Below are 55,193 nucleotides of genomic sequence, written 5' to 3' on the forward strand. Positions count from 1 at the left end.
TATATATATAATATTATGTAATATAATGTGTGTATATATATATATATATATATCCAGCTCTCCTCCATATTAAAGCTAAACTCCATATTAAATACAGTTTAATTTTCCCTCCTAAAGATGATCTTTTAAGTTAATTAGTTAGAAAAGTTGATACTTAACATGCAATATTATTTTGAAGAATAATGTGTAAGTCTTATATTCATTATTTTACTATTTAAATATCTTTGTATTTATTGATCGACTTCAGTAGAAATATATTCCAAGAAGATGTTGATTTTTATGACAATAGAAAGGAAATTTTTAAATAAACATTAAACACATGTCTAGCAATTTTTCCAGAAATTTTTCTCTGAAAAGTGAGACAGCATTCTAGGTGTACTTATGTGCATTAGCTAATAAGTTTTATTTTAAAACCAAGTCATTTCACTCAGCTCAACTCAGAATCTGTGTTCCAAGCCAAAGTCCATTTGCAATCGTGAGTCACTAGCTCTCAAGCTGTCCATCACATCAAAAAATAAATCTATGTTGCATTAATATACACTTCAGTTTTTTAGTTTGTCCTCCTGTCTTGATTACCTATACTCACCCCTGCAAGGCTATAATTGTTCAGAAGTAGAGGTAGATGAAGATTTCAATAGTCATGTACACCATATTATTATTTTAAAATTATGCTATAGGGCTTATGCACTTATCAGAAAAAGAAAGAGAAAGAGAAAAAGGGAGAAAGCAAGCAGCCAGATCCAAGCCTAGAACAATAGTCAGCCATGTGGGAGTCCAACACTTTAACCACCACACCACCTGTTGACCATCATGTAGAGTCATATTTTAAATAGGACTTAATATAGTCAGCTTTCTATTAATATATATTCAGTAAAAATAAAATATACTCTGGAAAAGGTAGATTAAATATAGGGGTACAAATCTTTCAAAGTCTAATAAAATTACTTTACTTGCAATTATAGAAATTTAAGATTTAATATCACCACAGACCTGACAGTATACAAGAAAGAGGAAGATTTAATAAGAATAAATCCTTTGCAGTGCATATCTGAAGCTTCGTGCGGCAGGAACCTTCTTATTCTAGCTGTAAGATCCCAGTTTTCCTTGAAGAGGGCACATGCTCTATATTATTTTTAAATAACTCTATTTGTTCATTATATAGGATTAACATTCGATCAGTCTTTGCTTTAACTTTGAGGTAAAAAAGCACAGTCATTAAACAAAAGAGCCTATCTGGGTTTTAGTTTTGTTTCCACAGTATCATTTGACCAGAGTCTCCTCATCTGTAATATACTACTATCAACAGTATCTGAAACACTTGATGGTTGAGAGTTAAATGTTATAAAGGAATTTACACTTTGCTTGCACATAAAACTCTCAATAGAGAGGATCCAGGTGGTGGTCAGCATTCTGGACCAACACAGGAAAGGCAGTGAGTTCATGTTTCAGGGCTGCTCATAACTTGGGTCTGGTGGGACTGCCAAGGGCTCATAGCAGAAAGACTTTGTCAGAGATATCTCTCTTTCTCTGAAGAAATAAATAAAGTTAAACATAAACTCGCCAAATGACAATTATGGATTAGTTTGAAATTATTAATAAATTCAGAGTCAAATTTATTAATCGATGATTGCCATGATTGTAGATAAATGGTAAATTCATTCTTTAGTATGACCTTCTGTGTGAAGCATTTCATTTAATGATTATTTTTATTTCAATTATTTTATTAGCGAGAGACATGTAAGCATCCTTGATAGGGTTTCACTACACTGTGATGTACCTAAGCCTCCCAGTGGATGATCATCACAGACATGCAGTGCTTGCTGGATGAACATCTAGTGGGGAACAGAAAGACTAGGAGTCAGAAAGGACTTTAGCTTACCTCATTACTAAGAGTTGGTGTTTTATATTCCAACATCAACTAATGGGTCTCCAGACATAGCAATTCCCAGAACAGGCTGAAAACTAAGAGGTTACTGGCAACATTCCCAGCAGCTGGGGAAATACATAAACCCTGACATCCTGAAGAGAGGATCTTGGAGGTTCCCATTCTATCCACTATAGAATTCAATGAATGTTAATTATTTAGCATTCGGGACTGCTATTTTACTCTCAGTTTAAGCAGACTTCAATTAGATAAGAATGAGTTAAAAAGCTGATAGAGATGCAAGAGTGATTAAGCTTTAGCAATACAAACAACTAGGGATGGTGAAAAGAAGCCCTGAAAATATTGATCTGCTTTGACTCAACAATTACATACCTAACAATGTATCCTAAGAAATATATGGATGAACCAACATCTTTAACTTTGGGATTGCTTATGAAAGCATTATAGTGGAAATAAAAATTGAAATGAGTAAAATGTCCAGCAGTAGTAAATGAGTAAATATTGAATATACGTATAAAAATTCACTGAGTAGAAAACTCTGGTCATTAAGATAACACTGTTAAACAAATGTTTATTGACATAAAAACAGGTTTGTGGCGTACAATGTGAGAAACAAAACAGATTACCAATTCTATACACTGCATATTATTTTTTGGCCTGCATAAAATTGGAAAAAAATGATATGTCTACTATATATCACTACCTTATTGAAAATAACAATATCAAATGCAAATTGTTTAGAGGAATATGCAAACCACTGAAGTGAACATTTAAAAGGTAGCATTTAAAAAAATTATTATTGTGGCTAACAATCTTCAGATTTGCATATGCTTAGTATAATAGTTTAATTTCAAAGTGTCTTACGTTTTTCCTTCTATTTAAACAATTTCTCATATTTTTAAAGGGTAAGGTGGTGAGTTAATGTGGGACTTTTTGCATTATCTCATAAATAATAGATGCACTGTTAAACGGAGGAAGAGAAGCAAGGCTTCTAAGAAATTAGCACATATCTAGTAATCATTTGACCATGTGTCTTTCACGTGTTTGCTACCTTGCTTCATTATTCTAATAGGAAGTTATTACTACAAAGATATGTATTGATTTATTGATACCAAAAGTAAAATATATAGCTAGCATTGTAGCCTGGTATAGCTGGTATTTTAGCCAGATCCCACCCACATGGCTGACTGTAGTTCCAATCTCAGCCTTGGCTGCTTGCAGAACACCCAGACACCTGTGTATTTATGCCTCAAATTCCAATGGGATGGAAAAATGGAGATGGGATTGTGGCACGATCATGTCCCATTGGAGGTATGCACATACGCTTTATTCCGTTCTCTTTCTGTCTCTTTGTTCTCTCTGGCAAGAGCGGATGCCCTTTGGCACTTAAAAAAAAACCAAAAACTTCCTTAGCATAAAACGTTTTTAGTAGTATATTTTAATAATACTGCCAAAAGATTTAGGACAATTATGTATCTTAACAGATGTTCTGTAATTTAATTTTTATATATTTAATGAGTTATATGCATAACATTACATGTGTAAGCATACATTTTGATATAGAGATGTGCTGTAGAGTCACTGAGTTGAAAATCTTCTACAGACAATAAGTAAAAGATGTAAACTCAAAAGAATTATAGTAGGTCTAATAGTGAATATTTGGAACTTTGGTAATGAAAGTGGCGCATATCAAATCTTCACATGTACTTTTCAGTAATGGACAAAAGATGAAACTATTATGAACAATATCATAGGAAACTATTCTACATCTATGATATGACCAAAATGGTAATATAATGTCAATCATACAGAGAAAGTTATCACTGCTCCAGGGAAACTTGGAATTTACATTGGCAAAGCTTAGACGGATGAAATTATTTCAGAAAATGAAAAGGCTGAACAAGCCATCTGATGGATCTATGAGTCACATGTACAGCCATTGCATGTTTTACGAATTCGCAAGATGATAGTACTTGCCTATAATTCTACTGAAGACCTGAGACTCATTTAACAATAGTGGTGTGTAGTGGCTAAATATTGACACATAGTTGACAAACAGATATGTGCTTACATTTTGAAAGTGAGCCTTAATTTTTAATAAGTCGGCTAAAATCTGCAGACTTTTAAAAATGCAGATAGTAATACCAACCTACTAGTAGTCTGAATTTTTTTTTTTTTGTCAGAGGATACATGCAATCACCAGAGAGAGAGAGACAGAGAGAGGGAAAGTGAGAAATCACTCTTTAGGGAGGATGGTCACACTGGAATCCCTTCTCCTTCATCATCCTCTTGGGATTTTGGGCATGCATGCACATGCGTCCCACATAATTTTCAAGCTGTCATATCTATGATTTGAAGTGTGGTCACCCATGTGATAATACAGAGCCTTAACCACCACGCCACCACTTGCTGGCCCAGGTATTCTGTAATCCTAAGTGAAATAACAAACATAAATATACCTAGTAGAGTCTATCAAGGTTGGGGAGTTATGAAAATTTCATTATCATTACTATTACTATTATTCATTGGATGGCTAAGGAACCCATCTTTTGCCCCTTGTGTGGGAAAACACAAAGGTTAATGTCCTAAGCAGACTCTCAAAGCCCCCAACTTGGATTAATACACTCTACTTGCACACAGTATTAATGTGCTTAATAATGTTTCAGTTTTCAACTGCCTCCCATTTTCTGACTCGTATCTCATACTCTCTTGTTATTTCATCAGTTAGTTCCCAAATATGGCACTTGAATCTTTGTTTCAAGGTCTTCTGAATATACCACCAAAGATAGTTAGAAATATAACTTTGATCAATGCCATGTAGCATTAAAAAGTTGTACTCCATTAAATGAGGAAATATAACAGAATTCTGAACTCAGAGAGATGTGATACAAGGGTATTTGGTAGGTGTCTAGAGGTTGACTGACAGACTGACAATATGAAGTACTAAAAAAAAAAGATAAAAAACTTATAAATTGACCGAATATAGGTAAGAGTATGGGGTTAAGGATTAAAACCAGAGTTAAAGTGGCAAAAATATAGGAAAGAGGAATGATGTGAAAATGCTATAGCATTAATAATAATAATAAAAAAAAGATAAAATTAGAGATAGGTGAAACAAGATGAAGCAGATTCTAGAGTAGTCACTTACATATTTCATAAAATTTTAAATGTTTTCTGATTTTACAAATTAACAAAACTATTCCTTGGTAGATTCAGAAAGCTAAAAAAAGCAAGAAACTTTTCTAATTCTGATTCGAATTTCAGACTGGGCATCTGATTCAGTTGCAATGTATTGCCTTCAAAATATGGAATATTCGAGTAATGCTGGCTTAAACTATAGGCACCTGTATGTTTTTCCTTAACAAAAATTCTGAAAGTAGGAATATCACCAAAGTGCTTCAGTGACATAATGTCTTTTCTCTCCTTTAGCTTAGTGTGTCGGCTCTTCTCCATGTTCACTGGATGACAGCCATCCAAGTTTCAAACATCATGTCCTCAACAACATTCAAAAGCAGCAAGTGAAGAGTTTGTGGGGAGATCTGTCTTCATGCTTCTCTATTTCATCAAGAAAAAATGTTATCCTTGGACTCATCCAGTATTTTTTCATTATGATTTACTCAAAATCAACTGCTGCCAAACTGCAGTGTAGACTGAGTGTGGTTCATTCTCCGTATTAAGAGTGACATCATCCCTAAAATATTGTTGTTCTTTATCAGAATTCATTAGGGGTTCTCTTAGGGAAGCATAGGGAAGGGATGGGCTTCTGGAAGATTATAAAAGTGTTTTTTATTTGTACTTTTTTTTTTTTTAACTTCCAAACATACCTTAAGGAATCGTGGTAAACAACAAGACCTAAATTACTTGAAGACTATACAGTTGATCTTTGAACAACACAGGGGTTAGGGGTTGATTTACTTCTAAGTGAAGCAAACCAGAAAATGAACGAGAGGCATTGTATGTCCCCACTCAATAAATATACACCGAATGTCTGCACTCTATGGCAGAAACTGAAATATTGGACAATAAAAAAGGCATAAAAGCAACTGTGGTACTAGAGACTGCGTGAGAGGAGAAAGGGAAATGGGAGAGGGTGAGAGGACAGGAAGCAAGAGGAAAAAGAAAGCCGTAAAGCAGCTAAGAAACACAAAATAGAAAATTACTGTTAAAGCTAACAGATACGGTAATATCTTTGACTGGGCCAATATTAAATATATTCTGAATGAGAAAATTCATTTTATATGCTGTAATTATGTATAGTGAATGAATATAAAATGAATTTTAAAAAGAAAAATCAGAAAAAAATAAGAAATGGGCAATTACCTCAGACCGTTCGGATTGTAATAAAGTCAAAATTTCCCGCAAAAATAAATCTCTCCCCAGTTAAAACTCTGCATATAACTTTTTAAAGATTATTCATATTTTTATTTCATGAGAGAAAGGAAAACAAATACCCACAAGAGAAACAGGAGCCAGCAGGTGGTGTGGTGGTCAGGATGCAGGACACATACATGGCTGACTGTGGTTCGATTCTCAGATCCTGTTGGCTTGCTTTCTCATTTTCTCTCTCCTCTCTTTCTCTCTCTCTCTCTAGCAAATTAAAAAAATAAATAATAAATAAAATTAAATAATATATAATATATAACGTGTGTGTGTGTGTATGTATGTGTATATATATATTTTTTTCCACAATCCTCCTCCTACCCTCCCATCCAACCGGGATCACAGGTGTACTCAAGTATCTAGAGTATACAAGTCAACCTGGGAACCAAACCCAACCTTCCTTATGGCTCTGGCATTATAGAGTGGCACATTGCCATTATACAACTATGCCAAGTGTGCCTTTGTGTCTCTATGACAGTGTCATGGGTATAACTTTTCACTCCTTCAAAATTTTACCAATAGCCTATTATTGACTTGAAGCTTTATCTACAGATTAAACAGTTAACACAAAGTTTGTGTTATTTGCATTATATGTTCTATATATTATATTCTTACAATGAAAACACATAGAAAAAAGAAAATGTTATTAAGAGAATCATGAGGAAGAGAAAATATATTGACAGTGCTGTATTTTCCAATATATTTATTGAAAAAAATCCACATGTAAGTGGACCTGTGTAGTTCCAACCCATTTTGCTCAAAGGTCAAGTGTACATAAGACTACGTTCTAGTTACAATCATCTTTACTTTTCATTTGAACACGAGTTTCTCCAGTTCCCCAGGGATTGGAGGGTGAAAGATATCACTCATTACCTGGAATGGTTTTGCAATAGGTTTTTGTATGAGTAAATCTGATGACTACACATAAAAAGTAATTTTTAGATCTACTATGTGGTGGTACTCTTAATGTTTATTATAGATTAATCACCATATCGGGTGAATTTAGTTGGTTAGCATAAAATGAAAAACAGAAAAACAAGTCACTTGTAAAATATTTTTTTAAAAGCCTGCTCTTTAGCCACTTTTCTTATGAGAGTGTTTTGGGGCAAACATGAATAGGAACACAGGAAAATTCTACTGGGAGGCTTAGAACCACTAAAACCACAAAGCAAGTGTTGCTTTTGTATTAAACAATGTTTAAGGCTTTGGAGCCAAAAGGTTTCAACATCTCACCTCCACTACGTCATATCAGCTCCATGTCTTTGGGGTATTCAGACTTCCTGAGCCTTAATATCCTTGTTTCTGCAATGGCAATATTGTATCTCCCTCCAAAGAACATCATTAATAAGATGATAAATATAAGGAACCAGCAGTTAGCTTAATGGCTATGCCACTGGACTCCCACGTAGTCAACCGCGGTTCGCGTCCTAGACCTGGTGGCTTAAAAAACTCACACTGGGCGCGTGTGCGTGCATGCCCAAGTTCCCGAGAGGAGAATGGAGGAGAAGGGATTGCGGCGTGACCATCCCCTCTGGGGGGTGATTTCTCGCTTTCTGTCTCTATGTCTCTCTCTGTCTGTCTGGCAAGCACACGCACACTGTAGCAAAAATCTCTCCAAAAAAAAAAAAAGAATATAAAGCAACAAATATAGCTCTATATAGATGTATGATGAGTCATGTCATATTTTATATGCTATATAATGGTAATGATGATGATAACTTATCAAAGTGTACTAAATTCTTTTTATATTTTAACATCTCTTTTGGGGTGCTTCTTTAATTGATCTCTTATAATACTAACACTTGATATCTAGCAGTTGTTGATGTCATTGTCACCTATGCATATGTAAACCGAGTTGCCATTATTACTAATTTTTCTTTTAATTTGCTGGAAGGTATAATCACACACCAGAGAGAGACTGAGAGACACACCCACAGAGAGAGAGGGAGAGAGAGAAAGAAAAACACACCCCAAAACACCTCCAAGTAGAGCAAGGTGTTTCCACAATCCCTTTCCTCCATTTCTCTGTCCTGTTGGGATATGGATTATGTGCACGCACACACACACACACACGCAAACACACACGCACACACATGCGCACACACGCACACACAGACGCACGCACACATGCACACACACGTGCACGCACACATGCACGCACACACGCACACACACATGCACGTGCACACGCACGTGCGCACACATGCGCACGCACACGCACACACACACACACACGCTCAGCCTGTTTTTCAAGCTGCAAGGGCAGAGACTCCAATCTGGCAGATTAGCCAATAGGATTGAGCTCCCTTAACCATTAGGCCACAGAGTCAGCCTGAGTGTTGCTATTTCAGCATTTAGTAAGATTGGACAACATGCTGCTTGAAGTTTTGGAGAACAAGTCATTTAAAGATCATTTGAGAAAGAAATATGGGTCCTGTTCTCATCAGGAGAGTTGACATTGATACTGACTCCTGTAAAGTGCAGAAAATATCAGCACGAACACTTGCAGAAAATGTCAGCAGAATGTGAGACAACGTGAAAACAGTGGTGGAGTGAAGATGGAGTGGAGAACCACATTCTGTGATGAAAACGTGGACATTGACCATTCTGCATTTTTTTTTTGAGAGATTTTTGCTATAGGGGCATGTGCTCTCTGGAGAAAGAGAGAGAAACAGACAGAAAGATAGAAATCACCCTCCAGGGAATGGCTACACCACAATACCTTCTCCTCCATCTCCTCTCAGGATCCCGACATGCATGCACACATGCCCAGCATTGAGTTTCAAGTTTCCAGGTCTGGGACTTGAACCATGGTCAGCTTCGTGGGAGTCCAGTGACATACCCACTATGCCATCTGCTGATCCCGTAGCTGGAAAATTCCTATTGTCTAGTTATATTATGGCCATTATAGTGCCATATCACAGTACATTATTCACGTTTGTGCTCGTGTTGGTGAAAGCAAACCTACGGCACTGCCAGTCTTACAAAAGTATAGAACATACAAGTATGTATAGGATGTAATGCCTGATAACAATAATAAAAGAGTAAGTTTGTGATTTGTGTTATTTGCTATAGTATACCTTTTATGGTTATTTAGTGTATGCTTCTACTTATAAAAAAAATTTATTGTAAGACGCTGTTAGGTCACAGCAACCTCATACATCTCTAAGTTTACTATGACTCTCGATTGTATGATATTCTGCTATGCTTAATAAAAACTCAAGTTTTTTTAAAAATAAATTATGGCCTTGAGCATAAAAAAATCCATTGCCGCTGTTGCCAACAAGAGGCCACATCAATTGATTTATCTAGAAACAAACGCGATTAAGGACAGGGACCAGCAGATAGTGTAGTGGTTACATCACTGGACTACTACACGGCCAACAGCAGTTTGGGTCCCCAACCTGAGGGCTTCAAAATCATACAGGGCAGCCTCCTTGAGTCATAGGTTTGCTGGAGACTGCAACCAGGTTGGTGCCGGAACCATGTTTCAAAACCAGTATGACAATGATGTCACTGTTTGGAGTCCTCAGGGCAGGATTCATCAAATTAAATATGCTATGAAAGCTGTTAAGCCAGGTTCAGCCACAGTTGGTCTGAAATCAAAGACCCATGCTATGTTGGTTGCACGGAAGAGGGCATAGTCAGAGCTAGCTGTTCATCAAAAAAATATTCTCCATGTTAACAACCATATTGGTATCTCAATTGCAGGGCTTACTGCGGATGCTGGAGTGTTAGGTAATTTTGTGCACCAAGAGGGTTTAGATTCCAGATTTGTATTTACTAGACCACTTCCTGTGCCTCAGCTTATATCTCTAATTGGAAGCGAAACAGATACTAACATAACGATATGGCCTGAGACCATATGGGGTTGGGCTGCTCATTGCTGGTTATAATGATATGGGCCCTCACATTTTCCAAACTTGGCCATTTGCTAACTATTTTGACTGCAGAGTTATGTCTATTGGAGCCCGTTCTGTCAGCTTGTACTTACTTGGAGAGACATATGTCTGAATTGATGGACTATAATATAAATGAACTGGTTAAACATGGTCTGTGTGCCTTAAGAGAGACTCTTCCTGCAGAGCAGGACCTAACTACAAAGAATATTTCCATTGGAATTGTTGGTAAAGACTTGGAGTCTACAATCTATGGTGATGATGATGTGTCTCCATTCCTGGAGGGCCTTGAAGAAAGACCACAGAGAAAGGCACAGCCTGTCCAACCTGCTGATGAACCCGCAGCAAAGGCTGATAAACCCACAGAAAAGGCTGATAAACCAATGGAACATTAAGTGATAAACTTGTCAATATGTGTATTATGAAACATATAAGAAAGCAGGAACACATGATTACAATGATGATGACAGTAACTATACTTTGAACCAAAAGATACAGAGTGCTAGAATAGTATAGGAATCAGCTTAGATGTGGCTCTTTTCCAAGCAGCCTCACCATATAATAAAGAGCATTTTTTAAAGGGTCTATGTAATTGTTTTCTTGAAAGCATATCTATCTGTACTAATGTTTTTACACAAAGAATATAGTGTCTTCGCAATTTTTTTTGAGAGTTTTTTTATTTATTTATTTTTAATTTTTTTAAATTTTTGCTATAGGGTGCATGTGTTTGCCAGAAAGAGAGACAGAAAGTGAGAAATCACTTTTCGGGAGTGGGGGGTGGGGTGGGGTTGGGGTGGCCACGCCGTAATCCCTTCTCCTTCATTTTCTTCTCAGGATCCAGGGCACACATTCACATGCGCCTGGTGTGAGTATAAGCCACCTGGTCCAGGACTTGAACCGTGGTTGACTACATGGGAGTTCAGTGACATAGGCATTACGCCAACTGCTGGTCCCAGTGCCTTTGCAATTTTAAAGACAACTGTAAAATGAAAGTATTTCACCTCTGGTAAAGAAAAAAAAAAAAAAAAAATCACACAGGGCACTTTTCGTGCATGCCCAAGGAAGAAAATGGAGGAGAAGGAATTGTAGTGTAGCCATCCTCTTGGGGGTGTGATTTCACACTTTCCCTCTCACTGTCTCTGTCTCTCTCTCCCCAGCAAGTGTACACACTCTAAGGTAAAACCTTTTTAAAAAATAAGAAGTAAGGACTATAAAGGTGGAAAATCACCTTCTATTTTAGTTATAATCTTGAAAACAAGAACAAAATGAGGGAAGCTGTTTAAGGATCTGATTTGTTGAAGGCAATGAGACTAACAAAAATTCCGGGTCCGGGACTCAAACCGCGATCGACTACGTGGGAGACCGCGATCGACTACGTGGGAGTCCAGCGACATAGCCATTACATTAACTGCTGGTCCCAACCATTCCGCATTTTTAAAAAAGTGAATTAGCGCCAGCAGGTAGCATGGTAGATAAAGCACTAAATCTCAAATGGCCAACTGTGACCCAGTCAGTGGCTTGAAAAACACACTGAACTTATGTGCATGCATGCCCAAAGTTCTGAGGGGAGAATGGAAGAGAAGGGATTATGGCGTGGTCTTCCTCCTGGCGGGAACTGGAGTTTTCCTGTTTTTCTCTCTCTGGCAAGTGTATGAGCCCTTTGTGTGTGTATATACATATATATATATATGATGTCATATGTGTGTGTGTGTGTGTGTGTGAGTGTGTGTGTGTGTGTGTGCTAGCCAGAAAGAGACAGTGAAAGGGAAAGTGAGAAGACACCCCCCAGGGAGATGGTCCACACCACAATTCCTTCTCCTCCATTCTCCTCCTGGGATTTTGAGCATGCACACACGTAAATCCAGCACGATTTTCAAGTTACCAGGTCTGGGACTCGAACCATGTTCAGTCATGTGGAGGTCCAGCATCTTATATACTACATCATCTACTGGCCCCAAGAATAGTGTATCATGACACATCTTTTTCTATGAAGGAGGAGAACTTAGGATCCTGAGTACCTGTTGTTGATTGTCATTGCATGGATATGTGTGTTTGTGTGTGCTAAGTTATTAAATGTCAATCTCTACTATTAACTATGAAAATTATTTCTATTATTGAGAACATGAAAGTATGCTATAGGTATAAAATATCTGTCATGAAGTTTTTACTTGTGCCCTTCATTGTAGTGTTATAATAATAAGTAATTATAATCATTTATTATAGCATTGTTTTAAGATTATCTAAAGTTTTATTGATCAAAATAATTAACAGTATCATAAATGTATAAAAAGGAGAAATATGGGTAAAAATAAGTGCTTAAGTGCTAAATATTATACAAATTGTATGCTGTCATGGTAACCTAGAGTATCACATGATGAGCTCTTACCAAAGAGCAGACATAGCTTTGAGTGAACAAGATTCAGGAGTTTTGCTTGATAATATGTTATGCATTTAAATGAAACCTCATGTGTGTCTTATCATCTAGTGAATGATATAAATGATTAAAAGTGAACCAAATATATTATTGTAGAAAATATCATTTTAAAGTAGTAGGAAATCAAAGAGACTATTCTATGAAGACCATCAACAACTTCCTTGTTATCACACATTAAATAAACATTCTAAAAATGCTGTCAGTACGTGTTTAAAACAGAACAACTTCTAGTCAGATTTTCAAAACATCTTCTGATAGAAACGCTCTGCTATTGTGCAATTTCCAGTAAAATGGCCATTTCTTCCTTCCCTTGCATTTCTCAGTCAGGAATGTATTTGGAACATACAACCTAAACCGTGTTTTGCAAGATTTTTTTCAAATGAGCAGCTGACTTGAAGTAAACAGACACAGAACCGTAATAATAATTTATCTTGTTTGAAAAGAAATAACATAGAGCAAATGGAGATCTTTGATTTTAAAATGATCTTTAAAGATAATTCTTGGGTTTCATGACTTAGAGCATGGTTTGGGCTGCAATTGTTTAAATGCCTTTGGTTAAGCTATTAATCTGTGTACATCTTAATTAAGTAATAGTTAAATAAATAATAAACATTCTTTTCTCTCATTATCATTAGCATGTGCTTCCATTGTTTAAAAAGAAATATTTTGTTACTATTTCCTAAGTAAAACAAAATGAATGCCAAGTAAACACAAGTTATTATTCTTAGTACTATTTTTTACTGACTCTCAAGGATTTATGTTTCCTCTGATAGTTAAGTTGTTTTTAAAATTGATACATAACGTCAGTATCATGGAAAATTCTGTAATTGATTCTAGATACATGAAACTTAAGTCAATCTGATACATGTGTATGAGGGTAGGAAAACAGACATCTCTCCTTCAAGGTCTTGAGGACTATTATAATTGCCAAGATATTAAAAGATAGAACTCATTATCCCAGGTAAACATACCCCAGACCAACCTATCAGTGGTTTTCTGTATGACAGTCTATTTTCAACTATTCACTTGAAATCTTACGAAACATACTGAACTCCCCCACTGACAACTGTAGTAGTTTGAGTCCTAGACCTGGCAGCTTAAAAATCATGCTGTGTGTGTGTGTGTGTGTATGTGTGTGTGTGTATGTGTGTGCTCAAAATCCCAAGAGAAAAAGGGATTATGGCATGGCCACCCCCTCTGGGAGTGATTTCTCACTTTCTCTCTCATTGTCGCTTTCTGTTTCTGAAACAAACAAACAAAAAAATAGGCAAATGATTTGGGGAAATAATTGAATTGGGAAACTCTGAGAACACAATATGAAGGTAGCAATCAGGAAGGACTAGAACACAGAATATCTGGTGTATCTCATTCACTCCCTTAATTTTTATAAATTGTTAAGTGCTGGTTTTATGCTATGACCAATATGAAACACTATGCAAATAAAGGAATGGTCATGAAGATGCAGACACTCAAGGAAGTCTTAAAGCAAAAAGCTGTCAAGGATTTGTATATTTTCACAGAAATCTACAAGGATAAGAGTCTCAAGGTAGCTGTGGAGACACTTGAAAAGAAGTTAGTGTTTGTAGTTAGGATTTGTAAGATACCTAGTTGTAAACTAGTTAAATAATGAAAAAGCACTGGTAAAAGATTTTGAGAAAAGACGAGAAAGGCGCCATTTATTCAGTCAGGCAGTAAGTATTTATTAGAGATCAATATGCATAAAGCATGTTACGGAAGGATGAGAGATGATATGGAAATATTGAAAAGCTGTGTCTTAGTTCAGATTTCTCCAGAAGCCAACTCTGAGACAAAACTCCAGGGCATATATTTGATTTTGGAAGAAGCACTATTTGTGGTAGAAAAGTGATATTGGGTATGAAAAGAATCAATGAAGCCTCTTGACTAAGTCAATTATCACCGTGGTTTAAATCTGAGAAATTGGGTAAAACACATTTCAAAATTCTCCTTTCCCAGGTGAGGGAGGCTAGGATATTTGTATGCCTGGGATTTATGTCTCTGACACATCGGTGCCAACAGCAGAATTTTAAATTGGTCAGAGCATAGTGAAAATCCTAAAGATTCTGAGTCAGATACTGACATCTGCTACAAATTTAAAGAAGGTTAAGGAAATAAAAGCATAAAATTATGTATGGTATTTAATAGTAATAATTAAAACGGGAAAGTCTTCTAAAAGTATGAAAGCACTCTGTTTTTTTTTTTTTTGAGAGAGATTTTCGCTATAGGGCGCGTGCACTCGCCAGACAGACAGAGAGAGACATAGAGACAGAAAGCGAGAAATCACCCCCCAGGAGGGATGGTCACGCCACAATCCCTTCTCCATTTTCCTCTCGGGATCTTGGGCACGCACGCACACGCGCCCGGCGTGAGTTTTAAGCCACCGGGTCCGGGACGCGAACCGCGGTTGACTACGTGGGAGTCCAGCGACATAGCCATTACGCTAACTGCTGGTTCCCGCACTCTGTTTTTTTTTTTGAGTGAAGATTTGTTGGTGACGGTTGTCGGTTTCCATTTTGGATTTCATTTACATGAATGTGGTGCTTGCATATTAGATCTAATGGATCCATTTTGCATTCAGTGATTAGAGTTTCTAACTGGCTTCTAGTGCTTCAATTCATTATTTAGCAAGCAAATATATATTGATCTCACATTAAACACTAGGAATTGTTAGGGGCATTGGTGTACCATATGTATGAAAAAGAGAAACAAAAAAGTTGTTATTGAGAAGACCTATAGGGGCCAGTGGATGGTGTAATGGTTATGTCACTGGACTTCCACATTGTGGACTGTGGTTTGAGTCCTGGACCAAGTGTCCTAAAACTCATGCCAGGTGCATGTATGTGCCTGCCCAAAATCCTGAGGAGAGACTGGAGGAAAAGGGACTGCAGCATGGCCATCCCCCTTGGAGGGTGATTTTTCGCTTTTTGTTTCTCCTGTGTCTTCCTGGTGAGCACTCATGTGCTATTGCAAAAATCTCTCAAAAAAAGAGGAAGGAAGGAAGGAAGGAAGGAAGGAAGGAAGGAAGGAAGGAGGGAGGGAGGGAGGGAGGGCGGGAGGGAAGCAAGAGGAAGGAAGGAAGGAAGGAAAGAAGGAAGGAAGAAAGGAGGGAGGGAGGGAAGGAGGGAGGGAGGGAAGGAAGGAAGAAGAGGAAGGAGAGGAAGGAGAGGAAGAGGAAGAAGAAGAAAGAAAGAAAAAGGAGAGAAAGAAGAAAAGACCTATGATGAACTGAATAGGAAGATGTTACTATACATGACATGAAGGTTCAGAAAAGGCCTCTTTTGTAAGAATAAATTTAACGTGTGACTTAGATTATGAATGAAAATTCTGGGCCCACTTTTCTCATCTGTAAAACTGCTCATGCCAAAATTTTAGTTTATTTGCAGTACAGATCTTTGTTGAAAGTGTATACAATCTTTTTTATTTTGTCTTTATATTCTTTTCTTTCACATTTTATGAATATGTCTTTCTTTTTACCTTTCCGAAAATGATAGTAAGCAGTTTTTTTCAGAATGAATTTATAACCAAGGCAATTATTCATATTTGACCTTGACTAGAAACATGTCTAAAGCTTATAAATGCTGTTAAACAGTTGATTCTCTGTTTTATTTTAAGTGACTTGTTCAAACCATGATTTCTAATTTTGTTGAAAGTTTCAGTTTGATAACTCTTTAGATGATATGCAATTATTAGAGTAGTTTCTTGTCTCTTGCTCATAAATTTTTAAAATGGTTTAAGAAATCTGTATCTTGGGACCAGCAGATGGCATAACAGTTACATCGCTGGACTCCCACATATTTCACAGTGGTTTGAGTCATGGGCCCAGCAGCTTAAAACTCATACCGGGTGCATGTGCGTGTGTGTGTCCAAAATCCCGAGAGGAGAATGGAGGAGAAGGGATTGTGGGATGGCCATTCCCCTTGGTGGGGGGGGGGGGGCGTGATTCCTTGCTTTCTGTCTCTAAGTTTCTCTCTGGCAAGTGCAGGTACCCTACAGCAAAAATCTCTCTCTCTGAAAAAAAAAAAAAAAAAAGAAATTGATATCTTTGTTGTAATTAGCAAAGTTCTTTCTGAATCCTCTTGGCAATATTGTTCTTGCCAAATAAAATAACAGAATGAGGATATAAATGGAAAAATCAGGATTTTGTTGTGTTTTTACACATTGGAACTATGAAACAACAAATTTTGAAATAAAACGAATATGTGAATACTACTATGGAGAAAATTTGCAATTTTATATTCCCATTTATTGAGTCTACATACTTTTTTTTTCTTTTTCTTTTTTTTTTTTTTTGGAGAGATTTTCACTGTAGGGTGCGTGCGCTCGCCAGACAGACAGAGAGAGACATAGAGAGAGAAAGCGAGAAATCACCCCCCAGGGGGGGATGGTCGCACCGCAACCCCTTCTCCTCCATTCTCCTCTCGGGATCTTGGGCACGCACGCACACGCGCCCGGCGTGAGTTTTAAGCCACCGGGTCCGGGACACGAACCGCGGTTGACTACGTGGGAGTCCAGCGACATAGTCATTACGCTAACTGCTGGTTCCCGAGTCTACATACTTTTAAAATGAACCTTTGAAGAGGAATATTTTTAAGAACAATTCATGTAAAACTAGCACTATATTCAAGATAAGCATTCTTAAAATATGGCTTAGGATATTTTTATATTTTATATAATGTCAAATAATTTAAACGATCTTATAGAGAGTTTATATTTTCTTCTTCACTAGTAAACTAATACTAAACCACCTCAACCACCATGCCGCCTAGCTGGCTCAACTATTTGGTTTTCAATCTCAGTTTTAATACCAGCTTGGTGACCTTGGAGCAGTGACCTACATGCATTGAGGTTTCTCTTTCCTTGTCTTCCATGTGGATCTCACTTGGTCTACTGCGAAGTTTTAGTCCCAGATCTGGTGGCTTGAAAAACACATCTGGGATGTGCTCCAAATCCCAAAAGGAGAATGGAGAAGGGATTGCAGTGTGGCCACCTCTGGGAGATGGTTTCTCAGTTTCCCAATCTCTCTTGCTGTCTCTGGTAAGAGCATACCAAACTAATAATAATAAGAAGATAAATCTTTGATGACCATTGGAGCCAGCCATAGCACAGTAGTAACCCAACTGGACCCGCATAGGAGAGGTCCTGTGTTTGTGTCTTGAAACCTCCCTGACCTACACAGGGTAGGTGCACACAGGTTCATGTCTGGGCCAGCTGAGGGTGGAGGTAGATTGTGGCATGAAAACTTTACTGGGGGTGCTTGTTTCCCTGTTCTCTCTTTAAAAATAAATGTAACAAGTAGAAACATTTGCTAAGATCCTTTAATACTTTGGGAAGAGAGAAAAACAGAAACTACTTAACACTTAGAATGCCCCTACTGAAAAAAGGTACATTCCGAGTTTTTAGAATTCAGTTTGTCACCTTTGTTTGGTGATATTATTAAATTACACTACTTTATCCACTAAACACTCTCCCTCTCTCTCTCTCTCTCACACACACACACACTTTTATTTTTCAACTTCAGGTAATATTGTATTTGCAGTTTTCTGTCTTAAAAACATACCTGGAATACATCCCAGGTATTGATTAGCTCTCAGATTTAAAATGAAAAATATAACTGACTTGGAAGGCAATAAACTAAATGGAGGGAAGTTTTCTCTCTCACTTTTTCTATGAACAGCACAGTACCCAATGAAACATTTTCAGGATAAAAGGAGATTTGAGTGAACCCGTTAGCGCAGCGGCAATAAAATTCCTTCCAACGCACATAGAGAATGTAACACTGACTTAGAAGCGTTCTGAGAGATAAACTCACCCATGTTGTATTCAAAAAGGAACTGCAAATGAAGAGTCAGTTTCCCTGTGCTCAAGCATGCATGTGTATGTGTGTATGTACACATCAGCACATGCATTACTCCAAAATCCTACATATTATAAGAAGGTTCGGGAACCAACAGATGTCATAACGATTGTATTGCTAAACTCCACATGGTTGACAATGGTTCGAGCCCTGGACCCGTGAGCTTGAAACTCATATCGGGCATGTGTGCATGCATACCCAAAATCCTGAGAGGAGAATGGTGGAGAAGGGATTGCCATGTGGCCATCCATCCTGGGAAAGACCCTTCCTATCTTTCAGTTTCTCTGGCGAGCACATAAATCATATAGCAAAAATCTCTCTTTATAAAAGAAGAAGAAGAAAAGAAAGGGACACAGACTCAGGGCATCAGGTATTTAATGGGGTAGAGGAAAAATACCTAAAGAGATCAACATGAGAACAGAACTGAAAGCCTGAGTGAGTTCAAGGAAAGGAGGTAATTCTGGCACAAACAAGCGAGAGGGGAGAAAGGTAGTAAACATGTGATTATCACAAGGACATCATTTACAAATCACAAGCGAATCGTAATCATCTGACACTTACTTAATCTCACTTCAGAGTAGATACGACTTGAAACCAGTGACCAGTACTTCAATCTCTTTATCATGACGTTTGGCCTAAATTAATCCCCATCTTAACAATTGAGATTTATGGAGCTGTATTTATTTCATTTGTCTACTTAACATTTTTGACAAAGCACCCTGTACGCTGTACTGAAAAAATGAATGCATTTGATACTTAAACTATGGTATTGGGTTAGCAGTTGGCATGGTGTTTAAGATGCTGAATCTCACATGACTGACTTTGTGGTAGGAGTCCTGGACCCGGTGGCCTGAAAAACACACCAGGTGTGTGGACCTGGATGACCAAAAACCTAACAGAGAAAGGAGGAAAAGAGATTGTGGGATGGCCAACCTCCCTGGAGAGTGATTCTCCCTTTCCCTCTCCCTTTGTCTCTCCGACAAGCACAAGTGCCCTATGGCACAAAATCTATAAAAAATAAAACAACAACATGGTATTAAAAATGTACAGTTTGAAGCTGTAATTTAATGTTTCCCAGGTTCATCTGCTTTCATATTAGAATTAGAGATGGTGTCAAAACCTATGAAGTATTTGTAATAGCTTTGTATAGTGTAACTCTTATCTTCATTTCTTCAACATATTTTGAAAGCTACTAAATAATTACTTTATAAGTCATAAATATAGTTTGAGTTGTATCAATACTGATTCACTAATTACTAATACAATTTTCTTTAAACCAATTCACTTAGAAATTTTAATTTCTCGACTTAGTCAAAAAACATAAATATAAGCCAGTGTCAATTCCAATCCACTTGTAGTTTTAAAGTTTTAAATAATGCAGTCACATCCACTTAAAGAAAATACTTGATGATTTTCAGTGATCTGGAGGACATGTATTTTATTTAACAAATTAAAAAAATTCAAATGTACTAGAAAAAAGAATAGAGGATTATTGTCCAATTCACAAAGATATAAGTGTAGATTAATGAAACATTGGACAGTTGTATTGTTCCGTAAATATTTCATTTTTTTAAAAAGTGTGTTAATTTATCCTTCCATGAGAAAAAGAGATACAGAGAGGGAGAGAGAGAGACAGGACCCTTCAGTAGAGTTGCCACACTGTATTTTACCCTCTGTCTCATCTCGCCCTGCACACGCATGTCATGTGTACTCAGGAAGATCCCGGAACAGAAACCCAGGACAGTACCCATGTGGCTCCGGTTGCACCATCCCTCTGTCATGGACTGGTCCCTTTCATTTTGAATAAAATCAAACTTTACAGTCACTGTTAGCTCTTATCCTTAATGTGTTGTCAAAGAAAATGAAGATTAAATAAGATTAACGAGGCTTCCTTGCCCATCTGTTTGTAAGTGTAGGGTCGGGCTGGATCTGAACTCAACTCAGCTCAGGTGTCCTGTGAAACCATGCTTGAAGCTTTAGGAATACATGGGTCCCCTTTATTGCATTATTGTCTAATGTCGGGAAGAGTAATATCAAATGAAAGTGTGAAGAAAAGGGCAAACATCATTTATAAGTGGCCTTTCTCCTTTTCTTTTCCTTTTTTTTTTTCTTTTGCTTCTTTATATTTCTTCCCTTTCTACTGTCCTCATTTCTCCATGACCTAAGCCTTTGGTCCATAGCTTTATATTACTAGAATACCGATGGACACGTATTTTATCTCTTCAAAAGCAAAAGTGTATCATGCATGCTCATAAATTAGTAAACTTACTATGACTCCTATGTCTACAAGTCTCTACACATACTTTCGTTATTTTAAAGTTTACAAGCAAAAGCTCTATTCGAATACTATGTAAAAGCACACATAAAATAATGTAATTTGGGTGTTTTTCTCTTAAAAGCTATGGAAATAAATCAGAAGCAAGGTATTTACAATTTTGACACCGCAGAAACAAAGTTATGTAGTTTACATAGCCTCTGAGCATCAGTTATTTGAATATGAACCAAAAACATTTTTTGAAAGATCCTGGGCATATTAATTGAAGCATGATTCCCTCCAAAAGAAAATAAATCTACAGAAAACTATTGAAAGACATGTCTGAAAGTAGATAGTAAAATATTTATTCAATTTTGTAAAGAAAGAAAAGTATGATTTCTGCTCTACAATCAAAAGCATTCATTTACCAAGTATTTGGGTGGAAGGAATAAAGGACAGGAAAATAATAGAGAAAAGACACGGTAGTCAATTTCCAAGAAACAGCCATTTTCCAAGGTCTGCCAATTTGCAAAATACAATTCTCTGTGCCTGGTTTTCAAAGGAAATAACTACAAACATTGTATAATTCTATATCCCAAATTGCATAGCCCCAGTGTCCTAAGCCCTGCTGAAATTAGGATGTTTTCCTCTCTGAAAACCACCTAGTTGAATTACTTTTAACTGCAAAATGAATAAGATTAAAAATACCTGTGATCATTCCATGTGCTAAAACATACCTTGTGTCCAGAGGTTGAGTCTATTTCTCAAACCCTTGCATCTGGGCTTGTCATGTGGATGTTCTCAGTTTTGGATTTAAGGAGTCTCGCAGTGTCTGTTCTTGCATTTAAACAAGCACAAACTAGTTGGGGCATTTTGAGATTCATGTGACTCACTTGCTACTATTAACAGAAAGCTAACCAGTAGTACGCTGCCTGACCTTCAAACACCCATATACGTGAGTCTAGCAGAAACTAGAAGAACCATCCAGGTTGAGTCACCTAAACAGTCATCCAAAAGAAAACCATTGAGATTCATACATGGGTAGCTTTTTGAAGTCTTTAAGCTTTTTGTATCACTTACGATAGCTAATACAGCAGAAAAGAACTGATGCAACACGAATACACAAGGATGGGAACACATTGTTTCAATGGTTTCCTAACAAGTTAAATACAAAGTGGTATACAGAATGGATTGCACTACTCACACTTTCCTCCTGAAGATGAACGGCTTCACTGGTCTGGAAATGTGAGACTTCCTTTCGTGGCTGCATGTTTAGCAATGAGAGTGGATGAGAAGCCTCAGCCTGCTGCCTCACCTGACCCTCTTATCAATCAAATCTGATGACTCATCTGAAGGTACCTGTCACTAATTACCTTGACTATAAATGGATTAAATTCTTAATCAAAACCCACAGAGTGACGAATGAATTAAAAATAAAAAAGAGCTTTTGTACACTGTCGACAAGAGACACATTTCACCTTTAAGTACACAATAGACCAGAAATGAAGGGACAGAAAACTGTGTTCTATGCGAACAAAAACAAGCAGACAAAAATATTCAATAACAGTCTTGAAATGGAAACAAAACTGCTGTATTTGAAGTTAAACTATTTATTATAATAAAATCATGCAATTCTATTCATAACATGTGGACTATAATTTTCAAAGGATTTGAGGAAGAAGCTGGTATTGAAAGCAAAACCATAAGCACAGCTCCCAAAAGGAGGATTCTATATATATAAAAAAAGGACTCTAATAAATTTGTCATTTGTTATACTAAACCCTCCCTTATTATGTACTTTTAGTTTATAAGAAAAAGTTGCACATCTTATTAGGAAACTAAGAAACCCAGAGAAATAATTCAATAAAGTCGAAAAGATAATAAATAAGTAAAATGAAAATTGTGACAGACTAAAATTTTGAAACGCAACTCCAGAAATGTTGAAGCTGTAAATACGACAAAGGAAAAAAAAATAAAAAAAAAGCACTGCTTTTGAATCTCATCTGTGACTTGTTAAAAATGAATAATTTCATGGTATTGTCAAGGGTCTTGGAGCCTATAAAGAAACATTTTTTAAGTGTCTCGCATGGTGTCCCCAGAAACAGAAATATAAACAGATGAAGAACAAAGGAATACCTTCCAACTTTCAAGAGAGAGAAGGAAAATTACGTAGTTCCAAAAGTCCTGACTGAGGATGGTACTATGATATAGTTTAGAATTACACTTATAAATCTGCTTTTTTTTAAAGTTATCATTTAAATCATTATTATATATTTGTATTTTTTAAGACGATTAATCTCATGTTTATAAAACTTATAGAACTGAGGGGTATTTAATTATATAAAATATATTTCCCTCATTCTATTTACAAAAGTGTCAGATTGAAGGTTTGTTTTTTTTTTTTCCATTGAATGTTAAGCCCAAACTAAAGATAATTATTTTGCTTCTCTTGTTCCATTTTTGTTTTTGCTATGGTGAAGTCTCTCAAACTCAGCAGTCATTTTAGAAGTCTTTTCCATAATTTCATGAAGAACGTGGGGAAAAAAGTATACAATCTTTATAGAAGTTTTACGTCATTAGATGTTTACCTCTGAATTTTTTCAAATGTTTGCTTATTATTGCTACTTACAGATCAAAGTCCAAAATGCGAGTGCTCATTTTTCCTTCCATGAAAGTCACTCTGGTGGTGAGTAAATTTATTACAGTGTTCCTTGATTTTTAAGTAATTTCTTCTTCATTATCTTGATTACATTATCTTATACAGTGACCCAAAAAACCTGCTTTTATTTTCTTATTTATAAGACGGTGAATATACTTAGAATTTTTGTACAAGATAAAGTATCTATACCCATACAGTATATGGGACAGAGAGAGTTTCTGTTTTATTTATGTTGAAAGGGGATCTTTCCATTTACCATGGCATTCAAAATTACTTTAAGCATTATCTTTTAAAGGTTTTCATTAATTTCACAAATGTTTATTTAAACACATACTACATGCCAAAAATGTCTTAAGGCAAGTGGTAATAGTGATTAAAAACAAAATGTACTTGCCTTCATGGAGCTTGGTGCTCGGTAAATAGTGGCGAGATGATTAATGATTACAGTCTTTGTGTCTCTTAAATTATCATGAGGAGAAAACTATAAAGGTAGAAATGAATACAAAATAATAAAGTTTTCAGTGTTAAGAGACAGATAATATACTATATAAGGAAATAGCTGGATGGGCAGATTCCAGTGTAAATTGGGTAGCTCACTACTGTATCTGGAGAAGCAAAAATAAGCTAACAGCTGAGAGAAGAGACAGAGCTAGTCATGCCCAAGAATTCACATTTGAGTTTTTTTGAATATAAAAACATTATACATAAGTATCTAGATGGGTAAGTGTAAAAACATTAAATCTATGAAAGAAGTTAGTGCAACTGAAGTTCAATGAATGAACAAAGAGAAAGGTTTTAGGGGATATTGAGTGAGAGACTTTGAATCCATCTCCTTAATCCCCATCATGAGGATGATGAGATGATGCAATGAATTGTGGGAGTATTATTAAGTGGAATCGGTATAAATTTTATGTGAAGAGTGAAAATAAAATAGAAGAATCAAGGATGATTGTTAAAATCCTGGCTTCAGCAGCAAGGTAGTTAAGGAATGTTGTTGATTGTACAGTAGTTGAGTTTACAAAAATGTGAAGATAGAGGTGTATGATACTCAAAGAGCGATGTCAGGTAGGTGGTTGACAATAGCTCAATTCTCAGAAGAAGCACCCAAATTGGAGTCTGATATAAAACTAAAGGCGTCTTAGGCTACAGTTTAACATCTTAGAATCAAAGAGAGTTTGAAGAGATGATAATTCCTGTTTAGATACATTAGAATTTGGATAGAGGAGCAACATCTGTGAGCATACTAGGTAACAGGAATCACAAAATAAATTCTCTTCCAGGGGTTCAAGGTGAAACTGGAGAGGTAAGTAATTGTCTAAACAGTTACATGATAGAAGTATGTAGTAGCTATTAATAGAGTATAATGAAGGAATATTTAATTCTGTATGTGTATGATTCAAAAGAAGTTTAAAGTTAAGATTACTATAGAACTTTTCTGAAACCTTCAAAGTATTTTAAGTGACAGGTTCATAAATAGGGCACAGGGAAGAATATTTTGGACAAAATTTTTGAGATTTTTAATAAAAGAACATGAGAGACAGCAGGTGATATGGGGGTTAAGGTACTGAACTCCCACATGGCTGACCACAGTTTGAGTCCCAGACCCTGTGGCTTGAAACCAGCCAAGTGAATGTCTGTGTGTGCCCAAAATTCTTAGAGGAGAGTAGAGGAGATGGAATTGTGACATGGCCATGCTCCTTAGAGGGATGATTTCTCACTTTCCCTCTTTCTATATCTCTGTTGCTCTCTCTCTCTCCTCTCTCTCTGGTAAGCACACATGCTCTATGGCAGACATCAAATAAAAAAGAATTGAGCAAGCGTAAAGTAGTTCAGCTTAATTACATGGTTAAAAAGTGTTTTATAATTCAAGATTTAAGTAAACCTTCAGTGCTGTACTATTTTTGCATTCTTGTAGTAATTAACAAATCATATTGCTTTTGTCTAATTGTATTTTCTGTATTTATATTTTTTCTGCTGATTTGCCCTTAATCTATACAAAAAAGACTATCATTTCTTTTTGAATTTTGTTTTTGTTTGTTTTTCTCAACTGAGTTATGACAAAGGTCCCTGGGCAGAGCAGGAGAGAGTGAATGTATAATTTCCTGAAAGATCAGGCTCCTCTGTCACTGTCTTTGGTGGACATGAACATAAACTTCTTTTTTTGAAATACGTATTTATTGGGGAGTGCTGGCAGGTGACATGATGGCAGAGGCATTGGACTCCTCCATGGCCAACTGAGGTTTGAGTCCCGAATCTGGCGGCTCGCTTTCTCAAATTGCTTTCATCTCATTCTCTCTCCCTCTCTTTTTGGTCAAATTTTAAAAAATAATAATAAATGCAATAAAATAAATAATTCTTTTAAAAAGTGTATTTAATTGTTTCTTCATGAACAAGAGAAAAAAGAAAAGAGAGAGAGTAGGAGAGAGGGTGAGAAAATCCTCATTAGGGTCTTGACTGCTATCCATCCCCAAACTGAGCCCACCTTGGATCCTGAACGTGAAAGTGCCAAGGGTGTGCAGTGAGGTGCCTGGATGTAATCAACTTTGTAGAGCTTTACCATTTTGCCAGTATTTGGCTCCAAGAAAAAAAAAATAAGGGGGGATGGCCATGCCTCAATCCCTTCTCCATTTGCCTCTGGGGATTTAGGACATGCCTACACACATGCCCAGCATGAGTTTCAAGCTGCCTGGTCTGGAACTTGAAATGATGTCGGCCATGTGGGAGTCCAGCAGTGTAACCATTACATCAACTACTGGTCCCCCAAAATCTTTTAATTAGTATGAAAACCAAAAAACTATACCAAAAACATTACAACGTGTCATCATTCTATGCTCTTTGATGCCCTGTTGTAAGTAAAATGACATAGTGACTTGAAATTAGTCTCCAATTAAAGCTTAAAGAATCATTTTGTGCAATTTAGATTTTCTTAATCTCTATTTGCTCAAAATGGAATGGATTTATTAAATGAGCTTATTTTTGGATATCCCCCACAGACACGGTAGTACCAACATGTAAGAATTTCAGATACATAAGCAGGTTTGCTGTTCCACTTACTGAAGTAAGAGTACATCCTAGCTAGAATAAGATACACTCTAAATGCAAATTAAAATCAAAACAAGACACTCCAAGCCTAAGAACTGCTTGCTATTGCTTAGACTGTCTTAAAGGATTGTTATTGTTTCCTACACAAATGATAGGGACATACACTTGTAAAATAAAAATATAGCGTTCAATATAACCAATCTATTGTGCCCCGACCCTCTCTCCATTTTAGTAGAAATTTCAAATTGAAAACACATTTGGATCTGAAATTCTGCAGTAAAATCTTAAGTCTGAAACAAAAACGACAAAAGAGTCTTATCAGAAAGCCTATGTGTTTTAAAATAGAAGGCCACCTGAAAGGAATGGACCCTCTCTTCCAAGTTTGCTTTATAACCCTCTCACCTCAGCTTAGAGTAACTCCTTTGGAGTCATGAGTCGTAAAATTGGTTTATGCATAAAGCTACTAACATCCAAGAACCCTGAATACTCCAAATGATAATTTCAAAACAATGCTTAACTATTAGGTTGTATGGAAATTCATCACATACTTTTCTATGTTGTTCTATGCAAAAATATATCACAACTTTCCAGATGACCTAATAAATATACCCTTGTGTGAGTAGAAGGTGCTTATCAGTATAGACATTTCAGTAGAGGATAAGTGGTAGAAACAATGTTGGATTATTCTGCATTCAGTCACTTACTTGCTGTTGTATGATAGCACCAATAGCTAATCAAGTATCTGTTAACACTAATAATCAAGTAACAGCTTGTTACACTATAGGGCAAAATAGCTTGATTTCAGGATGCTGAGTACTGTGCTTGTTTGCCCTCAGATAACCCTTAATTCATTAACATTTCATTTGCATTGACTCATGGAAAATTATTTTATAACAAGCCCCAACTGAACATGTACGATACTAAAAGAGGAGGAGCCAAGATATAAAAATACAGATGGTGGAAACTTCCATGCTGGTACCCACCCTTGCAGCCAGTGAGCTCCTACCTATCCTGAGTACTTTCACTTTCATTTTCCCCTGCTGTGTACTTTCCTTTTGTCTTTATATAAAGCTTTATTGTTTCAATAAATGTATGTCTCTTGAAGGTATTCATCTTTGTTTTAACATTTTGAATATAAATTCATGAATGGTAGCTAAAATTAAGAAGACATAAAATGAGACAAGGGACCTGCTTCATAAATTGTATTGTTTATTTCACAGCCTGTTCTAAATATCCTCTTGTAAAATTCACTCCTTGCTAGAATGTCTCTCAATAATAAAAATAGTTACTTTCTTAGATTTAATTTTGGAAGACTGTGATAATCTAAGTGGCTGGACTATGCTGATTTACTGCATTGCAAACACGCAAATTCTATAACACAAACATGAGGTCAGCTTTGTTTCCCAATACAAAATTAAACTATACTAAATTAAATGACGCCAAAGGGGAGTGCTCAGCTAAGGAGGTTTGGCCATCTCAATAAATAGCTATCATTTATGCAGTTTATTCATTTCCCTGCAATGCTTTTGCATGTTCAATAAAAATTGATACGAGTGAAAGCATATTTCTTCCGACCAACAAAGGAGGAAGAAAAAAATAACACACTAATTTAAAATATACTTCAGCTACCTGTCATGAGCAAATTAAAAAAAGCCTTCAGTGGAAAGAAGTGCAGTACTTGGCAACATCGTTGCATGCTTCTATAGATGATTCAGCTTGTTCAGGTCTTAAAAAAGGATTCAGATGTCTTTCTATCTTCATAACTGAATGCAATGTGGTTTCTCCGTGGAAAAAGCTGAGTTGTTTCCGTATAATAACTCTAGAAGGAAAGGGCAAATTGTTCCCAAATTGAATTTTCTTTTTCGCTATTTAAAATAGCATCTCGTATCATAGTCTGACCTCATAGTTTGCTTGTGTGTCATCATTTTAATCAAAGTTATCATTTGCAAATTTCTCCGAGTAAAGTGGATCAAACACAGGGATTGTTCTTGATACATTTTGGGCTGAAAACTAGTGGGAGGAAGTTAAGAAATTCTTTCTTTTTACCAGAGGCTGTTCCGCAAGGCTGACTACAGGGGACTTTTCAATTGCTTAGCCATACAAGATTTTATCAGTCAACTGACAACTTCAACCTCCTGTATTTATAGGTTCCTGTTGTTAAACATCATTAAACTCATTGATTGAATCATGCAATTTTAAAGACTGCCACACAGTCAAGACCCTAACTAAAACTGAATGGATTGTTTTAAAGACACTGAGATGAGAGAATGAAAATTTGCACTTTTAAAAGGTAGATTTATTTACCTATTTGTGTGTGTGTGTGTGTGTGTGTGTGTGTGTGAGCAGGCATAGCAGGTGGCGGTCACATAACTGCTATACCCTTACAATTGTTTGAAAAAAATTGTATGCCAATTAAGAGGCTGGCAAATATAATGAACAGAAAAGTTTTAAAAAGTTGCATTGTGTTGTTTCGAGGTGCTCCTCTATCGCACCACGGTCAATTCAGTCCTTTACTCATTCCTGTATCAGTTGACTAGGAGAATATTTGAGTACCCACTAGGGACGTAGAATGTATCATGAAGAGGTCAGAACATAAATATTTGCCCATCATATTGTGAAAAGAAGAACTTCAGACAATTTAATACAGTGGAGTTTAACTGAACAAATAATTCAGAATGGCTTCCAAGGTACTTCGGATAGCCACACGGTAGGGGGACATCTACGCACAAGAAAGAGAAAGTGATTTACAAAAACCAAAACTGAGGGAACGAGGTTGAGAAGTAACTAGATTGGCTATATCTCGATGTTGGTTTGCCATGAGCACAATATACAGGGTGGGCGTTCTGTGACTGAACTGTGGCTGCTGCGATTTGCTGTAACTTAGCAAGTTACTAAGGAAGCAGACTTACAAGCGTTTGCTTGTGGAACTCAAGCAGGAGTATGGAGGCCCTTTTAGGCCAATAAAGCTTGTCAATACTATTTCATTTTTACAAATATACAATTCACATACTATAAAACATACCTTCTGAAGTGTACAATTCAGTGCTCTCTAGTATATTTACAAAACTATGCAACTATCTATTAATAATCTCACTACCAGTATTTAATTCTGGAACATTTTTATCATTTCCCCATAAAACAAACAGGGGAAAAAAAAAGTCTTCATAATCCATACACACCATACCTTCCTCTTCCTAGACTCTGACAACCTCTTACCTACTTTTTGTCTCTATTGACTTGTTTATTCCGGACATTTAGTATGAGTGGAATAATATGATCCACAGCTCTTTGTGTATGCCTGTTTCATTTAAGATACTGTTTTAAGGTTTATCCATGCTGGGACATGAATCACTACTTCATTTTTTTACTGATTGAATGGTATTTTGTTATATATTATATTTCCTTTATCCGGGAATTGGTTGATAAACTTTGGTTTGTTTACATTTAGGGCTATTGAAATAAATAATTTTGCTGTGAACATTTGTGTACACATTTTTGTCATTTTTCAGGAAATGTTTTCGGACATAGACCTAGAAGTGGAATTGAGGGGTCACATGGTAACTCTACATTGAACTTTTTGAGGTGCTATTTTACAAAGTGACCTGAGCATTTTACATTCACATGAGCAATGTATGAGCATTCCTATTTTTCTGTCTCCTTGTGCTCATTGCCAGTGTTTTTGCTGGAACTCATCATAGTATAGGTGAACTGGAAGTTCAATATGAATTTTCTTCGTATTCGTAAACTAGGTGATATGTGGATAGCTATGAGAATAGATGCATCGAGACATGATTATACAGACAGAAAGTAGGTATATTAAAAAGTCTTCAAACAAAATGTGTAAGAAAAGTGCTGTATTTGGTGGAGAAGAAATAGTAAACTCAAAGATACTCTTTCATAGGTAAGGACTGACTCACTGACTAGATTTTATTTATTTATGTATTAATTTGTACATTATTTATTTAATTTTATTTATTTATTCATTTATTTTAATTTGACCAGACACACACACACACACACACACACACACACACACACACAGAGGGGAGAGAGAGAGAGAGAGAGAGAGAGAGAGAGAGAGAGATGGAAAGTTAGACAACAAGCCACCAGATCTGGGACTTGAACCGTGGTTGGCTATGTGGGAGTGTCCAGCACCTTAACCACCACGCCGCCTGCTGGCCCCCACTGACTATATTTTAAAATATGAATGCTACTTATACAAATAAGGAGGAAGAGCATTTCAAACAGAATATTTTAAGTAAAATTTATGGAAGTCAAATTGCACAAGATATCATTGTGAAACAGTGAGTAGGTCCATTTTGCCTGAGCAGACAGTTTAGAAAGAAGAAAACGTTGGGAAAACATACAACCATTGCCTCTGAAACAGAGACAAATAGAAATTACCAGAGTGATTGCCCATAGTCAATATTTTGAAACAATGCAAGGTGGTAATTGGCCGAAACAGCGTAATGAGTAGTGTACAATGATAGATGTGATTATGCACTGAAACTTTCATGAAAATTTCATAAAGAGATGGTATTTCGCTGGACTAGGACATCTGTCATGTTGGTCAAATATTAGATGGAGTGATCTGAAATTAAACAAGAGTTGGGCAAACCTCTACCTTCCAGCTGGCTCTTGTTACAGGCCTTATGCTGCAGTGAGGTCTTATTGGATCCTGGTTTCCTGAGTACCCTAGGGATCTGATTGTTACTAGCCTCTTTGTTATTTTATGCTTTTGAATCTATCTAGGTTACTCACTGTGTTATGTTTATAAAAAAAGTATTTCACACCAAGGTAGTAATTAGCTTTGTCATAATCAGAAGTAAATATTATTTATTGACTAAAACAAAAGAATTGGGGAATTATAATACTGAATTCCCATGCTCATTAAGGTGACAAATGATCTCAGTGTAGGCTCAGAGCTCCCCACCCCCATCCGCACCCCAACGCCTTTTGGAACAGACAAGTGACCTGTTGATATTGAAGTTTCAAGAAAGTTCATCTGTCAAGGATAATGTTCTTTGTATGTAGGGAATAAAACTGGAAATCAAGAGATGGTGAGGATGTCAGAAAATGGCAAGCAGCAGGTACAATGATGAGAAAGGGATGAATGTGAGTTCACAGCAGGATGTGTAAAATAAAAGACAGAATTAGGCCAATTTGAGTCTGTACATCTAGATGGTAAGTCGATGTCAGAGTACAAAAGCCGGGAGGTGAATATTTCATTTCCAGCAGCAGGAGATCACAAAAAAGGAATTCAGAAATTAGGCTTGCAATGTGAGTGTCACCATCCTAAACAGTCTCAAGAGAAGTGGCGCATTAAGTTTAGTTTCCTGAACTGGCTGGGGCAGGGGTGACTGAGATTGCAGTGCTGCTCCACCGACGGCACAGGGTCAGGAACCAAGTCACTTGTCCTATTGTTCTACGGTGGGAAGAGTGGTGGGGAAGAGCTTCCATTCCCAAGATCTCTGAACATGCTGAATATTCAAGTCATTGCATATTGAACCCTCCTTCTAACAGAATTCTCCAGATGAAGAGAACAAGGCCATACGTATTTAATATTTAATATAGGAATTGGATCATGCTGTTATAGGATTCAAGAAGTTCTGTAATACACTGTCTACAAGCTGGAGAACTACCAAAGCCAGTGGGGAAATTTGGTGTGAGTCTAAGCACCGGAGAACCATGGGAACCAGTCTAGCTTCCAGTCTGAGGCCAAAGGCCTGAGAATCTGAGGACAGCTAATGGAAGTCCTGAAGTCCAAAACTTACGTACCAGGTGTCCTGATTTTTGAGAACCAGAGAAGAGGGGTATCCCAACTTAAGGAGAGTGGCCAGCAAATGGCATAGTGGTTAAGGCTTTGGATTCCCACACGGGCAACCGCCATTTGAGTCCTGGACCCAGTGGCTTGAAAATCACACTGAGTACATGTATGTATATGCGCTCAAAATCTGAGAGGAAAATGGTAGATAAGGGATTGTGGCATGATCATCGTCCGGTGGTGGGGGGGGGCGGTGATGTCTCATTTTCCCTTTTTCAGTCTCTCTCTGGTGGGCATACACAACCTACAGCAGAAAAAAAATAAATAAACACACACACACAGAATTTGCCCTACTTCCTCCATTTTATTTCATTCAGAGTTCCAACAGGTTAGATGATGGCTTACCCACACAATAAGGGCAGATGTTGCCGCTCAGCCTACTGGTTCAAATTCTAATCTTTTCCAGAAATATCCTATAGAGGCACCTAGAAATACTTTTTATTACCTATTTCTATTTCCATTAACACCATCAAGTTGACACATAACATTAACCAATATATTTAGCAACAGAAAAGAGTTTAAGAAAAAAAGAAGGGAACCACTGTTCTTTTTAATTTTTCTGAAAGCACAAAACACTTATTTTCACGTGTGTTGACTAGAATTTAGTCACCAAGTCTAGTCACAAAGCATGCTAGAAGATCTACTCAGATAAATATGAGTATTATTTCTACTGAGAAGAAGACAACTGGAAATAGATAATAGATACTTGACAGTATCTTTTGTACGCATTTGAAACATAATTAGTATGAGTCCTCTTTTAAACCTGTAGTTTTTGACTCTCAACTTCCGTCTCACAGAGAAGAAAATGAGTTTCAGAATTAGGAATAGCATTTTGACCCCTGTCCATCCTGCACCGTAACTCTTACTCTCTGTAAGTTAACAGCTCATGCCGAAATGTTCTCAAGATGCCTAAAACAAGGTTGATCTGTTGTGAAATAGTTGAGTTGCATTTTATGAAAATATTCAGCTCATTCCTCAGGCTAGTCTGCGGTCATCATGAATAAATCTTATATCTGTGGGGCACCATGTTTAGAATGTGGGATGTATAGCTATATTTTGATTGTAAATATATTTAGGTGTTGCTATCCCTTTAATGAGTAACCTCCCTTCTAACTGCTGCCTTATGTTTGTTCTTCTTCTAAAGTTCAAGTTGCCTTTTTAAAATGAGTTTAAATTCATTCTTTCTAGTTTATCATTTTTCACTCCATTTTAAACCCATCTCAAGCCTCTGCCTCTACCACCGACTGAAACTGGTCAGTACAAATGACTTTCTAGTGGCCATATTTAATAGATTCTTTCACTTTCCACTTTATTTTAGATCTATGAAGTTTTTTTTTTTTTTTAACTTGGCAGCTGCTGTTTCTAAAACCCTCTGTTAAAGACTGAACTGTGGCCCCTCAAAATTCACATGTTGAATACCTGACCCCGAGTGACTTCAGAATGTGACATTGTTTGGAAATAGGGGCTATTGCAGATGTGAAGAGCTTAGATGACATCATGCTGCAGAAGTCTGGGACACTAATTTGACTGGCATCTTAAAAAAAAATTAAAAAAGCCAAATTGTTCACAGATTCATTTGTATACAAGAAAGCCATGTTAAAAGGCTAAAGTTTGGATAATGCTTCTATACATCAGAAATGGCAGCAACAAGTAAAACCAATCAAAGTTAGAGAAAAGGCATAAGGAGATTCTTCCTCAAAGTCCTCAGAAGGAGTCTACTCTACTGAAAAGTCGATCTCAGACTTCCAACCCTCAGAACTTTGAAACAACACATTTCTGTTGTTTAGGACACTCACTTTGCTGTGCTTTCTTGCAGCAGGCCTACCAAACAAACACATCTTTCTTACTTCTGGCAAGTTCATTCTTCTTGCTAGAATCTTCTGTCTTTTCTTTGGTTTCTTAAAAGTCATTAATAGTTTGCGTTTACTCTCCTCTGTCAGTGCCATAAAAACAGATCATTCACCATAGGCTCTTCTTGAGTATGACACTTGTATTTTTAATATATCAACCAAATCTTTCTTGCTATTTTAATTACCATCCACTTAAATATTCAGACTATACACAACTTCTAAAATCTAGGTGCAGTTTACTCAACACATCTCAAATTGACTTTACTACATCTCCATACCTCATTACCTATCCACTATGTCCCCTTTGGGTATACACCAATTCTTTGTGTGTGTGTATATGCCCTAAATCACAACAGAATGGAGAAATAGAGTAGACGGTATTTCAGAGGGATCCCACCCCATAGGAGATTATTTTCTCCCTCCCCCTCTCTCTGTCTCTCTTTGGTGAGTGCATGATGTGCCCTCTGGCAATTACAAACCAAACACACATGCACACACATACACCACATATACACAAAGTATTAGAGTATCTACTCTGTCTCTTCTTTCCTCCCTTCATTCCTCTCCTACTCTTCCCTTTAGGGCTTCCCCAACATGCCATAGGAAGAGTGGACACGTTTCTCCATATGCCGTTTATGAAAGTTTGGATAAGACCTGATCAATGTGCTTTTATTTATCTGTAGGTAATTTACTAAAAGAAAAATATTGCCGATTTAAGAGAAAGTTAGAACACTACTGAAAGTCTTTCTATACAAACATTCCTGAACTTCAAAAGGAATTTTAACATTTGGTATTAAGCATTTTATATTATCCATTTTTTAAAACAAGTTAATTTGACTTCATTCCTTGGCCTTTTGTTGACTATTTGTGCATATCCAGATGGTACAAATGTCTGACACAAGAAAAGTTCATGATGGCAGAGAATTTAGTAACATCTTGATTTGAGTCTGTAATGTTTTGACCTATATAATTAGAATAGCATCTTTTTACTTTGTCATTAATTACTTTTGCTTGTGTCATTATATGTCAAATAGTAGCTTCTTGGAATGATTCTCTGAATGTTATAAATTAATCTATTAACACTTCCACTACTTTATTATTTTTTTTTAAATTCATGTTCCACCTTGAAAACCCCTAATTTGGAACATGAGTGAGATTTTTTTTTTTTTAGTTTTTCTTTTACCAATCAGTTCTTAGAAATTGAAAAATCCATTTTCTCAAGCTTCAGAGTTCTACTTTATCAAACGATTTCTCTCATACTCATGTAGTCATTAAGACAGACACCTCTTTGGAAGATTTTAATTAATTGCTAAATGTCAATTAATGAATAGGTTAATATGAGAAGAGGTAACATAGAAAAGGTTTAGCAGTATAGGAAGGTTATTTGGAATTTTGTTTTTCTTTAGCCTGTGTGTGATGAAAAGCTGCCATTTTCCTTACTTTGGCAGAAAGGACACCAGATGTAGATACCTGCTAACAAATCAGCCCCGAAGGAGATAGGGGCCTGGGCAAGTGCTTTAACTTCATGGAGCATCTGTGGTCTTATAAATGAATGAAGAGGAACTGGACTAATGTCCAAAATCCCTTTCAGTTTTAATATTCTGTATTTCTATGCATATTAGTAGAAATGTCAAAGTAGATCAGTCTTGGAGGTAGATGGTGTTAAGGGCTAGTGCTATAGAAAACGTTACTGATGGTGATGATGTTAAAGACTGACATTATTGAGGGCCATATGCTTGCAATAATTACCTCGTTTGACTCTCTAATCATGCTATTAGATGAATATAGCTGGCTTCCATTTTACAAATGAGAAGATCGAGGCTCAGATAATTTAACTAGTGTTCCCAGTATGATAAAGCCCAGGGCCAAAGACAATTATTTCAAATAGTAAGCGATCGGTAAAGAAAATGACCTGTGCTTAGCAGTGCTTCATTTTCTCTCCTTCTGTACACAAATATGTCTACATTTTTGAGCAACTTAAAGTTTATTAGGGCTCTGTGGCTGGTTCTGGCCAATGGCCATGAGGAGAATTTACATGTACGATTGTTTATCCAAAGCACAGAGAAGCCACCAGTGACCTCACAGTTTCCACCTTTTCTGAGGTGCCCACTGAGGAGACAAAAATGTTCCAGGTGGTGCTGCTCTAAGACGGGAGTGCTTTATCTTTCAGAATTATTGAGCAGGGCCTTGCAGGATAGCGTGCCTTATTTAGATACAGATTTTGCTTCAATAAGTAATACAGCTTTGTTATTTAACCCACTGGAAATTGATTTGTATTTTGTGTAAACAAAACAACAAAGTCAGAATACGAAACTACCCTTTTCTGACATAATCAAGATGTTGTCACCCCCCCACCCCTTTTTTGGGGGGGGAGATTTTTCATGTAGAGTGTGTGTGCTAGCCAGAGAGACAAAAAACGAGAAATCACTGCCTGGCTGGATGGTGATGCCACAACCCCTCCTCCATTCTCTTCTAGGGATTTTGGGCACACATTCTCAAGCATCTGGTGTGAATTTTAAATGGCCGGCCACGTGGAAGTCCAGTGTCTTAATACAATGCCATCTGCTGGCCCCAATGTTTCCTTTTTAATACATGCTAGGATCCTGGAGCTTTGAGTGTTTTGTAAATTTTCAGTTATATCAGCCTTTTATGATATAACCAGCTACTTTGTAGATAACGTCGGCCTCCATAGAAACACTTTTAACCATGAATCATTCGATCCTGCCCTTGTCTCTTTTTTTCTCTTCCATCTCTCTTAAAACTTTTATTTCCTCCCTACAATGTCTCTTTAGTAAACACATGCTGAAGCTCTTTTTCATAAATCTTTTTTCAACACTGACCAATAATAAGAAACTCATGATATCTGATCTGACATTTAAGAACAGTGTGACCTTATCAAAGTCATGCATCATTAAGATTTAGCGAACCAGAATAAGCATGAGGGTTATGGACCTGTTTTTTTTTTTTAATAGAAATTATGCATCCTATAATTGAATACTTTGCTGAAAACATGAAGTCATTTTTTTTTTACAATTGAATTTTTTATTGTATGATTTCTTACTTATATTTAATTATTGTATCTTTATAGCATACAATATGTCTTTTTATTCTTTTAGAGACTCTAATAAGTATAATTCTTTTCTTTTTCTTTTTTTGAAGGTTAAAGGAACTCTGATTCTTTTTTTAAGTATTATGTTAATTTTTAAAAATTTACATTTAATCACTGTACGTCTTTACAATGTACACAATAGTTTTTCCCAGTATAAATACAGTGCATGTTGCTCAAGTCAAAAACATTACCGTATACATTATTATCAGCAGATAACCTTTCATCTTCTATTTCTTAGTTTTTGTTTTTTTCTCTTTTTAAAATTTATTTTATATTCATTCACTGTATATTGTTACAGCATATAAAATGGATTTCCTCATTCAGAATAAACTAAATATTAGCCCAATCAAAGATATTACCATGCCTATTATAGTCAACAGATAATTTTCTATTTTGTGTTTCTTAACTGTTTTCACTTCTTCCTTTTCTCATTTTGATTCCCTCCCTCTCTCTCTGCCATTTCCCTCCTCCTCCCACACTGACTCTGGGGCCCACAGTTGCTCTCTGTGGCTTTATATTGTACAGTATTTCAGGTTCTGCCATGGAGTGCAGACGTTTGGTATATTCTCAACAGGGAAAAAAGAAGTTCTAATAAAAAAGTTGGAGGACCTGAAAAAGATAGTATCCAGCCCTTTTACAAGAGGCAGTTTCAGAGCACAGTTGGTAAGAGGTGTGCCTTGGGAGTTTGATCCCACATGACCAACCAAGGTTTGAATACCAGCCCCAAGGGGCTTGAAAAACTGTCCAGCATCTTGTACATGCCTGCTCAAAATCCTGAGGGGAAAGCAAAACTGAGGAATGAGACTGTGGCATGACCATGACCCATTGGCGGGGACAGGGGAGTTGGTTTCTCTCTCTCTTTCTCCCTTCCTTTTTAGGAAATGCATATGCTTTCTAGAAAATAATTGATAATAAAACAAAACTAGGCAGTTTCACCTGTCCAAGCGTCTTTACAAATATTACCTAGTAAGGAAAACCATGCAAGGTGTTACGTCTATGGGTTCTGATTGCTCTTAGTCAGCAAACTGTGCTTTGGAAGAAAAGATGGACAAGGAGCCAAGGACACATGATCAAGCTTGAAGTCACTTGTACCACCTTATTGTACCACCTTACTGTTTTTACAACTTCAACACAACAACTCCTTTAATTTCTTAACTCATAAAATGTTTGATTTTTGCTTTAGCAACTCAATACCACAGACCTCAGACTAATATGTGACTATATCCTAAAAATCTTGATGATAAAAATTGTTTCTAAAGAAATTATGACAACATATTTTTAAATGGTTTTGCCAAGAAAATCATTTTATATGAATAAGTATTTTTTTTAGAGGTTTTTGCTATAGGGCGCGTGCGCTCGCCAGACAGACAGAGAGAGACAGAGAGACAGAAAGCGAGAAATCACCCCCCAGGGGGTATGGCCATGCCACAATCCCTTCTCCTCTATTCTCCTCTCGGGATCTTGGGCACGCACACACACACGCCCGTATATGAATAGGTATTCTAGATGATTTAGAAATAGAGGACGTTTAAGGCCTCTATAGACTTTGCTTGTCAGGTCTGTATCTTCTTGTTCTAGTTTGCAAATATAGATAGTAAGTTTATAAAGAGTACTATGCACGTTAAAAACGAAAAACAAATGAAGTTCAACAGTCATTTGTTAATTAAGTCTTTACTGGTAACTTCTAAGATAAGATATGTCATTTATTTTGTATTGATAATATATACTGATAGCTGGTCAGAACTGCCCTACGGGTAAAAAACCTAGAACTGATTGTTGTCATATAAACCTGCTTGAACTTCTGGTCAAAAACACCTAGGAAATGACCATAAATCCAAATGTGGAATGGCCATATGGCTTACTGTTGAAAGGACCTGGATGAAAGGATTCCCATGTGGCTGATCCCAGTCTGAATCCCAGCTCTGGTGGCTTGAAAAACATCTGGTGCTTATGAATGTACTCCTTGAATCCCAAAACACTGGATAAATGAAGGGGAATGTATGTGGTATGTGATGCCCCACTGGGGGAAACTTTTTCCAGCTCCTCACCCCCTGCTCTGGAAATAAATATAGTCACAAAATAAATGAAAAAGAAGGACTATAAAAGCTATTCTGTATCTTTTTCAAAAATCTATTATACTTCTGTTAAAAAGGAGGTGGAAAGAACTTTCAAAATTGTCTTTACTGATCTCATCTTTTGACAAATGAAAAAGGAATTAAATAAGATAAATTATATAGATCATAAATAAAACATCTGCAGAACTTCCATGCACCTGTTGTAGTTAATTTTTGAAACACAGCTGAATACTTACCCAAGCCTGGGTAGTAAATATTTTACTGATTGTGTAAATATTTTTATGATTCAAAATGATATAAATGTTGATTATAGTGTATTCAAATCCATTTGGGGAACATGTTTGCAAAACTTAATCATACCTAAAGCCAACTGAGAAATTGGGCATTTATTTCAAACAAAAATCAAAGGACACTGTAGAAAAGATATTCCAATTAAATCTGTGGCTTTATTTCAGAAAATATGCTTTGAACAAATCTGAACTTCACCTTGTTTTGAAAACCATATAAACTCGACTTAAACTGTATTTTCTTACTTGGGAGTACATGGTCTTCTTGGGATGGTGAAAGATACAGAATGAAAAATTGTTGTGTCAAGTCTTTGATAACTATTGTTCCAAAAGAAAGCCAGTGAAGGACGCATTTCTTTGGTTTTATCAGAGATATAGATATCAGGACAGTTACTTTGGTGCTGAACTTAGAAGATTTTGGAAAGTTACCCTACATAGTATGGCTACAGTGCGTGTGTGTTTGTGTGTATGCATGTGAGTGTGGGCATGCTCAGATGAACACTTGTGTGTCATAGAAAAATACATGTTATCAAGGAAAGTTGGTTCTTTTGGTTGACACTGAAAACTGTGACATATATACCAACTCACTTTGGGTACTTTAACTAATAATAATGATGGAGAAAAGTACTGAAAAATAAAACAAAATTCTCTAATTTTTCAAAGATCATATGCTTAAAGTCATTCTTGAGGCAGGTGAATAATAGTTCTTGTCTTTTAGGACAATGAAGGGATAAAGAAGATTCATGATATGATTTTTGATTAAGACACAAACTTTACTTTCTTAAAGTCCTTAAAACTAAGTTATCCTACTCTGAACAAAAAAGGTCCTCTGGGCACTGATTATAGGAGATAATTTAATAAGATTTCACATTCTATAATTTAGACCATTTATCTAATGATACCAGACTCATTAAGAAAAAAAAATACAACTCGATTCTGAAATCTCAACCCTCTGTCATAATTATTCATACCTCTCAGTTGATTAGTGATCCTAAAATGACAACATGAATCTAAATAACTTTTTATAACTTTTTAAAAGCATCAACATAAATATAATGACATGTCTAATAATTAATGCAACACCTTCCAGGATAGTTAGTGGAATGGAGAATGTCCATAGAAGGTGAGTCCATTAGGCTCATTCTCACTGCTGTTTTCTAATAAGTCTGAATTGTGTCTATATAATTTTTAACTGTGTGGGGGAAAATTGTCTGATCACAAGAATAGGGCTATCTCTTTTTTGGCTGGATATTGCTATCGTGATGACATCTATATGTGTCTTACATAATGTTGCCAGCCAGCAAACACATATGCAATACCTAACATGTAGCAGGCACTGTGCTAAAACTCATAAATATAAGAGAGAAGAGTAATAAATAGAATGTTGAGGCAAAAGGCTGAATACTTTATTATTACTGATCATTACAGTTCACTTAAGTCTCTTACATTTACTGAATCTTTAGAGTGGAATTCAGAGAAATTTGATTATTTCGTTAGAATGCTTTCTGGCATCCTATCTATTTCCATGAATGGCATATATTTCTTTTTGCCCACTTCTGGGTTTGAACTCGTGAACTGCTTTGGCCCACAGGATAACAGGACCCATGATGCAACAGAGGTTTAAAAGGTGCTTATGTGCTGGGTTTTCTCTCTGGAACTCTGCCTTTACCAGGAGGATATGCTGAGTTGCTTGATGATTCTTGGGAAAACAAAAATGAACAAAAACAAAAACACAAACACAAACAATTAGAGAAGACATCTAAATGAAGCCATGACCTAGATCTAAACTTAACCAAGGCCAGCTATGTCCTGGAGATCTGGACCAACACTTTGACACCTTGTTGGATCCATGAACAAATGAGTAAGAATAAATGCTTATCTTCATATCCTTGTTAGGTTTGGGGTGATTTGTTAAAGACCAGTAACCGACAAAAGATGATTACAATGATTCTAGGCCCAGATATGTTTTTATACTTCTTAGATTTAAACGTATCTATTCACGAGGATGCAAATACATGTGTACTCTGTTTTAAGGAAATATGCAAATAATACCATGTCTGTAGGTTTTATTATTACTTAAGTTTCCTTTTAGAACCAAGTGACAGAGACAGAAATCCAGTGAAGACAGCAATGCCATAAATGGAAGGGGATAAATACTTTAATTTAGCAAACTTTATCCATGATCATTACTTTGATGGTCATCACCATAATGGACAAATTATTCTAATCAGAAAGCTCTGTAAACTTCCCATGCTGTTGACTGGGTTATACCAACGTGAAAGGTAGTGATGCAATAACAAGTAGCACCTCCAACAGAGTCTTGCTGTGACCCACCCCCATCCTCCCCCAGCAGCAGATCAGGGCATGCTCAAGTCCAGCTTACTCAGAGAGATCTCTGGACTCCTAACCTGGATCTTTTCCATGTGGGTCAAGTTCACAGAACATTGCATTTTTACTACCATGCCAAATCTGTTCCCTAGAGTTAAAATTATTAACAATTTATTGTTAACTGCTGAAAATAAGGGATTTCTACAGGTTTTCTGTGCTTCTAGTACATAGATCAATGGCTTACTAAATGTGGGTAAAACACACATGTAAAGTAAGTAGAGGGAGTAAATAGAGGTATGTGATTAAAACAATAATGGTATTGGGACCAGCACATGGCATAATTGCTATCTTGCTGGACTCCCATGTAGTCGGTGCAAGTCCTGGACTCCATGGCTTAAACTCACACCAGTCATGTGTGTGTGCATGCCTAAGATCCTGAGAGGAAAATGGAGGAGAAGGGATTGGGGTGTGGCCATCCTCCCTGGGGGAGTGATTTCTAACTTTCTGTTTCTCTGTCTCTCTTTGTCTTTCTGGCAAGTTCATATGCCATATGGCAAAAAACCCTCTCAAAAAAATTGATGATATTAACATATTGCTAATGAAAAGTTTTCAGTCACCTTCTCTTCTGCTCTGAAGGACAGTGATGGCACTAGTAGCTTGTACATTGGACTTGGCTAAAGTAGTGAAATTCTCATAATGACAAAGGTATCCATAATTTCTGCATGTTGATGTAAGGAATCTAATTTCACATTTAGGATGATCTGAATGAATATGAAGAGTAAATCAGCCTGACTAAGGAAATCTGACTAAGGAAAATAGCTAAATCCTATCTCAATGCAAGTGTGCAGTGTCAACTTCCTCAAGTCACAAAAGACTCACCCAAACACTATGTTAAGAGACTTGACCAAATTTTAACCTTGCGGCTACTCAGAATAAATAAGCTCTGGCCTTAAAGGTAACTTCAGCACCAATACTTAGGTTTTACTATGTAAAATTAAAAAAAAAAAATGCAACACTATCAGACCAGGAAATGTATATTGTGTCAACCCATATGGTTTAATCATTTTTAGTATTCTTCAATTACTACCTCCTATAATTTTTTATTACCTGCTTATAATCCCTTTTTTTCACAGCCCTGATTTCTCTTATTTTCCTTCAAAATCCTGGGTGGCCTTTGTCTTCGTTGGAGTTGAGGTCAACATACAGTAGATTCTCTTTCCCATACTTCAATAGTCTGACTCAAATCTGTCTTGCTGCCTTTAAGTATCTAGCACTGTTATTCTCTGACAGCAGATGTGTATCTGGTGGAGTGACACACCTAGAAATTCTCTGTGCAGAGCTAAACAGCACACCCATGCTTATATTTTGATTCATGGTGTGCCTTCTTTCTGGGAAAACATTTTCTCTAAATCCATATGCCTGAGTACTTGCTCACCTTTGAAGTTCAGATAAAATGCATCTACCTAACTTACTGTTTAGTTATCCCACCTTAATTGTTAACCTTACCTTTCTCCAGGGTATCTTTAAGCTTGAACTTTCTACCTCTGTCCCTCTTATGGTTGGGAGGATCCATGTCACTCTATGTATACAGTGTTCACGGAAGACACAGTGTCTATTTTTGGCTAAATCATTTAATAGCAGCTCAAAATTTCCATTAATTTTCCTCTTCTGCCATATCAGACAATAGTGTTAAGTGACTCTTCTGCCTATGGGTCCTTGAGTTGGAAAAAAAAGAAAAGAGCCTCCAGGTGACCTCAGGGAGCACGAACACCTTTGTAGTTCTATGTAACTCAGCTTTTCAATGTTTTGTTACTAAAATATAACCTGACCTAACATGACTATTTGTGTGTCTCTTAGGTAATTTCACACTTTCTAAAATGAATTTTAATTATTTATATACTTCCAAGGTTTCTCCTACTTGATCAGATAGCTTCAGTGATAGAATTTGATTTTCAGAATATTTTACACTGAGTAGACACTTGACAGATAGCCTTTTTCTACCTAAGACTAAAAAAATAAATAAATGAATAATGATACAACTTCAAGTACTCTTTTTTCATCTATTTTGATCTAGAATTGCATTTTTAATGCCTAGGTTGTATTGAATAGCCCTGCATGCTCTCACTGAGGCAACTGTACATTTTGCTTCCTAAGAGATTCTTTATACTGTAAAGGGGATGGGCAAATCATTATCGATATACCCATAAGTTTTTTTGTACAACATTTCCGAGATGTGTTGGCTTGCACAGGATTGGCCTTGATTATACTTGGAATGAAAGCACCAATACAGATTTAGAAAGTGCTGACACAGTATCACTGACTTATATATCTAAAACCAGTCCGTTTCCAATTTTACAAGAAGGTCTAGCTGGCAGTGTTAGCATTTTTCAAAAGTTGAAAGCAATAGGAAATAACCTCAGGTTTAATAGGCTTGTTTTGCTAACAATGAGATTTTTTTTCCTATGAAAATTATTGATTCATTTCAACATTCCACCCTAGACAGCATTGTCAAAATTGTTTACTATTTGAAAATAGAGTCAACACGCAGTAACTAACATTGAGGTGGAGGAATATTGCTATAGATCTTTTGAGTACACAGAGGTAAAATAGAGCAATTATTTCTTGTTTGTGAATGCATACATATATGCATGGGACATATATATTTTTTCATGTGGATACATACATATCCATCCATACACATGTACACATACATATATTTCTTTTAAATCAGTAACTTTCCAATAGAATGACTCACCATAAGAAGATATGGCTCAAGATAAGAGCTATCACTATTTATCCACACTAGTTTTAGGAACTTTTATTCCTAGAAATACAAGTGAATTTGAGTAAACTTAACTAAATTGGGATTTGCTGTCAGTCATCAGAGGGAATGAATGGTAACAGCCAAAGCTGGCCCTCATGGGAAGGAGAGCTTGACCCTAGAAAATCATGATTGAATGAGGTAGCTCTCTCTCTCTCTTTCTCTTTAGCACCAAATATACTTCTGTCTTTCACTGTAAGTCTCTGTGCTTGATCCTTTCTTCTGTTCTCTCAGCAAACAACTTCATCTCCATTGTTGGAAGTGACATCTGTAAGTCTTGTCGGTAGAGCTGCTAGTTAATGCAAAACTTCTGGGTCTCCTTTTTTTTTTTGTTTCTTCTGTCAGTTTCTCTTCTCCCATTTTTATTTATTTATTTTTTGCTGCAGTGTGTGCCAGTTTGTCAGGCAGAGAAAGAGAGACAGAAACAGAAAGAGAGAAAGAGGGAGAAAGTAGCCACGATGGAGAAGGGTTGTGCTGTAATTCCTTCTCTTATCGCTCTCCCACCTTTCAGGATTTTGGGCACACACTCATATGTGCCCAGAGTGTTTCTCAAGCCACTGGGTTTGGGACTTGAACTACATGGTTGGCCACATGCTAATTATGTGGTGCTTAACCACCGGGACATGGAGCTGGCCAAGAGTCTACTTTTAGTGTGTTTTTATTAACCACCCTTTTATTTTGCAATACATAGTTATCCCAGTCTTTGGATTCCCACTAAAGAACCAAAAAATTCTAAGCTGAGATGAGAGATATGAGGGAATTAAGATTCTAATATAGTAACCTTATTATTTTGTTTGCGTGTTTTTGTTTTTCTATAGAGCATGTGCTATTTTATTTTATTTATTATTATTATTCATACATTAAATCTCTAAACATCATTTGGGTTGTGAAGAAACTTTACCTAGCATGATATATACCTCAGTCTAGCCTAGTCGAGACTGTTATATACACCCTTGTCAACAGATAATAGACTTTATCTGTGTTGTGAGTTTTCCAGAGAGAGAGGTGGGAGGGAGAGAAAAAGAGAAAGTGACAAATCACCCCCCTCAGGGGAAATGACCACACTATAATCCCTTTTCCTCCATTCTCCTCTTGGGGTTTTGGGGACACACACATCCTGACATCCTTTTCAAGCTGCCAAGTCCAAGACTTGAACCATGTATTCAGCCATGTGGGACCCTGCCAACTTAACCCACTATGCCACCAGCTGGCTTGCAAGCTCACTTTTCTAAGTGCTATGTATGAACCAGCGTGAACAAGTAAAGGATATTGACTCGAATCATTTCATGTCTGTGTGTATGTGAATGTACATGAATGTTTTGTTTTGATTGATAGCTAACAGGGAGAATTCACAGCTGATTTTTAAAGAGGAAAGCATTTCCTACAAGCTAGTCGTTAAATTCAAAATAAGTGTTCACTAATGCCAAGAGTATCATCCAAGAAAAGAATATGATATGGAGGTTAACTTAGTATGAGGAAGGTACCATATGAATGGTTCTACCTATATATTTATAAATGAAATTAACATACTTTAATTTACTCAAAAACTGAATTAATTTACTTTGCCAATGGGTGATCCTAATATTTGGTAACATCAAAAGTATCATTGTAAAATATCCCTGCTAAATGTGGGTTTTACGTGCTTAATTATGTATAGTCAACAAATTTATACCATAATGATGATACTTTAGGCACAAATAAATCAATATCAATGTTTTCTCCAAAAGAATTATTAAAACATGGTTATAAAGCACTCCTGCAATGGTTTTTAGGCTGAAATTGGGATTAATTCCATCGATAAATTCAGAACTCATTTTATTGACAAACATATATTATTTCTTTAAGGGGGGCATTCATTTCTCCAATATGTGGAGCTTTGTAGCATGTGTAAATCCTCAAAGAACAGAACATCATGAAAATTAATGATCCATTAAAATTTCTTTAGAAATAAAATCAGTCTCATAGGTAACCCCCAAACTGGGAAACGAATACTCATTAGATGTCACATATAGGTCATCATTTTGGGAAGTCCACAATTTCTGAGTAACTAACCCAACTAGAATAACATGGTGACCACAGTGATCTCTCTCATGTCACAAAAGGCACTAACAACATCCAAGTGACTTGTCCTGTTTCGTCAGAGCCCAAGTTAGCAGCTCTCTGACAGAAGCACAGAAGGTCTGGGACAAAGCAACTAATTTTGAGAACTCAAAGAAGGAAGGTTTGTACTATACAAAACAGCTTGAGATGATGTCCTGAACTGTATAATTAGTCAATGAATGTTTATTTTGATAGAATAATGGCTGTATCAATTTGTTAGAAAACGTGAAAACAGTGCTCAGTGAGAAGGCTGTTGAATTCTGTGGCAACATACACTCTGTTCTCCTTGGTAGTGATATCTGAATTAAAACCTCACGGGAAACTCTGTTACTTTTTTTTTTTTTTTAAGTCTAAGCGTCCCTTGAATTGCAAATTATTACTTTTCTCAACATAACTATGATGGTCGTTTTCAGTTTCTGCTGTGAAACAGCAGTTTCCAATGCCAAATTGACATTTAAGAACATTGTGGGAACCTACCCCAGGTCTTGCAGAAAATAGTATAGATTTGTTTGATGGGGATTTCTAGAGGAATTACAAAGATCCCCTTAGACCATTCAAAATTCCTGGCAAATCTTGGTGATATCGATGAGTATTGAACCATTATTCTCTTGAATGGCAGAAATGCTATTCCAGTCATCTTTTTTTTTTCTTTCTTTCTTTCTATCCTATAAACTGGAACCTTATAAGCATATTTACTAGACTCAGAATAATTTGCCCATCCATTGAAAAAGTGCCTACACATCTTCTGTAGCTATCTAAAACTTTCATTAGATGCGATAGTGCAGTGGACAAAATCTTTCTTAAGAAATTTCAATTATTTTCATTTCTTTCAGGATATAGAAATTTTGACTCTGACATCTTATTTGATTCTTTTCTTTTTTTTTTTTTAGAGGTTTTTGTTTTAGGGTGCATGCACTCGCCAGAGAGAGAAAGACAGTGCTAGGGAAAGTGAGAAATCACCCTCCACAAGGGGGCGGGGTTGGCCATGCCACAGTAACTTCTCCATACTCCCCCTGGGAGTCCAGTGATATAATCACTCCACCATGTGCTGACCCTTGACTACTTTCTCATAGCACAGTTAGGTCAAAATTAGAGATGTTAACATATTACACAGTAAAATCTTGTGTGCAGATTTTCCTCTAGAGTTTCCCAGTGAAATGATCTATCCTTCAAGTTGATTTTATTTTTAGAATCAGAACTTAAAAATACTTAGATATTTCTAAACACACTCGTTCATTTTAATGAAGTGAAAGTAGATTCAGAAAAGTTACCAATTTAGTCAATATGCACAGCCTGCTGTTTATAAAGCTCAGCCGGCTTGGGTGTTTTGATCTCTAGAACAGAATTCCTCTGCTCTTCCACTCCACAAGGTATCGTTTAATACATGTACAATGTGTGAGTGCTTTTTTGTGTGTTTTCACCTGCCTGTTAGTACCTGCCTGTGTGTGTATGTGGGAGGTGTCAGACTTCAAAAACAATAGAAAGTAGATTTCCAAAATTGCTTGACTAAACACCACTCCAATATTCTAAGTTCCCCACCTTAAGAAAATAAGAAGAGAAAACACGTGGAGAAAACACTCAGTGAGGAAGTAAACTTGTAACATAGGTTGGCCACTTGTCAGGACAGCAGAGTCTATCAAAACGTTTGTGTTGTACTTTGCAGAATGACACCAAGGCAGACCTTCATTTAGTTTAAATTCTTACTGTATCAAAGCAAGGGAGAGACATGAATACTAGGTGGCCTTCAGTCTACTCTTGATTCATCTCTGATATAGAACCCTTCCCATGACAAAAATATAATGGTACCATCTCCCATGTGATTTTATTTCTTTTTAAAACACAGAATAATATTTTCCATGTTGCACATTTCTCTAGCTTCATACATTTCCCATTATTTTCTAATACACTGATGGAAATAAATGCCCTACACTTCCAGCATTCTTGGGTTTTTACCAAACAAGAATTTCCACTGAGAAAAGTTATGGTTATTACCTTAAAAGAGATGTGTTATTTTTCTGACAACGGAAGCCCTCTACAAGCCCAAAGTCACATGCAATTATATACTACAGAGCCGAATAATAGAACACGGCACCAGGATAAATTTTGTGCCCAGTTAATTGAAACACTTGCCAAGGAGCTGGGTGAGAGCAATGTATTTCAATCACTCTAAACAATGGGTAAATGAGACACATTCCTTCTAAATGACACATTTTAGCTGTCTGGAAGCCTATTCACAGTCGTGCGTGGTAGCATAAGTTTGCCACTCCGTTCCTTACAATTGGTCCATTTCAAGCTGTGCTTTGAAGCTGTTTATTCCAAAAAGCTTCCATAATATTAAGAAAAAGGAAAATGTTTTTAGATGTAGCAAACACCTCAATATTTTTCAACTCTGTGGAATGTATATGTATGTGTATTTGTATTTCTCCTTCTGTGTCTTTAAATACACACAGATATATATATCTATATCTATATATATATATATAGATATATAACCAGACTATAGGATAAAAGTAGAAACACATTTCATTAATTTTTTACATTACATCAAGTTGAACTCTAGATTTTTTTTAGATCATAATCCATAGCTTGGCATTTATTTATTTACTGTACACTTGAATGCAATGATTACTCTATGCCAGTAATTCAAAGGACAAAGAAAATAATTCAATGTGTTTCTAATCAATATTCTTAAATAAATAGTCTGTTATTTTTCTAAAAAAAATAACTGAGGAAAGGGAAGTACAGATAGTTCACTTTTGAAAAATGTCAAAATAAAAATAACAGAAAATAAAAAGAGGGAACACTTGGCTTAATGAGTTACAGACAGAGTAGCTATATAATTTATCATCTAAGCCTTGGCATTTTTGAGAGTTAAAGAGAGTATTATTAATAACTAAACCAGAACCTATAAAAATAAAATAGAATTCTCCCTAGCAAACTAGGTCTTATGACTCCTCTAGTTACCTGCTTGTAGGTTTCCAAATTTTAGACTTAAAAAAATATTATATGATGATATATTAAATGTTTATATTAAAATGTTTAATGTACCTTACATTTGATTTATAGTTCCTAAAATATTTAAAGGCAAATGGTTATGATAAAGATATGACCTAAAGGAAGACAAAATATTTCACTATCGTAATATAAAATACATTTCTTCTGTGCCTTGTGTGTTGAGAATCTCCACAGGAAGTACTGAATCTTAAAATGCCCTACAGAATCATATGGACTGGTTTTACATCGATAACTTTTCCACACATCACATCATCACATCTTAAAAAAAAAAAAATAAAAACTCAAAACAAACAAGCAAAAAGATAGCACAGTGAATTGGCAACCTTTGTTAAGTTTTTCTTTTTTTTTTTTTAGAGGAGTTTTTGTTATAAGGCACATGTGCTCAATGGAGAGATAGAGAGAGGAAGTGAGAAATCACTCCCTGGGAGAATGGCCATGTCGCAACCCTCCCCTTCCATTCTCTTCTTGGGATTTTGGGCAAACACACTGTATGTGAGTTTCAAGCTTCCAGGTTCTGGATTCAAACAGGGGTCTGCCATGTGAGAATCCAGCACCTTAACTACTATGCCACCTGCTGGGCCCAACTTTTTGAAATATTTTTCTTGACTAAGTTTGTTTTATTTTTAATGTGCACCTTTCCTTTAAATTTGATAGGTATGAATGAAGAGCTAATCTGAACAGAAAAGTTGGAGAATCCATGAACTATGGGAACTGTTCTTATCGGTGTCTTTAGAAACCTATGTGATTTTCTCTTTAAACATGCTCTTGTGTCCAAGAGGAGACTCTTTAGTAACTTCACATAGCTTGTAAGAGCACATTCAGTGGTTTTGTGTTTATCTGACTTCAGATTCACACAATTCATATGAGAAATTTGATTACCTTTTTTAAAAACTAGTCCCTATAGTAATTCTGCTTCAGTGTTCTTGTGATCTTATGATACATTTCTGTAGCCACAACTTGGGGAGAGAGACAAGTGGAAGAGAGGAAACACTAGCTGACCAGATGTCTCTTTCTACAAAAGGTGCTGCAGGCAATAGTGACTCATTGCCAAAACCAAACTGCTAAACACACACACACATGTGTGTTACATGCAAAGGTGTAAAACAGCAGTCATAATTGCATAACAAGCATGCAAGCACCGTGAACTAACATAAGTTGTTTACCTTGTGGCTATCAAACCTGAAGTGAGGAAGCCAGGTTAAACATTCTGACTCCATTTATCAGACACCTTGCCTAACTTAGTTCTCACAGGAAAAAATTAAGGTATTTTCTTTTTTTAAAATTAAAAATTTTTTTTTTTATGTTGGGTTGATGGTGGTGATAGGCAGGGAGGACTTAATGACAAAGGCTAGATATAGAATTAGTTCATTTCTACAACTTATGTCGCTAATTTCTTTTAAAAATATATTTTTCCTGCCTAGAGTTACTGAAGTTCAAACGTGTTTTGCAATGCAGTGCAAGAAAATCTTTGTGTGTGCATGACTTTTAAAGATTCATTTCAAGTATATTCTACGTAACTTTTGTGAATCTCATCTCTGTTGGTGATTATACACATTAAGTTGTGCTTTTTTTGGAGAGTTTTTTGTTTGTTTGTTTTTTGTTTGTTTGTTTGTTTGTTTGTTTTTATTTTTTGCTTTAGGGCGCGTGCACTTGCCAGAAAGACAGAGACAAAGTGACAGAAAGCGTGAAGTCACCCCCCAGGGGGGATGGCCATGCCACAATCCCTTCTCCTCCATTCTCCTCTTGGGATCTTGGGCAAGCAAGCACACGTGCCTGGCGTGAGTTTTAAGCCACCGGGTCCGGGATGTGAACCGTGGTCGACTAAGTGGGAGTCCAGCAACATAGCCATTACACTAACTGCTGGTCCCAACAAATATGTGTAATTGACAATGTAATGAGAAGCTATTTGTTTATGATAATATATATAGTAATATCTTTGTCTTGACTGACATGCATGTATTTGTGCTGGAAAAATAAATTTTGTACACTCTAAATACATATGTGATTAAATGTAAATAAATTAAAATATTTTATAAATGACAAGATTATATTTAAATGCTGTGGAAAGAAAAATATTGTTAAGTTTATTATTATATAGAAAGATTTAAATCAGCACTTTATCTTCATTGAAAAAAAAACCAGCGATTAATTGGGGAAAAATAAGAGTTGCGAGGCTAAGCACCTTGATTTGCTCAACCTCACAGAAATAATCTGTTATTCACTTGTGTCTTTAAGTAAAAAAATCAATGTTTGTATTTTTCAACTGTGTAAAAATTAGCCTCTTTTGGATACTATAACAAATGCAAAGAAGTATCACAATATTCAAAGCACTGAGGTAATTAAAAAAATTGATTACCACTTCTTCCAATTCAGTTTCAGAGATTTTTAAAATTCTCTTTTTCTGTTGCTTAGTATCTTTCTCTTGCCATTAGTATGTCTACAAGTTTATGAAATTATTATTTGAATACTATCGTGTTTTGAACCAGTTCGCTTAATAAACCCATGAGGAATTTTTTAAATGTATATTATTTTTTAATAAAAGTATTACTGTTGGCACTTACAATTTAAAAATCAATAACATATATGAAATTCAACTTGCATCTCATGAAGAATAAGCGTCTTTTTAAAATCATTTTTAGGTAAGGAAATGAACTAACAGCTTCAAAAGGTTTTCTTATACTACTTGAGGGAAGGTCAGACAGTAAATAAACGCCAGAACTTTGATCCAAAATTGAATTATCTGAATCCAAACACTATACCACCTCCTCCCAAAGTTATTTTCCTCCTTAAAGTTTGCATTTGATATTAAGCCAGAATTTCTAATAATATATTTGTGGTTCTATTAGAATAACATGCTGATTGCAATAAAAAAACTACTCAGGCCTCCAGGGAAGTTTCCGTGAGAAGTTCTATTTCCTAAGTCAATATTCAGGGAAATTCATGGCATAAACAAAACTTTTCTTTGTGTCTTTCATAGTTATTTCTAGTGATAAATTATAGACCATCCATTTCATGCAATTTGTGAATGAGCAAACGAGAGTATGCATCTTAGCACTTTTGTGGACTTTCATTTGACACATAATAAGATTCTTATCTGTCTACATTTATTCCTAATGTTCATGTTTTTCTTGCTGAATGAGAAATATAAATTATAATTCTGAGAGCAATAAACTTACATTTATTGACTTAAAAATAGCTCTCTTCTGGGAACTGGAGACACAATGCAAACAGAAATATGGTCTCTGCCTTCATGGAGCTTATAATCCAGTGGAAAGAGACAGACAAAGAATATTTATATGTTGCAAATGATCATGTATGGAGGAAAGACAAATCCTCCAAATAGGGAAGGTATTATATTTTCTTAATATTTCCTGGAGGGAATGTGTATTTGCTGGACCAAGACAGGAGGGAGGGATGGAGGGGGAAAGAGAGAGAGAGAGAAGAGGAGAGAGACAGAGAAGAGGGGGGCCTCTTTGGATAATAATCACACCACAATCTCTTCTTCACCTCTCCCTTCTTTGGAGATTTTGGACACACACACACACACACACACACACACAAACACTGTCTCTTTCTCAGGCTGTCAGGTTTGGGCAGATATTATTGTACCGTGTTACCATTATGGGAACTCTCTGATCATGCAACATGGAGGAAATGTGAAGGTTATCTAGCACTGAGAATTCAGGTAAGAAGAATAAAATGATGCAAAGGCCCTTCATCAGGAGACAGTGAGGGATTTCAGAGTGGTAGGAGATTAAGTTAAAGACGTCATTGGAAGTAAAACCATTTTAGGTCTTTTTAAGGACTTTTTTTTTTTTTGTAAAAGTATCTAAAGATGATGTGATAGGTGGAATAATGTTCCCCAAAGATATCAAGTCCTAATGACGCAGGGGTGTGGGTGTGCAGGGATGATCAGGCCCAGTACCCACAGTTGAACACAGGCTTTTGTCTTATGCTCAGGAAGAAATAGATATGTGGACACAAGTAGGAGATAACAAGGGGAGAGTTTATTGAAGGACGTAGAAAGAAGAACAGAGTTCCCAAGAAGAAGGGAGGGAATCTTGAAATGGGAATTCCAGCTTTCTCTCACTCCCTATTGTTCATGAAGAAAATAGGTAACTTTGTTAAGAAGTTGAATTGAAATGAAGTGACTACGATTGTGTCTTGAACTAGTGAAAGAGTCATTCATATCCTACATTCAAAGTACAGCAATTATCTGCATGTGAACATTTCTTGCTAAAAAGGCACAGTCCCTTTTAGACTGTGGATTTTGATTGATTTCTACAGGCACTATTTCAACACGTAGCCCTACCTGTGGCTTTCCTGTACCTTGTAGTACAATCCAATTATAAATCTTGTATTAGATCCACAGAATCCAAGAAACTAAGAGGCACCTTCAAAGGAATTGTTAATGCATTAATAGCCTGAAGATAGACTAATACTGGGGTTTCTATAAAAGTAAGATAGCTTGTTATAAATATTACAAACCAGTACATTTTATATTTTTCTTTGAAATTTCTTAGGAATGTAGAGACAACACACGAACATTTAACATTTAGGTTTGCTCCATCTATTACCTATCTGTCTATCATCTATCATCATTAGCAACTGTAATGCATGTTGATTAATTCTGCCAATAATTATTAAGCATTGACTACATGGAAGATACTGTGGTGTTTGCTGGTTCTAAAAAGGAAAAGGGGTCTCAGATGGTGACAAAGTAGCCACATGTGTTGTCCTGTGAGGATGATCCATGTGGGAACGTTTCTGGTTCAGTCCAAAGACCTCCATGACTACACCAGGCACACATGCACCTATGGTCCAGGGCAGGCTGAAGGCTGGGCATGGATCAGTGCACCAAGACTCTGTTGGAGGCGTCATGATATTTGTCCTCCAGTTCCCCAGCCTCTAGGGATTTGGGGCCCATGTCCACATGTATCCAATTTTTCAAGCTTCCAGATTCAAGACCTTGAACCATGGGTCAGCTATGTGGGATCCAACTCAATTAGCCACCAAGCCTTAGACTAGCCCTGTCTAGGTCTTACTTCTTGTAAAAGAAATATGTTTATTTATTCATTTATTTAATTGCCAGTGGATGAGTGTGCTCACTCAAGAGAAACAGAGACACAGAGAGAAGGAGAAAAAGCACAACCCCTCATGAGGAGTGGACATGCTCCAATACCTTCTCCATTTCTCCATTCAGTGGGGATTTGGGGCATGCATACACATCTACCTGGGATGATTTTTTTTCAAACTGCTGGGACCAGAATTTGAACCACAGTCAACCATGTGGTATCCAGCTCCGTTGACCAGTATGCTACAGACTGGACCAAGTTTTACTATTATTTCTTTAGAGAAA

At 36.4% G+C, this 55,193-nt stretch overlaps 1 pseudogene; it reads left to right on the top strand.

The window, feature by feature from the left end:
* The first annotated feature begins 9,750 nt into the window (after positions 1–9,750).
* LOC102495378 (proteasome subunit alpha type-1 pseudogene) lies at positions 9,751–10,559 on the top strand (annotated as a pseudogene).
* The last annotated feature ends 44,634 nt before the right edge of the window (positions 10,560–55,193 follow it).

The sequence above is a fragment of the Tupaia chinensis genome, unplaced genomic scaffold (genome assembly GCF_000334495.1).
Source record: "Tupaia chinensis unplaced genomic scaffold, TupChi_1.0 Scaffold000084_3, whole genome shotgun sequence".
NCBI classification, from domain to species: Eukaryota; Metazoa; Chordata; class Mammalia; order Scandentia; family Tupaiidae; genus Tupaia; species Tupaia belangeri.